At 44.3% G+C, this 62,694-nt stretch overlaps 1 long non-coding RNA gene across 7 annotated transcripts; it reads right to left on the bottom strand.

Moving 5' to 3' along the window:
* Positions 1-34,183: 34,183 nt before the first annotated feature.
* On the bottom strand, positions 34,184-62,385 carry LOC148007009 (uncharacterized). Of its 7 annotated transcripts, none has more exons than XR_015645988.1 (6): positions 62,305-62,385; positions 59,110-59,214; positions 41,672-41,880; positions 37,670-37,770; positions 34,895-34,991; positions 34,184-34,458 (listed from the first exon to the last, which is right to left on the bottom strand). It is a non-coding gene; the product is annotated as an uncharacterized LOC148007009 (long non-coding RNA). The 7 variants fall into 7 exon arrangements; XR_015645992.1 differs by having other exon boundaries at positions 41,672-41,719; XR_015645993.1 differs by lacking the exon at positions 37,670-37,770.
* Positions 62,386-62,694: the final 309 nt, after the last annotated feature.

Genomic DNA, 62,694 nt, shown 5'->3' with positions numbered 1-62,694 from the left:
CTAGAAGCAGTTCCCAAATCCCTATGAGCAACTGATCCCCCTCAGGCCAGACGCTGCTAATGTGAAAAAGCAATGGAATACATTGGATTCCAAGCCCTAGAAACTAAGGACACTTCAACCAGACAATATATTAACCAGACCATGTCATCCTACTTCCTTCTGCAATGGCAGGAAGTTCAGGGGCAAGGCAACAAAACATAGGCTTGGACAGACAGTACAGTGGATGTGTTGGGAAAAAGCAGGTGCTAAGACAGTGGATGTTCTGATACAGTGGCCTCCAAGTCCTTGTGAGGAAGAAGCACTTATGCCATCCAGTAATGACCATGGCAATGACAACAATTGTGTTTATCTACCCCAACATCATCTACAAGTTATTGAGACCAAAACAAGTGGATACCTTGTCATGGAGCTGGGTGAGGTTCAACATCTTTACAAATGTATCTCAAAGTATAGCTACATAGTGAAGGACAAGGCCTGGCAAAGTTTATGCAAATATTAACAGCCTGGATCTACTCTCAGGGGCACAGAATAATCACAGGACAAACAAATAATATGTTGGATAAGAAACAAAAAGCCAAAATCATTGACTTTGACCTTAGTACCCAAGACAATCAGAGCAAATGCTGAACCTGTACAATGGTGCTAACACTTTTGATGCCCATGAACTCTTCCTAGGATAAATTTATGATGGTTCAAAGAACCACATATGAATGCTAGAGTCTTACATTTTAAGGTAGTTGGAAATGTTGCCTCTATTTTCATACACGAGTTGAGAAGACATGTGGCAGGTGTGTATCTTGACCACTGTTGGGTGTCAAGAGAGCTAGATGACCTGCTTAGCAACTTAATGACAGTCAAACCCAGATATATCCATCATAGACATGATAATGCACCCCTGCTTCAAAGAAGAATGGGAGCATTTCCCAAATCCCTATGAGGAAATGATACCTCTCAAGCCACACCCTGGAATTTTGGACGTAATGCAATATGTTCCATTCAAAACACAAGACATAATGTTCCTTTATATCAAAGAAAGTCTAAGCAGATCATGGCATTCAACTGATTACTGTAAGGACAGGCTATCCAGGTGCCTGGCTTCACAACCAGCCTCAGACAGTTACTCCAGTTATGGCTCCATTCCCTACCCTTGATGAGTATGCTACTTCCGCACTAGGCCTGGACTGCAGAGAAGTGGAAACCAACCCACCATTGGCACGTTGGACTTGTCATCTCCCATAGCCTTGTTTATGCCTATGTCCATAATTCTAGTCATAGAGGATTCAGAAGAACCACTGAGACTGGCCTTCTCTTCAGGCCACTCCAGAGGACACCTGCACTGGACAAAACATACATGCCAGGGTGTCTTCTGCCTTCAGTCAACAAGCAGCCTTAGGGTGAAAAGAAGCAGCAATGAGAACACAGAAGACAACCTATTATTCCTCTGTGCCTAAGGAGAGGGCAACACTGTCCCCAGTAGTGGCCATCCAAAAGGCTTTAAGGATGGAACAAGAAATAAAAAAAAATGTCCTGATGAAATGTGTTGCTGCTCTTCATCAAGAAAGAAATCTCACCTGAGGCAGAACACCTTGTCTCTTTTGAGAAATGAAGCACAGTTAGAGCATCCGGAGAACAAGTTGCAGGCACAACCCAGGTACCTTTGTGCTAAGTCCTACCCAATTTACTCTATGAGGGTCTTCCTGTGTCTCTGATTTCCATTTGTTCAAAATTGTTTCCTTTTTAACTTCTGTAAGTACTATATGATTCTTGGTCTATGCCAAGCCCTCTTGCTGTTCTATATTTCTCTAGTTCCCAGCAGGCATTAAATATGACTGATGTGTACCACACTCTACAGACTTGTCCTGCTGACCCCATGCCTTCATCTGTACTTAGAGCACCCCAAAATACAACAGCTCCCACAAGGTCAGGCCTAGAGGCCTACTATGGGCTAATGGAATCTTCCAGAGGCAACTGTTCCTAACATATCTGGCAATTAATCACAAGAGCTGAAGAACAAATTCTTAAGTTTTCAGAAGTAACATCACATTCCATTACGCCTCAAAAATAATAACCAGCAATTCCTTCAAAACAGTGATGGTGGACTTAGTAAACAGTGTGGATCCTGTGACAATGTTGGTCCTGCAATACTGGAGGCAATGAGATAGTGCAGGTACTTTTACATTGGAGGTCAGGCAACATTGGAGGACCAGCATGAGTAGAGTTCCTGGGAAAATGGAGATGGGACTGGTACAGTGGAGGTCCTGACTAAATGCAGGTGCTGCAAGAGTGGAGGTCCTGCAAGAGTGGAGGTCCTGCAAGAGTGGAAGAACGGTGATAGTGAAGGTGCTGGGTCATTACCATACTGGAACAGTGGATGTCCTGCTACAGTGGCTGTCAAAGTGCTGGTAAAGAAGAAGCAAGGGTGACAGCCAGTAATGAAGATGGCACATGTACTGATGATTTTTGACCATTCCAACATCATTTCACTACTCCAAGTAATTGAGTCTGAAACAAGACAATACCTTGTCGTGACGCTACTTGAAGGTCACCAGTTTTACAGACACGTCTGAACAGCTGGCCAGTTGGTGGAGAACAAAACCAGGGAAACATTTAGGTAAATACTATCAGACATGAACTACTGCCATAGTCACATAATAGTTCAAAGAAACCTCAAAACACATGATATTTTCTTGGACAAGAAAGGAAAAGTCAAAGTCATGGTCTTTGGCTTTATGAACCAAGTTGATATAGGGCAAATAGAGAACTGACACTATGATGATTACCTTTTGCTGCCGTGGAGCTCTATCTAGGCAAATTTTATGATAGTCCAAAGAATGACACAGGGAAGACATGAGTAGTCTTACATTTCATGGTAGTCAGAGGTTTCATTTGACTAGTCATAAAAGGGCTGAGAAGTCAGGTTGTAGCCTGTGTGAATCCTGCCCCCTGTGGGATATGAGAAGAGCTGGATGACCTGCATAAGTTCTTAATGAGAGTAAACCCCAGATACAGGCTGACAGTCATGGACGCCATCATGCAAATCTAGTTCAAGAGAGACAGAAAAGCATTCCCAAATCCCTATGAGCAACTGATCACACTCAGGACAGAACTTGCAATTGTGGAAGCAATACAATATATTTGGTTCCAAGCCCTAGATACTACAGGTACCAAAAAAAGTATATCAAGACCATGGCATCCTATTGCTTACTGCAAGGGCAGGCTATCAAGGGACATGGCTGCACAACACAGTGTCACCTAGTGAGAACAGTTATGGCACCATTCCCTAACATTGATGCTGCTGCTGCTTTCCCTCTAGGAATAAAGAAGAGCAGAAGCCAGCCCACCATCAGCACATTAGTTTCGTCATCTTCCAATGGTCTAACTTCTGTTTTTATCCAAAATTCTTGTTATAGAGTAGGCAGAAGACCCAGTGGGACTGGCCTTCTCTTCAGGCCACTCCAGATGACACCAACACTGGACAAAAGACACTGTCTCCCACATTTACTGAATGAGCAGCTTCAGGGAGAAGAGCAGCATCAATGAGAACAGAAAAAACAACATATTCTCTGTCTGTGCTTCAGAAGAGTGCAAGATATTCACCAGCTGGTGTCGGAGCAGAGGCTTTAAGAGATGGAGGAAGAAATGGGGGAAGTTCCCTGATGAACCTTTGTTATGGCTTTACACCCAGAAAGAAACTTCACAAGAGGCAGGACAGAGTCTCCCCAAAAAGAACGAATAAGGATAGCATGCAGAGAACAAGGACCAGGTACAGCCCAGGTACCTTGGTGCTTTATCTTACTCAGTTGGCTCTGTGCTGGTTCTTCCTCTATCATTTCCATTTCTTTAAAATTGGTACCTTCTTACCTTCTGTAAGTACTTTTTGATTCTTCCTCTATGCCAAGGGTTATTCCTGTTCTGGATTTCTCCTCTTCCCATCAGGAACTCAATGTGACTGATGTATACCCCACTCTACAAAGTTATCACTTGCTGATCCTATCCTTTCACCTGAATTGCATTACCCTCTGAAAGGCAACAGCTCCCACAAGGTGAGGAATAGAGGGATATGAGCTATTGTGATCTTCCAGGGGATAACAGTCCTAGAACATGTGGAAATCAGTCACATGTGCTAAAAAAACAAATTCTTGGGCTTTCAAACGTAACATCACATTCCAGTAAGGGTGAAATATAATAACTAGCAATGTCAATAAAAATTGAAAGTGAACTTGATGCAGCTGTGCCTATCATGAGTCAGTGTAGGTCCTGAAACAATGTAGGCACAGAGATAGTGGAATTACTGTAACAATGGAAGTCCACCATTATTGGCAATCATAAAATATTGGAGATAATGAGAGAGTGGAGATTAGGCTGGAACAGTGGGTGTCCTATAACAACGGAGGCACTGTAAAAGTGGATGTCCTGCAACCAGAGATGTCCTTCAATAATGGAGCTACTTGGACTGAGGAAGTCCGTAATACTGGAGGTCCTGGGACAGTGGAGGTTCTGCAAGAATGGTATTCCTGTCAATGTAAAAGTAATGAAACTGTGGAGAACCCTCAAAAATGGAGGTCACGTGCCAGCAGAAGTCCTGCAAAAGTCTAAAAGAGTTGATATCCTGTGACAGTGGAGGCCCTGTGACAATGGAGGTCCTGGAACATTGGAGGTCCTGCCCCTGAGGCAGTTCAGTTGCTCCAACATTGGAGGCCCTGAAACAGTGAAGGTCCTGAGACAGTGGAGGTTCTTTGATAGTTAAGGTGATTGGAGAGTGAAGGTCCAGTGTCCGTTGAGGTCCTGCGACATTGGAGGTCCTACAGATATAGTAGACGTCCTGAGACAGTGGAGATGAGCCTGGAAGAGTGGAAGTCCTGTGACAGAGGAGGTCCTGTGACAGTGGTGGACATGCAACAGTGGAAATCCTTCAACACTGGAGGTCCTACAAAGGTAGAGGTCCTGAGACAGTAGATTTACAGTGAGAATGGAGGTCATGCAACAGTGGACTTTCTGTGCCAATTGACATCCTATAAATTCTAGTTGGTGAGATAATCGATGTGCTTCAACAGTGGAGGTCCTACAATAGTGAAGGTCCTTCAAGAGTGGCAGCCTGATACACTGGAAAACCTGCAACTGTGGGCATCCCTTAAGAGTTGAGTTGCTGCAACAGTGAAAGTCCAGCAAATGTGTACATCCTGTGCTAGTAGATGTCCTCAAATTTGTAGTCCTTAGAAAGTGGAGTTGCCTAGACAGCAGAGTATCTATCACAGTGGAGTTGCTGCATAGTGGATATCAAAGTCCTGCTAATGTAGAAGCAATGAGCCAGCCAGTAATGACCATGGCAGTAATGATAATGGGTAACCACCTCAACATGATCTCACTTCTTCAAGTCATTGTGAGCAAAACAAAATTATGTCTCATCATGGAGCTTGTTGAAGGTCAACAGCTTTCCAAATTCATCCAAAAGTATGGCTACCTAGAACAGGACAAGGTCAGGAAAATATTTTGCAAAGAACAGCAGTGATGATCTACTGCCATGGGCACACAATGTTTCACAGCTACCTGAAGCCATATAATATAATGTTGGATTTCAATGGAAAAGCCACAATCAGCAACTTTATCCATAGTACCCCAATTGAACAGGGCAAATGCTAAACCGGCACTATGGTGCTTACAATTTTGGTGCCCTTGAACTCTTCTTTGTCAATGTTTATGGTCAACCATCATAATTTTCTATTACTAACAGTAAACCCCAGATATAAGCTGACAATCACAGATGTAATAACGCAATCCTGCTTCAAAGAATGGGAGGAAAGTAATAAAATATATTCAGTTCTAAGCCCGAGATATAAAGAATCTTTATATTAAAGATAGTATAACCAGACCATGGCCTCCAATTGCTTACTGGAAGGGCAGGCTATCCAAGTGCCTGGCTTCACAACCAGTCTCAGACTGGCTCCATTCCCTACCCTTATGATTATGCTGCTTTCCCACTAGGACTTTAGAGTGGAAACCAACCCACCATTGGCACATTGGACTTGTCATCCCCCCTGGCCTCGTTTCTGCCTATGTCCAAAACACTAGTCATAGAGGATTAAGAACCACTGAGACTGGCCTTCTCCTCCAGGCACTCCAGATGACACCCATGCAGGACAAAGAATACATGCTAGAGTGTCTTCTGCCTTCAGTCAACAAGCAGTCTCAGGGAGAACAGAAGCAGTAATGACAACACAGAAGACAATACATGATATTTTCTTGGACAAGAAAGGAAAAGTCAAAGTCATGGTCTTTGGCCTTATGAACCAAGTTGATATAGGGCAAATACAGAACCAACACTATGATGATTACCCTTTGCTTTTATCTCTCTGTGCCTCTGGAGTAGGCAAGTCTGTCCCCAGCATGGCCTGGCCCAGAGGATTTAAGAGATGGTCTAAGAAATTAGGAATATCCAAATGAAGCAGTGTTCTTTTGTTCGATCATGCAAGAAAACTCCCCTGGGACAGGACAGTGTCTGTCCTGAGAAATGAGGGATAGACACAGCATCCAAAGAACAAGCAGCAGGCAGGCACAGCCCAGGTACCTTTGTGCCTTGTCCTGCCCAGTTTGCTCTGTGCTGATTCCTCCTGTGTCTCTGATTTCCATTTCTGCAAATAGTTTCCGTTTTAACTTCTGTAAGTACTGTCTGTTTCTTCCTCCTCCCCATGCCTTCTCCCTATTCTGGATTTCTCCTTTTCCCAGCAAGGACTCAATGTGACTGATGTGTACCCCGGACTACAGAGTTGTCCTGCTGACCCCATGCCTTCACCTGGACTGTAACACCCCCGAAACAAAACAGCTGCCACAAGGTGAGGTCTACAGGGCTGTGGGCTCGTGCAACCCTCTAGGGGCAACTGATCCTAGCACATCTGGTAATTAATCACAAGATGTGCAGGAAAAATTGTTATTTTTTCAAAAATACCATCACATTCCATTAAGCCTCAAAACTAATAACCAGCAATGCTTTCAAAAAAGGGACAGGGGAATTAATGAAACAGTGCAGATCCTGAGACAGTTTGGGGCCTGCAACTGTGGAGGCACTGGGATAGTGCAGTTTTGTATTTGAGGTTGTGAACATTGGAGGTCCTGTAAGAGTGGAGGTCCTGAGACATTGGAGATGGGACTGGTACAGTGGAAGTCCAGAGACAATGCATGTGCTGCAAGAGTGGATGTCCTGGAACAGCGGAATTCCTTGGACAGTGGAGGTCCTGCAATAGTGGATGTGTTTAGACAGGGGAGGTCCTCCAACAGTGGAGGTCTGTTACGGTGGAGCTTCTACAACAGTGGCACTCCTGTGATAGTGGAGGTTTGGAGACAATGTAAGGCTGGCAACAATGGAGATGCTTTGCCAGGAGAGGTTCTACAAAAGTCTAGTCGGTGATAGAGTGGATGCTCTGAGACAGTGGAGATCTGGTGACAGTGGAGGTCCTGCACCATTGGAGGTTCTGGAACAATCGAGGTCCTGAGACAGTGTAGTTGCTCAGGTATTGGAGGTTAGGCAACATTGTAGGCCATGTGAGAGTGGAGGTGCTGGGAGAAATAAAAGTGATGGGACAGTGGAGGACCTGTGACTATTGTGGTCCTGCAACATTGGAAGTCCTCCATCAATTGGGGTCCTGGGATGTTTGAGAACCTGAAATATTGGATGTTCTGCAGTGTTGGAGGTGCTGATTCAGCAGAGATGAGCCTGGTACAGTTGAGACCTGGCTAAAATGGAGGTGCAACCACACTGCAGGTCCTGCAAGAGTAAATGTCCTAATACAATGCAGTTGCTCCAAGTTTATAATTCCTGCAATACTTGGTTTTCTAGGACAGTGAAAAACCTACAAAAGCAGAGGTTGTGTGTCAGTTGAGGTTCTTTGACAGGGAATGTCCTAAAACAATGGACATCCTTCAACATTGGAGGTCTTGCAACAGTGGAGGTCCTAGACAGTGCATTTGCACTGTCAGTGGAGGTCCAGAACAGAGGAATTTTTTTGGGCCAGTAGAGGTCCTGCAAAAGTCTAGCTGCGGAAAATGTGGATGTCCTACCACATTGGAGGTCCTGCAACAATTGAGGTAATGCAACAGTGTAAGTATACCTACTGTGGACATCCTGTGCTAGTAGAGGTCCTGCAAGTTGGCGTTGCTGAGACTGTGAAGGTGCAGGGACACTGAAGGTTCTGCAAAAATGGAGGTCCTTATAACAGTTGAGGAACTGCAACTGTGGATGACCTGTGCTAGTAGAGTTCCTGCAATTTGAAAGTCCTGAGTCAGTGGAGGGGCTGAGACACTGGAGGTCTTTTGACAATGCAGGTCCTTGTCACCGTGGAGGTGCTGTGATATAGGAGGTCTTACAACAGTAGAGGTCCTTGTAACAGTTGAAGTGCTGTGACAGTGGAAGTCCAGGGGCAGTACAATTCCTGTGCCAGTAGAGATCTTGCAGTTTGGAGGTAATGAGACTGTGGAGTTTCCTGACAGCTGCGGTACTACCACAGTGGAGGTCCTGTGACAAGGGAGGTCTTAGGATAGTGCAGTGTCTGGGACAGTGAAAGTCCTGCTACTGTGGTTATCAAAGTGCATGCAAAGAAGCAGCAAGGGTGCCAGTCAGACAAGAGCATGGCCAATATAATGAAGATATTCATCCACACCAATATCATATTGCTTCACCAAGTAATTGAGTCTGAGACACATCTATACCTTCTCATGGAGCTGGTTGAAATTCTATAGCTTTACAAATTCATCTGAAAGTCTTGCCACCTCGAGGAAGACAAGGTCAGGGAAATATTTAGGCAAATATTAGCAGACTCGATATACTGTGATGGGCATGGTGTAGTTCACGGAGACTTGAAATCGAGTGATATTTTGTTACACAAGAACGGAAAAGTCAAAATCATCAACTTTGGCCTTTCCTAGCAAAGTTGAACCTGAGATAACGATGAGCTGGCACTACGGTGTTTACAATTTTGATGCCTGTTATTACATCCTAGGCAAACATTGTAATGGAACAAAGAACAATATTTGAGTTAAGGAGTAGGCTTATATTTCACTGTTGTAGGATTTGACTCAGTTGTTATAAAAAGGTGAGAAGACATGTTGTGGCCGGTGTGTATCCTGCCCACTGTGGGATGTCCGAAGAGCTGGAGATCTGTGTAGCATCTTAATGGCAGTCAACCCCAGATATGGGTTGATAGTCATAGAAGTAGTGATGTACCCCTGGTCAATGAAGACTGGAATTGGTTCCCAAATCCTTGGAGGAACTGATCCCCCTCATGCCAGACACTGCTAATGTGGAAGCAATTGGATATTTTGGGTTTTGAGCCTAAGATATTATAGATACATCAAAGAAAAATTTACCAGACCGTGGCATCCCATTGCTTACTGTAAGGGCAGGCTCTCTATGGGCATTGCTGCAGATCCCAAGGTCAGCAAGTTTGTCCAGTTATGGCAACATTCCCTACCCCTGGTGATGGCACTGATTTCCCTCTAGGACTGAAGAGGAGTAGAAGTGAGAACACCATAGACACATTGGTCTCCTCATCTTCCAAGGGTCTAATGTCTGCCTATAATAATGAGGCTAGTCAAAAGGAAGCAGAAGAGTCACTGGACTGCCCTTCTCTCCAGGACACTTCCGATGACAGCCACACTGGACAAAGCATATATACATGACAGAGGTTTCCCCTGCATTTACTCAGCAAGCAGACACACTTACAAGAGCAGCACCAATTAGAACATAAAGGACAACCTATTCTCCAGGTGTTTGTCAGCTGAGAGCAGGCCTTTCCCCAGCTGGGGCCTTCCCAGAGGACTTAAAGGATGGACCAAGAAGATGAGAGAATCCCTCAAGTTGTGTTTCTGCTTTACATCAAGAAAGAAACCTTACATGAGGCAGAACAGTGTTCTCTCAGAAATGAGGCATGGCGAGAGCACCCCGAGAACAAGCAGAAGGCACAACCGAGGTACCTTTGTGCTTTACCCCTCCCACTTTGCTTTGTGGTCATTCTTCCTTTGGCTCTGTTTTCCATTTCCCCACAATTCTTACCTTCTTATACTCTCTAAGTACTTCACGATTCTTCCTCCACCACAAGCTTTCTCCGCCTTGTGGATTTCTCCTTTTCCCAGCTGGGACTCAATACGACTTAATTGTACTCCACTCCACAGAGTTGTCTTGCTGATCCAATCCCTTCACCTGAACTGTATGACCCTCTAAGCACAACAGCTTCAACAAGATGAGGGCTACAGAGCTATCAGATCAGGGAATCTTCCATAGGTTACTGGTCCTAGCACATGTGGCCATTAATCACAAATGATACAGGACAAATTCTTATGTTTTCAAAAGTAACATTACATTCCATTCATCCTCAAATCTAATAACTGGTAATGCCTTTGAAAAAGTGTAATTAGAGTTGCTGCAATAGTGCAGATCCTGTGAAGAGGTAGGTCCTGTAACAGTGGAGGCACTGAAATAGTGCAGGTTCTGTGACAGTGAAGGTCCTTTGAAAGTGGAGGCACTGCGATAGGGGAGGTCATTCTACCTACAGTGGAGATGCTGCACAATTGAAGATTTGGCTACAGCGGTGGTCCTGTGACAACTGAGGTCCTGCAAAATTGTAATTGCTGACACAGTGGTATTCCTGTAAATGTAGAGATCCTGTGACAGTGAAGGTGCAGCATCATTAGAGGTCCTGCTTCAGTTGATGTCCTGAAACACTGTAGTTGCTTTGACCCTGGTAGTGCTACAACAGTGGAAGTTCTGGGACAGTGGAGGTTATAGGCTAGTGGAGGGCTTACCAACAGTGCATATCCTGTGCCAATGCTGGTCCTACAAAAGTGTAGTTGCTGAGTCATTGGAGGTCCTGTGACAGTGGAGGTCCTGCAGCAATGGAGGTCCTGTGACAGTGGAGATTCTTCAACATCTCAGGCTCTGGGACAGTGGAGCTGGTTGATGTATGGACAGTGGAGGTTCTGAAATAGTGGAGGTGTTTAGACAATGGAGGTCCTGTAATAGCATTTTCTCAGTTCTGGATTTCTACTCATCCCAGAGGGGACTCACTATGACTGATATGTAGCCCACTCTACAGAACTGTGTCCTGCTGATCCCATCCCTTAACCTGGATTCAACTTCTCCCAAAACACAACACCTCTGACCAGGTGAAGACTGGTGGACTAAGGGCTCATGGAATCTTCCAGGGGATATCAGTCCTAGAATATGTGGTCATCAATCACATGTGATGCAGAAAAAATTCCTGTGTTTTCAAAAGTAATATCCCATTCCATTAAGACTCAAATCTAATAACCAGCAATGTCAACAAAATGTGAAAGTAGAATTGGTGCAACAGTGCAGATCCTGCTACGGTGTAGGTCCTGCAACAGTGGAGGTACTGCAACAGTAGAAGTCCAGCAACATTGGAGATCCTGCAATAATATGGGTCCTGAGACAGTGGAGATGAGGCTGGGACAGTGGAGGTGCTACAACAATGGAGGCACTCTAAGAGTGGGGGTCCTGCACCATGGAGGTCCTTCAAAAATGGAGGTACTTAAGACTGAGGTTGTCTGCAATAGTGGACATCCTAGGACAGTGGAGGTGCTTCAACAGTGGAGGTCCTGTGTTAGTTAAGGTACTGAGACAGTGGAGGACCATCAGCAATGGAGGTCCTGGGCCACTACAGGTCCTGCAAAACTCTACTAGCTATCCTGCAACTGTGGATATCTTTTAACAGTGGAGGTCATGCAACATTGGAGGTCCCTGAGACAGGAAATTGGTCCGATATTGGAGGTCCTGCAACAGTGTAGGTCCTGCGACAGTGAAGGAGTTGGGACAGTTAAGGTGATTGGACAGTGGAGATCCAGTGTCATTTGAGGTCCTGTGACATTAGAGGTCCAACAGTTATAGTGTAGGTCCTGAGACAGTAGAGATGAGTCTGCGAGAGTGGAGGTCCTGCAAAAATAAGTGTGCTAAGACATGGGAGATCCTGCAACAGTGAATGTCCCGAGACACTGGAGTTTCTGAGATAGTGGATGTGCTTGACCAGTGGAGGTTCTCCAAGAGTGGAGGTCCAAATCAATGAAGGTCCTGTGACTGCATAAGTGCTGAGAGAGTGGCGATCCTGTGACAGAGAAGGTCCTGTGATAGTGGTGGCCCTGAAACAGTGTATGTGCTTCAACACTGGAGGTCCTGCAACAGTGAAGGTCCTGATACGGTGGATTTATCATGACATTGAAGAACCAGCAACTGTGGACTTTCTATGCCAGTTGACATTCTGCAAAATTCTAGATGCTGAGAGAATGGATGTGCTGCAACAGTGGAGGTCCTACAATAGTGGGGGTCCTTCAAGAAGGGAGGTGCTAAGACACTGGAAATCTTGCTAAAGTGGATGTCTTTTAAGAGTTGAGTTGCTACAAGAGTGAAAGTCCTGCAAAAATGTATATTCTATGCCAGGGGAGGTCCTGCAATTTGGAGGTCCTGAGAAAGTGGAGTTGCCTGAGAGTGGAGGTTCTACCACAGATTAGGTCCTGTGACAGTGGCTGTCAAAGTCCTTGTAATGGAGAAATAATAATGCCAGCCAGTAATGACCATGGCAGTGATGATGATGGGTGACAACCCCAACATCACGTGGCTTCTTCAAATAATTGAGACCAAAACAATATTATATCTTGTCTTGGAGCTTGTTGAAGCTCAACAGTTTTACAAATACATCCAAAAGTATGGCTACCTAAAGCAGGACAAGTCAGTAAAATATATTGCAAATATTAGCAGTGATGAACTACTGCCCTGGGCACACAATATTTCACAGGGACCTGAAGCCAAATAGTATTTATCTTGGATATTAATGGAAAAAAACAAAATAATCGAATTTCGCCTTAGTACCCGAGTTGAACCAGGGCAAATGCTGAAGCACCACTGTGGTGCTTACACTTCTGTTGCCCCTGAACTCCTCTTTGTCAACGTTTATGATGGTCAACCATCATCATTATCTCTTAATCACAGTAAACCCCAGATATAGGCTGACAGTCACAAACCTCATAATGCAACCTTGCTTCAAATAATGGGAGGGTTTCCCAAATCCCTATGAGGAAATGATACCTCAGGCCACACCCTAGAATTGTGGAAGTGATGTAATATATTCAGTTCTAAGCCCAAGAAATAAAGATTCTTTAAATCAAAAAAAATTATTAACGGATAATGGCGTCCAATGGCTTACTGAAAGGGCAGGCTATCCAGGTGCTGGCTTCATAACCAGGCTCCCTCATTGAGTCCAGTTAGGGCTCCATTCCCTACCCTTAAAGATTATGCTGCTTTCCCTCTAGGACTTCAGAGGAGTGGAAACCAACCCACCATTGGCACATTGAACTTGTCATTCCCCATGGCCTCTTTTATGCCTATGTCCATAACTCTAGTCATAGAAGATTCAGAAGAACCACTGGGACTGGCCTTTTCTTCAGGCCACTCCAGGTGACAGCACACTGGACAAAACATACATGGCAGGGTGTCTTCTGCCTTCAGTCAACAAGCAGCCTCAGGGAGAACGAAAGCAGCAATGAAACCACAGAAGACATCCTATTATCCCTCTGGGCCTCAGGAGAGGGCAAGACTGTCCCAAGCAGGAGCATGCTCAGATGATTTACAGGGTGGACCAAGAAATTAGGAATATCCAAATCAAGCAGTATTCCTGTGCTCCATCAAGCAAGAAAACTCTCCTGGGACAGCACAGTGTCTCTCCTGAGAAATAAAGGCTAGAGTACATCCAAAGAACAAGCAGCAGGCAGGCTCAGCGCAGGTACCTTTGTGCTTTGTCCTACCCAGTTTGTTCTGTGCTGGTTCCTCCTGTGTCTCTGGTTTCCATTTCTGCAAAATTGTTTCTGTTTCACCTATTCTAGCATTGTATGATTCTTACTCCACCATAAGCCTTCTTTCAGTTCTGGATTTCTACCCTTCCCAGCAGGAACTCAACACAACTGATGTGTACCCCACACTAGAGTTATCCTTCTGACCACATGCCTTCACCTGGACTTTAGCACTCCCAAAAGACAACAGAACCCACAAGGTGAGGCTTCGAAGGCTATCGGCTCATTGAGTTTTCTATGCGCTACTGATCTAGCACATCTGGACATTAATCACAAGAGCTGAAGAAAAAATTCTTAACTTTTCAGAGGTAGCATCACATTTCATGAAGCCTCAACACTAACAACAAGCAATGCTTTCAAAAATGTGACAGTGGAGCTGGTGCAGCAGTGCAGATCCTCTGACAGTGTAGGTCCTGTAACAGTGGAGGCACTGAGATAGTGGAGTTACTTTCACATTGGAGGTCATGCAACATTGGAAGACCTGCACGAGTGGAAGTCACGATACAGTGGAGATTTGACTGCTGTAGTGGAGGTCAGGAGACAATGCACATGCTGCAAGAGTGGATGTTCTGCAACAGTGGAGGTCTTGGACAGTGGAGGCCCTGTGACAGTGAAGGTTCTACAACAGTGGCATTTCTGTGATAGTAGAGGTCTATAGACAATGTAAGACCAGCAACAATGGAGATCCTGGGCCAGTAGAGGTCCTGCAAAAGTCTAGGTGGTGATAGAGTGGATGTCCTGAGACAGTGGAGGTCCATGACAGTGGAGGTCCTGCACCATTGGAGGTTCTGGAACATTGAGGTCCTGAGACAGTGCAGTTGCATAGACATTGGAGTTCCTGCCAACAGTGTAGGTCCTGTGAGAGTGGAGGTGCTAGGAGAATGAAGGTTATGGACAGTGTAACTTTTGTGTTCCTAAAATGATGGAGGTCCTGCAATAGTTGAGGTCTTGATACAGTGCAGTTCTTCCAACTTTGGAGGCCCTGCAACAGAATAGGTCTTGGGAAAGTGGAGGTTCTGGGACAGTAAAGGTGATGGGACAAAGGAGGTGCTGCATCACTTGAGGTCCTGGGACATTAGAGGTCCTGCAATATTAGAGGTCCTTAGAAAAGTAGAGGTCCTGAATGAGTGCATTTGCACTGACAGTGGAGGTCCAGCAACAGTGGACTTTCTCTGCCAATAGAGGTCCTGCCAAAGTGTAGCTGTTGAGAAAGTGGATATCCTACAACGTTGGAGGACGGGCATTAGTGAATGCCCTGAGACACTGGAGATCCTGAAATAGTTGGTTTGCTTGGACAGTGAAGGTACGACAAAAGTGGAGATCCTGCATCAGTGGAGGGGTTTGGATAAAATGGAGGTGCTGCCACACTATTGGTCCAGCAACAGTGAATATCATGAGACAATGCATTTTCAATGACAGTGGATCTCCAGCAACAGTGGGATTTCTGTGCCAGTAGAGGTCCTGCAAATTCTAGAAGCTGAGAGGGTCCATGTCCTGCAACGCTGTGGGTCCTGCAACAGTTGAGGTACTTCAACAGTGTACGTCCAGCTACCATGGATATCCTGTCCTAGTAGAGGTCCTGAAAATTGGCCTTGCTGAGACAGTGGATTATCCTGTGAGAGTGGAGGTCCTATGACACTGGAGGGGATGGGACAGTGGAGGTCATGCCAAAATTGCAGTCCTTGTAATGGTTGAGTGGTTATGACAGTGGAAGTCTAGCAACAGTGGACATCTTGTGTCAGCAGAGGTCCTATAACATAAAGGTCCTAGGACAGTGGAGTTACTGAGACATTGGCGGTCCTGTGAGTATGGAAATTCTTTTAACAGTTGAGGTGCTGTGACACTGGAAGTACAGAAAATGTAAATGTCCTCTGATAGGAGAGCTCCTGCAAATTGGAGCTGCTGAGAGAGGGGAGGTCCTGCAACAGTAGTGATCCTGAGACAGTAGAGATCCTGCAACAGTGGAGGGGCTGAGACACTGGAGGTCATTTGACAGTGGACTTCTTTTAATTGTAGAGGTGCTATGACAAGGGGGTTCTGCAATGATAGAGGTCCTTGTTACAGTTGAGGTACTCCAACAGTGGAAGTTTAGGGACAGTAACTTCCAGTGCCTGTAAAGGTCTTGCAATTTGGAGGGTCTGAGACAGTGAAGTTGCCTGACCACAGACACCCTACCACAATATTGGTCCTTTGACTGTGGAGGTCTTGGGATAGTGCAGGTGTTGGGACAGTGGAAGTTCTGCTACAGGGGTTATCAAAGTGCATGCAAAGAAGAAGCAATGGTGCCAGCCAAACATGACCATGGCAAATATAATGAAGATTTTCATCCACCCCAACATCATCTTGCTTCTCCAATTGAGTCTGAGACAAGTCTAATAACTTATCATGAAACTGGTTGAAATTTTACAGCTTTACAAATACATTTGAAAGTCTTTCCCCTTAGAGGAGTACAGGGTCAAGGAAATATTTGGGTAAATATTAGCAGGCTTAATCTACGGCTATGGGCACTGTAAAAGTACACAGTGACCTGAAACCAGATTATATTCTGTTAGAGAAGAATGGAAAAGTCAAAATCATCAACTTTGGCCTTCAAGGCAAGTCAAATTTGGGCAAATGCTGAACTGGCAGCATGGTGCTTATCCTAATGGTGCACCTGATCTCTTCCTAGGAAAACGTTAGGATGTTCCAAAAACAAAATAAACCCAACATATGGACTTAGGAGTAGGGTTACATTTTGTCATACAAGAGCTGAGGAGACAGGTTGTGAGTGGTGTGTATCCGGCCCACTGTGGGGTGTCAGAAGAGGCAGCTTAGCCTCCTAATGACAGTGAATCACAGATATGGGCTAACAGTCACATAGGTGATGACACACCCATGCTCAATGAAGACTGTAAGTGGTTCCCAAATCCCTATGAGGAAATGATCCCTCTCATGCCAGACACTCCACTTGTGAAAGCAATGTAATATATTGGGTTTTGAGGCCAAGAGATTATAGATTCACTGTATCAGGGAAGGTACAACCAGAGCATGGCATCTTATTACTTAATGTAAGGGGAAGCTATTCACCGGCATGGCTGCATAACCCAGGCTCAGCAAGTTTGTCCAGTTAGGGCCCCATTCCCCACCCTTGCTGATGGCACTGATTTCCCTCTAGGACTAAAGAGGAATAGAAGTGAGTACACTGTAGACACATTGGTCTCATCTTCCAATGGTTAAGTGTCTGACTATGATCTTAAGCCTAGTCAAAGAGGAGGCAGAAGGGTCTGCCCTTCTTTTCAGGATACAGCCAATGCCACCCACACTGAATAAAGCATACATACATGCTGGAAGTGCCCTGTGTCTTCAATCAACAATCAGCCACACTTAGAAGAGCAGTAGCAATGAGAACACAGAGGACAACCTACTTTCCTGCTGTTTCTCAGCAGAGAGGACTTTCCCCAGCTAGGGCCTTCCCAGAGGCTTTGAAGGAACGAACAAATTTCAATAGGGAATTCACTAATGAAGTTGTGTTGCTGCTTTCTTTCAAGAAACAAACTTTATATGGGGAGAAGAGAGTGTTCTCCCAGAAATGAGGCACAAGGCGATCGTCCAGAGAACATGCAGAAGGCACAACCCAGGTACATTTGTGCTTTGTCCATCCCAGTTTGCTCTGTGCTCATTCTTCCTCTGTCTCTGTTTTCCAGTTCCCCATAATTCTTACCTTCTTATATTCTCTAAATATTTTACGATTCTTCCTCTAACCCAAGCCTTCTCCCTCTTCTGGATTTCTTCCCAGCAGGGACTCAATATGACTGCTGTGTACCCCACTCTAGAGCGTGGTCTTGCTGACTGCATCCCTTCACCTGAAGTTTATCATCCTCTGAAAACACCAGTTTCCACAAGGTGAGGTGGAGAGTGCTATGACCTCATGGAATCTTTCCATAAGTTACTGGTCCTAGCACATGTGGCATTAATCACAAGAGGCACAGAACAAATTCTTATGTTTACGAAAGTAACATCACATTCCATTGAGCCTCAAATCTAATAACCAGTAATGCCTTTGTAAAAGTGCAATTAGAGTTGCTGCAACAGTGCAGATCCTGTGAAGAGGTAGGTCCTGCAACAGCAGAGGCACTGAAATTGTGCAGGTTCTGTGACAGTGAAGGTCCTTTGAAAGTGGAGGCACTGCGATAGGGGAGGTCATTCTACCTACAGTGGAGGTGCTGCAAAATTGAAGGTTCGGCTACAGTGGAGGTCCTGTGACAACTGAGGTCCAGCTATTGGAATTGATGATACAGGAGTATTCCTGTAACTGTAGAGATCACATGACAGAGAAGTTGGAGCATCATTGGAGGTCCTGCTTCAGTTGATGTCCTGAAACAGTGTAGTTGCTGTGACCATGGTGGTGCTACAACAGTGGAAGTCCTGGGATAGAGCAGGTTATAAGACACTGGAGATCCTGCGACAGTTGTAGTGCTCCTACAGTGGAGGTCCTGTGACAGTGGAGGTCCTGCAGCAATTGGTGATCTGTGACAGTCGAGTTGATATATGGATAGTGGAGGCCCTACTATAGTAGAGGTGTTTCCACAGTGGATGTCCTGCAATCATAGTGTTGTTTGGACAGTGCAGTTCCTCAGACAATGGAGTTCTTGTGACATTGATGATCTTATGACATTGGACGTTGTAAGACACTTGAGCTCCGGCACAGTAGAAGTCCTGTGATAGTTGAGATACTGAGACACTTGAAGTCCTGTAACAGTGGAGTTGACACACAGACAGTGGACTTCCTGAGGTAGTGGTGGTGCTTAAACAGTGGATGTCCTGTGACAGAGGAGGTCTTGCGATATAGGAAGAACAACATATGCTGGCTGGACCACCCAGTGCTTCCAGTAAATAGACCACCAACCAAGGGGTGTACAGGGATATGATGTGTGTGTGTGTGTATACATATATATATATATATATATATATATATATATATATATATATATATAATTTTCTCAAACACAGTTTAAATCTCTTAAGTGTGCTCTCAAATCTGCCCTAATTCACATAAATCAGTCAAAACTGTTGGCTTTGTAAATAGTTCTCTCGTGTCCCAATGTTTATATGCTGGTCACCCCAACAACATTATACTTGTCTACATGAGAGTCAAACAATGTGGGATCCTTGTACCAACTGGACCATGCAGACCCTGGGCTCACCTTCAGGTTCTCACATACATATACAAGCACACACACACACACACACACACACACACACACACACACACACACACACACACTCATGAGAGAAAGAGAGAGAGAGAGAGAGAGAGAGCACTTATCATCTATTTCTAAGGCATAATGTGTGCTCTTGGAGTTGAGCACTGGGACTTGCACATCTAAACAAGTGCTGTACACCTAGGAACATTTTCTGATTTGTATTTTCTCTTTTATATCCAGTTCCTTGGACATCTTCAAAAGCAAGTAGGGCATTGACATACCATGAAATCTTGGACGTAAAAGTAAATTTTAATACAAAGCTCACATGTCACTCACAGATGACTCTAATAGGAAGTACATTAAGTTCAGTATCATTCAATCTGAAACCCTCAGTGTGTATACACCACTCTCACTGCCCTCACGAAATCTCATGTTTGGACCACTCTGCCTAGCTGGAGATACCTGTTTATCTCCCAGAATAAAAGGGAGGCTCCAGGCTCAAGTGGAACAGCAGATTCAAGGTGGGACTGTTGGGTGACATTACAGTGAACACCAGGGACTGCCCCTCAGAGACAGGAAGTGGCCCTTTCATTCCTGCTGGGGGAGCAGTATCTAGATTGTCCTGCATGGGACAGAATCCTCTCATTCTAGCAGATATCCTGGGTGACAAAAGGAATGTGAGTAGATTATGAAATCAAACTACCACATTTCTTTCTGAGGCAGAGACATTTGAGAACCTTGGCCTAGGAGCTAACAGCTCCAGATAGCAAGGTGATGTCAGTGTGGGCCCTGTATTGACCTATGTATAGTTATTTATGTTAATCACCAAATATGTAAAACTTACAGCACTTAAGAGCAAAGTCTCCCAGGAGGCTCAGCTAAAACTAATCAGTGAGTTTTTAAGAACACAAACAAGTAGGAAATTTAAATTCATGTGACTGCTAGAAGTAAAGCAAGATGCTCTTGGTAGATAAGGTGATAACCTCTGTGTAAGACCCCTAAAATCATACACAACTTAAGATGTGAAGTACTCAGCTAGCATGCTTAGTGCCATGAACCCAAGACAGAGCTTCTCTATGTCTCATCATCTCTGAAGCACAGTCCACAAACAGTTGCAACAAATCTTTTCTTCCTCCAAGTTCGAAGTTACCTTTACTCTTATTGTTCCCACAGTTGACTGAGCTCTCCTGGATACACAGGTTTGACTAACCGTCTCTGAACTTCTCCCACCCACGTACAGATGGTACCTCCCTCTGCACATGAAGCCTGTTCCTCTCAGGCCTGCTGTTCTCCTTCCCAGATAGAACTGGACACCTTTCAAACCTACATTCTTAAGTCATCTATCAACATTGGGTACACGATAGGCACAAGTTGTCATTGAGTGCCAAATGACACTTTCCTACCTGACAATGAATAGGGTCCAGGGGTTCCAAACATGAAAACTGGCCAGATAAGGTCAGGTAACCTCCATACTATCTCCATGTAGAGAAGAAAATTGACACACCTTCTCAAGCAGACTTTCTCAGCTGTCTCAGACCACACAGCAGTCCTTTCTTGAGCTTCCTTACTTCCAGTGACTGATGAGAGTACATGAGAAGATGCTTGATTTCTAGAAGACCTGGACCCCATGAACCATAGCAGCAGCAGTTTGTGATCAAAAGTTATATCAGGAACTGAAAATACCTAATGTTCATGTGTTGATTTGAATATGCTGAGCCCAGGGAGTGGGACTATTTGCAGATGAGCCCTCATTGGATAGGTGTAGCCTTGATTGAGGAAGTGTGTCACTGTAGATGTGACCCTTATGTTCCTTGTCCTAGCTGCATGAAAATCAGTTTTCTAGTAGCAGCCTTCAGTTGAAGATGTAGAACTCCCAGCTCCTCCTGCAACATGTCTGCCTAGATGCTGCGATGCCCCTACCTTGATGATAATGAGCCAAACTTCTGAACTTGTAAGCCAAACCCAAATAAATGTTCTTCTTATAAGAGTTGCTTTGGTCATGGTGTCTGTTAATAGCAGGAAAACTCTAAGTAAGTCATTTTCTACCACAGATTACTAAGTTAGTTGAGTGATGTCTTCACCTGAGGAGACATGGCCTCTTATTAAGATGCTAATCTCCAAGCAATTTCAGGCTCTCTTCTGGTATAGGCATTGGCTATAATATTAGTCTTCCCAGTGTCTTTTTCTCTGTAAACTGTACATTTTGTATTTCTTTTTGCCCCATTTGCTATTTTTCATTGAAGAGTATAAGCACAGTATGACAGAGGCCATACTGGGCTCTCTTCAAATTTTCATCAAAGAAATTTGTTTATTACTTTTGAATTTAGCCTCAAGTAAGTTTTTAGGATGTGGGCAGAAAGGAAGCCACATTTTTGTAAAAGCCTCATAGGAATTATCCTAGACCAGTTACAAACATTTTTTTTCCTTCTGAATCCCCTTCTCCTGGGCTTCCACAGTCTGAATAGCTCTTGGCACTCCTGACTCCCAAGTTCTTGCCAGTGTAGCCCATTAAACTCATCTTAGAGCACTGGAATTCTTACACATTTCCCAAAACAAGAAACAAGTACAACCTGGCATCGTCAGGTGTCACACAGCAAGAGTCCACTCCATTAAGTCACCTTCTGCATTAGTTACATTTGCATTTCTGTGACAGAAATGCCATGAGCACAGCAAACTATAAAACAAGTAGGACATTAGTGATTCTATTTCAGAGAACGTGTGTTAGCAGAGGTTAAGTTCCATGACTACAGGGCATGGTGGAAGGAGGAGGAGGCTGAGGTATGACACTAGAATCACAAGTACAAAGCAGATGGTGCATTGGGAGTGGTGCAAAAGCACTAAAACCTCAAAGCCCAGCCCCGCTGACATTCTTTCTCCAGCAAGGGCACACCTCCTGAATCTTCCCAAACAGAGTCACCAACTGGGAAAGGAGTACTCAAATGCCCGAGACAGTGGAGGATAGCTCATGCAAAATGTCATGGTGATTCAGGAATTCGAATCAGTAACAGAGAGAACCTTAACTCTGGGTCTTGGTGTGTTGCTGCAGAGCCAGCAAGCTGCACTCCCTCCACTTTCACATAAGATGTGGATTAAGTAAAAATGTAAACAAGCATCTCCATGGAAAATCAACAGCCCTGTTAATCTGGTCACACTTACAGTATAGGTCTAGAGGTATTGGACACTGAAATCACAGAAGGATCCAACCCAAACTCAAACCCTTTAGTCTTCAGGAATAAAAATACCACAGAAGGCAAAAGGGGCAAGGACATGAAGCAAACACTCATTCACTCAGCAGATGAAATTACACCTAGTCCTAACCCACAGACCTACTTCTTAAACAGCGTACATTCTGCTGGTACCTATTCAACATGATCCTAAATGCTGCAGTCAGAACAAATGGTTTCTTACTTTGTTGAGTATGACTTAAAAACACTAAAGTCCTCTGAAGGAAGTGAATGGAATCTTCTCAGAGCCTAGGGAGGTCTGCTAAGGGAGTACAAAATAACAAAACAACACAAACCAATTACCCCACCAGGAAGTAGAAACCGGTCTGATGTCAGTTGCCAATTCCTCAGGGTTTAAGAGAAGCCTGCAGACTGGAAGGACTGAGGAAGTTGAGGTTAAAGTACAGTTACACTGAAAGTTCACTTTAGGAATGAGTACGGTAGCAATTGGACAGTGCTCTGTGTGTGTGTGTGTGTGTGTGTGTGTGTGTGTGTGTGTGTGTGTGAGTGTGTTCCATGCATGTGTTTCTGTGTGAGTGTGGTTGGGTTGTTGTTGTTGTGTGGTTAATTTGAGACAGAGTGTCACCACAAACTGAAGGTGTCCTAAAACTCACCCTGTACACAAGGGTGGTTTTGAAGTAACGAGACCTGCTCTCTCCTGAAAGGGGGGATTAATGATGTGTAGCACAAGCTATGTGTGAATGTAAATTTCAAAATCTGAAGATTTTAGAAATCTCATTTGGCTTGCTTTAACAATGCTGGTGATTACAGAAATACATGGTACACTGAGGACAGAACAGAATATACAGTGTGAGCTTTTGAGATTGTTCAGAGGTGAAAGGAATAGCTGATGATCTGAGTTTAGTTCCAGAGGCACTGTTAATATTCAAAAACAAATATAGTCAATTTTTATCATTTGTAAAATCATTAAAGGCATCCAGTCAGAGATTAAACTATTTTTGGTGTTGTGATGCTACACAATCATAAGACTGATTCCTGTGGAACAGGCTGGTGGAGCAGACAGTAATCAACAGGACATCAGAAAACCTTCAGAGCAGGAACTAGAGAGATCGTTCAGGGTTTGAGAGCACTGGCTGCCTTTGCAGAGGACCTTCACTTATTTTCAACACTTCCAAGTCAGCTCACAGTCATGTGCAACTCAAGATCTAGAATATCTTACCCTCTTCGGGTTTTATGGGCCCTACATAATACACACAGTGTAAATATACTCATGTACACCCTTGTTGGACAACCATAATCCAACCACAGAAGGGAGAGACCTTGCCACACTCAAGCTTGCCATTTTGAAGGAGGAAGCCTTCTTGTTAAAAGCACTGGAGAACAGCAGGCACAAGGACACCTGACTCACACATTCCACCCGAGATCTTGAAATGGAAGCCACACATAACTCTGGCCTTCTCACTGAAGAGAGGTCATCCTTGGGTAAGGAGCTTTCATCTGATCCTGTTTTCCTCTTGGATCCCATTACAGAAAAGCATTTGTGTTTGTCTAAGTCTGCACAGATTCCCAACACCCTTCCTAGTCATGTCTGACAAATCCATATGGAAACCACTGTGTAACTGGAGTCCTAGTCTATAGCATCTCTCTCCTTCATGTTATCCTCCTTTTATAATGCATATTTGATAGGGAAAATATATTCTTTGTGTACTTACAAATCCCACATTGTTTACATGTGGCTAATGTTTCTTCCTCAGCATGTTTGCCTGGAGACAAGGCTGGATGCAGGTATCCTGGAGATAGGGCAAGATTCAGGTGCTGTGGTAGCCATAGGATAGGAGCCATCACAGCTGTAGCTCAGTGTATGGCATGCATTAACAAAGAAGACTCTGTCAGTCCCAAGGGCAGCTACATCCACAGGGGCCTAAGGAGAGAGACCTGATTGCTACTGTTGATGTTGCATTTCCTCTTTGTTCTGTTTTACATGGAATTGCCCATACACAACAAACTTCCTAGGATATCTGACAGCCACACACAGATGCACATCCAGGTAAAACACAAAAGCAAGTGAAATAAAAATAAATAATTTTAAAGTAGTATATAAGAGAAAAAGACTGATGTTTATAAAAGAGAAACTTACCCTCAAAAACTATTTACGGTCCTGAAACCTATTTCTCATAGGCAGAGGAAAATAGGCATGGAATTCTTTCTCTCTACACTTCTCAGTGTGTTCTGAGCTACTCTAGCTTCACAGGTATTGGGTGAAAAGTTGACGATCTTAGTAAGATTAGCATCATGTTGCACGTCAGCTGTCTTCAGTCCCTCCTGAATTCCATGTTTTCAGCTGAGGATCTCTTGCAGGGGGTTCTGTATCCTGAGTTGTTGTCTTGGTCTGTGGAACTTCATTTACTACTACTACTACTACTACTACTACTACTACTACTACTACTACTACAACTCCACACACATACACACACACACACACACACACACACACACACACACACACACACACACACACACACACACACGTACCAGTTTAAGACAAGACAGACTGTGTGTCTGCAGGGGATTCAATGCCTTCTAGAATCAGGACCTGAAAAAAGAGCACTATACTTCAAAACAAAAGTCCAAGGAAAGGAAACAACTGGAGTTTCAGTGGAGGTTGTGTCAGAAGAGCCTGTGAGGAGATGAAGGGCACACTGAACACCCAGCCACACTGGAAATGTCTGCATCTGAACTGTGCAGCATCCCACTCGGAGTGCGGCGTGCTGTGGGGTGTCTGAGAAACCATATCTGATGACCTGGGTTTGCACTTATTGAGACCAAGTATTTGGGGGTTGGAGGTGACTACTATATCTATACATCAATTAAAATTAATGTGGGTGAATCATGGTGCATAAACAGTACAACACAGCTGTCCAGGACCAGCTGTTGGATGTATCATTAAAGCATTATTCCTTAAATACTTCTGAGCTCGAGGAAGAAAGATTTAGGATTAATTTCTGTTCCACTACTGGATGACACACTAAGTGGCAATCTCAATGGAGGGGACCAGCCGTCAAAGGAAAGCCGCAGTCCTTTCCATCTTTTACAACTACAGTAGTCTCCGCAAAGCTAACACTCACATGTGTCTCATCAGTCAATCAGTCTACAGGACAAAGATTACCTATGTGGATCTCAGGGTCAGAATAGCATTTTCTGTTTCCAGTTCAACTACCTTTTTTTTCTTTAACCTGCAACCCAGGATCCAAAAGAAGAATGGACCAACACAGCATGTACATGCCCACATGAAATACCATGATTGAACAGAGTGCAAGAAATGGTAGAAACAGTCTCAGCAAGGAGAAAGTCAACTGTCAGGTTGTGAAGACTCCTTCACATACTGCAGAGGCAAGACAAGTCAGCCTCAGCAAGGCCTGGCCGGCTACCCACACACACCCCATGGCTCTGAGCCCATCAGCTCCAGACCTGAGGACTACCAGGGATGCAAGCTGTACACTCGAGACTCTTTTATCTTTTGGTCAGGAAGGTGCCATGGAAAGTAGCTGGGAAGCAGAGTTTACAGAGAAAGCCATAGAAACAGTTCAGCCTTAAAAATAAAAATCTGATCCCTTCAAAGCCAGGTGTGTGTGTGTGTGTGTGTGTAGGTGCTCATAAGACGTAGGTAGGCTTGGAAAATCAAGGAGAGGAAGGATTCATTGAGAAGCTGAGATGGTGGGGAATGAAGGGTGGTGGATGTTGGAAGGAAGCTAGAGCATGGTGGGATTTTAATAGCCAAAGAAGTGAAATTCGTATTTAATGCCCTTAAGACAACTGGTCCAGGTTCAGTGTTCCTGGTGGTGGCTCAGTGTTCCAGCTGTGGATTCAGGGAACTCAGAACATCATGATGAAAATAATCTCTCAGACTACAGAGTCAAATTCCTGCTGGTGCTCCAGTCTCATCAGAGAAGAAATTAAGTCCCTCCTCCTATGGATCCTCTCATTTTTGTCATTCTCGCCTGCAGGAGATTCAGTCCTTCCTTTGAGGGGGCTACTCATACCTGCAGGTGATTTAGACCCTCTTGAAGGGAATTCTGTCTCCACATTGGGATGCGGACCCTGCTGTTAGGGAATTAACTCTCTAAATCTTCTCACAGAGTAATGTGAGACAGCATTATCTGCACTTCTAAACTCTGATTGGTAAAGAGAGCCCATGGTGTGAGTTTGAAAACCTCTGAGTTATACACTGTCAATTTCTAAATGTGTTCACTTGATTATGAAAATCTCTGTAATATGTTGATGAAGTTTATTATTTTCTAGATTTCAAAAATAATAGAAGCTATAGTTAAAAGTTTAGTATGTGTTTGGTCAAAGTAATTTGAAAATACTTTTGATTTTTTTAAACATGCTGTATGACATAGAAATTTTACCTTAATTTTGTGCTGTTTACTGATAGGCTACAGAACTGCTTCATTTCTGCTGACAGATCTTATATTCATTGGTCTTGTATAACTCACTATTCAGTGCTAAATTTTAGCAGATTCCTTAGGGTCTCTTCTATTTATAATTGGATTCCATCTACAAGTCGACTGCCTTTTTCTTCCTTACTGATGCGAAGCCTTTTGTTCAGTTTCCCTCCATAAATGACAGATTTATACCATGAGAACAATTTTGGACAGCAGTACCAGAAAGACCTGGGACACAAACATTTACAAAGTCTGGTCCAATTAGAATGGGGCTCTGTGAGAAATTTCTGTCAGGTTTGCCCTGACCCTATGAGTCTCTCTTGAGTGCCTTAGGTTGGACAAGATACACCCCAATTCATATGGTGAAGGATGAAGTCCCTGACACTAAGCAGGTGACACTTAAAGACAGTGCCTTCAAGGTCATCGATTCAAGGAAGCCTGAAAAGTGGGCTCTGTTGTAATGTCTTTGGGGTCCTTATGAAGGGAACCCTAGAGCCACAGACATTAGAAGGGTACAGAGGGAGAACACAGGACATCAAGAGGAATCTGCTACCTACAAACTGAGGAGAACTGGAGCCAACTCTTGGACCCAAGACTTCCAATCTCAAGCCCACAGAAACCTCTGCTCAAATGTGGAGACAGCCCACAAAGATTATTACAGTGTGCATTCTTGGTGTGCCCTGGAGTCTGAAATTGATGCTACAAGCCCAGCTGTATCTTGGGATGGATGGAAGTCCTAAGATTAGTCTCTCAAGGTGAGGTAAAGTGGTCCTGAGTTAGTGCTAAGGTACAGTCCCAGGATGAAGCTTCTGGGTAGCTTCTGGAGCTTGAAGCAGGGAGAGTTGTGCTCTCCTTAAGGACCTGAGCACTTGTTGCTGGAACAGAGATTTCTTCCTTCAATGTACACTTAGGCAAATTTGCAAAGATCCAAAATGCTGCCTGCGGCTCTCACCAGTTTCCTTGGAGCATGCCCACAGACTTCCTTGTCTGCTAGTTGGAAGTCAAGCCTTGTCTTCTAAGGGGCTGCTCAGTAAGCATCTGACCTCTCTGGTCAGCAAGCACTACCTGCTAAAATCTCACTTTTAAGAGGCAGATCAGATCATCTTCTCTCTGGGTAAGGTCACAGTATAGTCTTTTTTGTTTGTTTGTTTGTTTGTATGGTTGGTTGGTTTTTTAATTTTTTATTAGATATATTTCTTTACTTACATTTCAAATGTTTTTCCCCTTCCCAGTATCCTGTCCATAAGCCTTAGGTGGGGCTGATTTCAGATCAGGTAAGGTCCAGACTCTCTACTTGGCAGCCATTACCACACATGGTGTTTATATTTTTGTTCACTTTATCCATTTATTTATTCTGCTGTGTGCTCTACGAGGGCAAAGAGTAGGGTTACATAATTTTTGGTATTAGTAGCTGTACTCCCAAATCCTGCTCAGTATGGAGTCTGTGAATGTTCAGCATAGCTGAGGGAGGTGCCAAGTCAGGGGACCTAGATGTGCTGATGCTGCAAATGCAAGGTCAGAGAGGACCCAAGTGGGAGTTTGAGGAAGGAGCCATAAAGACAGTTGGGAGCAAACAGGTCAACTTCCCTAAGATTCTGAAAATTTGATCTCCATCCCAAGGGAACTCAAGACTCAGAAAACAGTGCTACGATGACAACCCCAGTTCTCTTATTTTTTCCACGTCCCTTAGAGCATGGAGAGATGGTTTCAAACTCCCTGGGCTCCCTTCATACTCACTGGCATTTGATGCTGAAACTGCCACTAACTCTGTTCTGGAAATCCCCTCAGGGCATAGCTAAGTCTGTAGGGGGAGGGGCGGTGGGTATTGTTCATTGGCCACTCATAAGCAAAAGCGGTATGCCTACCCACAGAAGTTTTCCTGGGTAGATTACCTGCTCATTGAATATGGGACTTTGCTTCTGCCTTCTCAAGAAAAACAGAGTCCCCACAGTGCTTGTAGAGTACAAATCAATTTACTGTGGCATTGAATACTCGTATCACCTGGAGACCTAACTTTCCCAGCCAACTTGCGATCCTGCCTCCTGAGCCTTCCGATGGAGGAGACTCTTCCCCATGCCCTCTACTATCTCAAGAGAGCCTACCTAACAGATAATGTCTTATAGGGTCCTTCAATCAACCTGCACAGGTTCTGTGTTCATTTCTCACTGTGTTAACAGTTACACACACATATGGTTTCTCGTCTGATCCCCTAACCTGTCATGTATGTGACTGCCTGGGATCACAGGGTGAGCAGGGGCAGTACTATCTGTATACTGCTAAAAATGATTAAGCAACCTCAAGACTGGCACTTACCTCCCAATGCCTTGAGTGAATAAGTTGAAAAATTTTGTAAATAAACATAATCACCCGGCACTTTAGGAGATGAACATTTCTTCTGCCAAGTCAATCAACCAACCTATTCTGCTTTAATTGTATCATAAATTCATGAGTATATGTGTTTCTGAAAACACTTTATTACCTGGGAATGGACAGAGGAAGACTCATGTAGGATTTGGCAGAAAATGAAGTGGTACAGAGACCAGGGAAAACAGTAGGTCAGAGCCACAAATCCCACACAGGACAGGGTGCATAAGAAGACATGGTCCTCGATGAGTACCAAATCTAGTTTCTAATGGATATCTCCACAGATTTAAAAAACCTGTAAATTAAAATATCGAAATACAAACTCTAATTCTAATATATAAATTCTGCTCTTCCAAAAATGTTCCCCCCAAATTCCTTAAACCCTCAAACATGCCTTCCCTTTCTTAAAGTTCCTTTGCATTTTTTACAGGACACTGTGGAGTGTCACAGTTTACCATATAACAGTAGTCACAGTCATTCCCTGTTCATCTGAACTTTACATCCTTTGAGTAACAACCGCCTCACTCCCTCCTTGTATTTCACCCATCCCCTGAGATTTGGATGCTGTCCTGCTGCCCTGCTCAAGCAAAGTATGCATGAGAGTGAGGGGACACAACATCTCACTGACCCTTCAGCCTGCTGGAACTGATCAGTGTACCTTGTGCCATGATAATAAAGCATACCTTCATTCCATCAGTACTGAGTGGCCACTTACATTTCAAACATGAACGACCAGAAGACCTTTAAGGCAATGGGCTTATCAGTGAATATGTTTGGGGAGTCCAGGCATTAGCATGGGGCAGTGAAAGGAGACATTTCCCCACAGTAATGTATGCTATTCAATGTGCTCTTACAACACATATTCACATCTGACCTCACTGCCCAGGGATGGCCAAGTCTATTTCACTACAGGTCTCACAAACACACATGCAGATTTTTCAGATGCTTGCAGGTTCTTGAGTGCATCTGTCTTCCCATGCACTAGGGATAGCAGGTACCTGCTCTTCTTTGGGAGGTATTGTTATGCCACCAAAGGCTGCCCATGTGCTGCAGAAACAAGGAGAATGCACTTCCTAGGCAAGACAAGTGTGCAAATCCTTCATCAGCTCTCTGGGACATTCTATTCTCTTACAGAGGAAAAAGCAAAGACACACTTTCAAATAGGAAACTCGATAAATGTAAAAAAAAATACTTATGCTTGTATTTCAACACTTGATCGTATAGCTTGTATTAAAAAGAATTTTTGGGTTGAAAATGCTTCTGTTTTATTTGAAAGTGTGCATATTTCACTGATGCACAGATTTCTATGGATCAGAAAAATCTTCTGAACCCACATTAGGGATTCTGAAAATAGAAAATGTGATGAAATCATAAAATCCCCTTTCACATAAAATAAGCAAACTGAGGTCTTTTTCCATAAATCACCTAAGGAATGACAGTGCAAAATTCAGGAATTAAAATTAAATAACTCTATTATGCTGAGAAAGAGTTGCAGACTCGACTGACACAAGTGTTCTTCTAGCACTTAAGTCACAGGAGGTACAGCAACACGCTTCTTCCTTTCCTGACAGTGTATCTACATCTCTTTACTAAATTTACATCTTTTCAGATAGCTATGTTTGACGGCCACCTATGAGCTCCCACTCTTCTCAGACATCTTTGCTCCTACCTGCAAGAATGCTGTGTAATGCTGTGAGAGTCCTAGAGTCTTTGGAACCTCTGAAGAATTAGTTAACTCTCTAACAGAACTGTCACCTATAATGTCCACCAACGATCAGTGTAATGTTGATTTGAATTGATAAAAATAAAATCCCTAGCATCAAATCTGAAACCTTTCTTTAGAATTTTTGAAATTAAATCATGAACTAGATATTCAATCTCAAATATTTACATCAGATCTGAAGGCTCACATTGTTGAAGAATGATGTGTTGTGTGCCTTATATAAAAACCTCCTTCTAGCCACCTCATGCAAATTGAAGAACATACAGGCAACATTTCACCTGCCCTAAGAGACCATTCTCCTGCAGACAGGGTCCACATGACACAGTAGTGGTCTGGAATTCTCAGCTATCACTGTCTGGTAAGCAAATGGAGTTTGGAGAAAGAATGGAAAGGTAATTTCTAGGCTTACTGCCCTTGGAATGACAAAGGAGAAGATAGGATAGAGGAAACACCCTGTCATCTTTACAGTCGTTCATTCTGCCCTCTGGGTCCAAGACTGACAAAGCTAAAAAGAACAGATAACTCCTACATTTGATAAACACCATCAGCAAAGTTTATGGATACAAGTTTAATTAAAAAAAATCAGTAGGACTCTTTTAAACAAACAATGAAGGGATTGACAAATTAGGGAAACACTACTATTTACAATAGCAACAAATAATATAACAAAAAGGCCTCAGTGCAATTATAAGAAAAGGAAAGATCTGTATGACAAAAAATTTAATCTCCAATTAAAGCAATTGAAGAAGATATCATAAGAAAGGTCATGGACAGGTAGGATTAATAATTTGAAAACTACCATCTTACTAAAACCAATCTAAATTGTGAAGGCAATACCTGTCAAAGCTGAAAACAAGTCTTTACACACCTTAAAAGAGCAATTCTCAACTTCAAGTGAAATATTTAACAAACACAGGGAGCTAAAACTTTCCTGAACAATAAAAGAATTTCAGGAGGAATCACCATCTCTGATTTACTGCTGTTCTACAGAGCTATAGTAATACAACTATATGGTATTGGTATAGGAACAGACAGATTGATCAATAAAATTAAATCCAAGACCCTGAAATAAACCCACACAACTATGGATGCTTATTGTCAAGAAAGGAGGCAAAATCATATGACAAAAATAAGAAAGCATCTTCAACAGGTGGTGCTGGTCTAATTGGATACAGGCATAAAGAAGAATGCAATGACCCTAATGTATAAAGCTCTGCAAAACTCAAGTCCAATTGCATCAAAGACCTCAACATAAAACCTTATCCGTCAAACCTGATACAAGAGAAATTGGAAAATAGGCTTGAGCACATTGGTACAGGAGACAACTTCCCGAACAGAACCCCAGTGGTGCTCAGATATTGAGATCCACAATAAACGAAACTTGAAACTGAAAAGCTTCTGTAAGGAAAAGAACACACTTGATAGGAGAAATGGCAGACTACAGGTTGGAAAAGGATCTTCACCAAGCCTATATCTCACAAAAGACTAATATCCAAATTACATAAATAACAAGTTAAACTACAAGAAACCAGATATCCTAATCTAATAATGGGGTGCAAAGCTAAATTCATCAGCGGAACTTCGAAGGGCCAAGAGACACTTGAAGAACTGTTCACCATCCTTGGTCATCAGGTATATCCAAATCAAAAGCACCCTGTGATTCCAACTTACATGAATCAGAATGACTAAAATAAAAATCTCAAGTGACATCCAGCACATGCTGGTGAGGATGTGGAAAAAAGGGAATACTCCTCCATTGCTGCTTGGATTGCAAACTTGTATATCCACTTTCAAAATCATATTGGCAGTTTCTCAGAAAAGTGGGAATCGTTTTACCACTGGACTTAGCAAAACAACCCCTGGACATATACGCAAAAGATGCCCCACCATCCCACAAGGATGCTTGATGAACTTTGTTCATACTGGTTTTATCTGTCATAGCCAAGAAGTAAAAAAAGCCTAAATACCCCTCAACTGAAAAATGGATACAGAAAATATGGTATATATCTATACAAAGGAATACTCTTCAGCTATTAAAAATAAATACATTATGAACTTTTTAGGCAAATGGATGAACTTTAGAATGTTATCCTGAGTGAGGAAACCCAGAACCACAGAAAAACGTATGGTGTGTACTCACTTATAGGTGGACATTATCATACAGTGTAAGATAACAGATAGATAGACAAGAAGAAAGAATTCTGGACGGCCTAAATGAGGAGGTGTGCATCTCACTCAGAGGGAAAACAAAATAGTTCTCAGAAGGATGAAGTGATGGAACAGGTTAAGAGAAGAGGCAGGAAAGGAGACGGAAATAGTGATCAGGTCAAGGGAGAGGGGTTTGGGAGAGGGATGGGAGTGGGAATACAAATTTTCTGGGCAGGAGGGAGCAGGGATCTCTGGTGACTTGCTGGATGGCTGGTAAGGGAGAGCATAGGGGGAGTCTACGGGGGTGACCCTAGGTTAGAATCCTACCAGAGCAAGAGACAGAAATGGCTACCTCTTGTTGCAAGAAAGAACTTCTAGACGAGGAAGTGGACATCAATGCACTCACAGCACCAACTCAAAATCTATCTTGCTAATGAATGTGCAGGGATAAAGATATAGCAGAGATTGAGGGAACAACCAATCAATGACTGCCCCAAAGTGAGATCCATCTATGTGACAGAGATAACCTCTGACAGTATTTATGATACTCTGATATACTTGTGGACAGAAAAGAAACATACTTGTCTCTGAAGAGGCTTCATCCACAAGCTGAAACCCACAGCCAAACATCAGATGGAGCTTGGGAAGTCTTGTGGAAGAGTGAGGGAGAATTGTGAGCAAACTAGAGGGGTCAAAAACACTACAAGAAGTCCCCTACAGTCAGATACTTTGGACCATGTATACTAGAGCCTGTGCAACCAACTCCAGAGCCTGGTGTAGCTATCTGCAGTTGGTCTCCATGTGGGTCATCTGACAAGTAGATCCAGGACTGTCTCAGTCTTTGTTGCCTGCCATTGGATCTCTTCCCCATACCCGGACTGCCTGATTGTAAATCTGTGGGGCAGAATGTGCTCGGTCCACCTGGGACTAGATGTCCCAGGGTGGTGTGGTACCCAGGGAGTATCCCCATCTCCAAAGAGAAGGGAGAGCATTGTTAGAAAGGATTTGTATGGTGGGACTGGGAAGGGAAGAGGGAGAGTAGCTGGGATCAGGATGTAACCTGAATAAAGAATACCTTGTTGAAAGTAAAAAAGTTACCTTGGAAATGGGAAAGATTGATAAATGGTTAAGAGCACTGAATGCTCTTCCAGGGGTCCTGAGTTCAAATCCCAGCAACCACATGGCAGCTCACAAATATCTCTAATTAGATCTGATGACCTCTCTGTTGTTTCTAAAGACAACTACCCTGTACTTATATATAAGAAATGAATGAATGAATGAATGAATGAATGAATGAATAAATAAATTTTATCTGGTCTTAGTTTTTGGGCAATGAATAAAATGTCCTGAGATTAAATTCAAACCCATGTCATGGACTGCCTGGATCTTTCAGGTCTGCAGGAAACATCTCAAGGAAGAACAAGAGAGGCTGGAGAAGGATGGGGAGGGGTCTGATCCCTGCAGCTCCTCAGTGTCCACTAGCACAGCACTTGCCCTTGGGAGATGACGTCTTTCACTCTTCCAGACTGTTGCACCAATCAGAATTACGTGCTCTGTGGATGAACCTGTAAAAGAGGACAATTGCTCTTGGGCCAATATGGAGGTTCCTGGCCTCTCAGCAACTTTACTGCTGACTTTTGAGGTCTCTGGTGGGTGAGCAAAATGAAGACACACAGAGTAGCCTCAGGTTGAGTCAGCCAGGCCCAGAGGGCTCAGTGGTGTCTCTCAGATTCCCAGGCCCTCCCTAAGACTGGACACTCTACACAGTGTAAGTGGATTAGGGGATAACCAGGAAATGCAGTTGCTCAGGTGGCTGACTCTGTAGGAGGGAAATAAATCACAGTGGGAAGCTTCAGGACAGTCAGGTGACCTGAGCCCTCCACAGAGTCTAAGTCCAGACTCACAGACATTCATCTGTCCACAAGTCTCCTAAACACAGGCCTTGTCTGACCTGCAGTCCAGAGTATTGTATTATACTGTCCCCTTAGAGAGAGGACATACTTTCCAGGTAGTTGTCTTCTGTGTCACACTGAGACTGGGTCTGTGGTACAGTTGATGCCGATGGGAACTGCTCACAACTGTCATTCTATCCCACCACCTGCATTAAACAAACAAACAAACAAACATACAAATAACCCATCTATCTCACTCCCTACAAACCTCATTGTTGCCAAATGGGAGTGCTTCTGTGACCTTCTTCTTACACATAAAAGCTGACTTCCCTCAGAGAGATGGATGGATGGATGGATGGATGGATGGATGGATGGATGGATGGAAGGAGAGTCAGATGGATAGACAGACAGATGGATAGACAGACAGACAGACAAGTGAATTGCCTTAATCAGTTTCTTCCTGTCCTACTCTTCTGAGCAAAACACCTTGTACATGGCTGGTGCAATATGCCTGTTATTCATTCCCGCTTTTTTTGGCTGTTCATTCAAGACAGCTCTCTTAGAATCTGCTCAACTCAATAAAGGCCCATCTGTGGAACGTGTAACTCCTCAGTTAGGAGCTCTGGCATTCTTGCAAGGCCCTCCCAAGATCCCTTCTGGGGCAGTTGGCAGTGTTCTCTACTTCAGACAGCAGCTGCATGAAGCAAACAGACAACTTTCCGAACATTCCACCTTGGCTGCATGCCTCAGTGAACCTCCAGCAGGGTCCCTGCCGGTTGCACATTCCACAGGGTCACAACTACAAGATCCCTTCCCCAGGACTCCTGCCCCATTGCACCACCCCCAGAGTCCCTGCTACACTGCACCTGCCCCAGGGTCCCTGCTCTGTTGTAAATGATCCAGGGTCCCTGCCCTGTTGTACCTGGCCCAGGGTTCCTACTCAGTTTTACCTGCCCCAATGTCCCTGGCCCACAGCACCAGCCTCATGGATCCTGCCCCATTGTACCACACCATGATCCGCCTTCCTGAGAGTACCTACTACCTATCTTGAGGAGGCATTTTTTAAAATCTAACTGAAAGATCTCGCCAGTCAGAGCCCATGGTCTTTGGTGGCACCAAGTATATATTTGCAGGGCTTCATCACCTTCCCTTTTTCAATCCCTTCTCCCAGTTGGCCATGTGGGAGCAAAGAAACTGGCAGCAGAACACGGACTATTCACTCAGGATATCATCACCTCTAGACTTCTCATGTGATGGGCTGCTCTGACATGTGATACAGGGGTGGCAGGTAGGCTTTGACATTGAACAAGCCCATGCTGCTGCCTCTGCTCATGTGTGCCAGCACCTTAGCCTAAATCTACATGTTCTAAACTCCGAGAGGAGGAAGGAGATCTTCCTACATAGCGGCTGCCCTCTGAATCTGTGCTGGCCAAGGTCAAGTCAGAGTGTTTGAAAATGCCAGCTCCAGCCCCTGAGGGTTCTCTGCCTGCCTGGTGTTTGTTGTGCTTTATGTCTGGTGAGGTGAAGATGTGGTTCATACTAGGAAAAAGTTTGAAGACAACTGCCCTGGGTTCCCATGCTAAAATTCAATTCAGGACTGACAGGGACCTAAATAACAACAAGACAGTGCCAGGATCATGAGTTCAAAACGAAGAGCAAATGGGGCCTTGCTGCCATCATGTGCTGATCTGACAAGAGTTGGCACACACAATTCACCTGCACATACAATGCCCCTTGGGAAAATCATCTGTCAAGGGCAGGTGTTGCCTCATGAGAGTGAACTCTCAGGGTAGGAAATGACACTTGGGAATACTGTCCTGAAAGCACCAGTATCAGGTGAATGGGCTTTGAAAAGTTTTCAGAACACAGGATAGGGGTTTGCAACCAAGTGCAGGTAATCCTTGGGAAACACCCAGTTCCTGGGGAGGTTCTGAGAGCTGTTGGATCCACTCCTGGAGAAGACAGCATTGTGTTCAGGGGGTAACAGAGCAGGAGCCTGCTGATGCTATTAACAGTATTGCAATGGAGCAGTAACAATTCCCTTAGGAGCAGGATGTCCTAGCACTCTCAGATCAAGCAGACAGTCTGGGGCTTCTGGTCCCATAGTCCCAAGAGAATGCAGCTCATCTTTGAAGCTGCTAAAGCCTGGAACCTGAAGAAGGGAACATGAACACTGTCTCAGTTAAGTGTTTACTGTTGAGAAGAGGCACACACAACCAATGCAGCTCTTATAAGGACAACATTAATGAACACAGGATTGCAGGTTCAGAGACTCAGTCCAGTATCATCAAGCTGGGAGCATGGCAGCAACCAGGTATTCATGGTGCCAGAGAGAGTGAGAGTTCCACATCGTCATCTGAAGGCTGGTTGGGGAAGATTGGCTTGCATGTGGATAGGAAAAGGGTCTTAAAGCCCATGCCCAATATGAACACCTACTTTAACAAGACCATGCCTCCTAATAGTGCCACTCCCTGAGCTAAGCATATACAAACCATCACAGACATCTTCCATGAGGGTGGTACTGTTCTATCAGAGAGAAGCCTCAGCTCCCATTAATATACTGAGGTCAACCCTGGATAGGGCACAGAGCCCTCCACACATCCTGGGACTCAGGGAGGCATCCTACGAAAGAGCTTTTTCCCCAGAAGCACACATGGGTCTCCAGGCCTCCCTTCTAGCCAGGCCCTAGGGAGTTTCCAGTGCTAAACTCTTTATCTCCCTTTGCCGAAGTTAAATATAATAAAAATTCACACTTCACAGTACAGTGAATAACAAAAATGATGAAAGTGGTAAATAGGACTGATCAGGTCTCTGAGCATGAGGGTTGATTCTATATGAAATGCGTTTGGATGCAGTATCCTCTTCCATGTACCATGGTTCTTACCCTGCTCGATGCTGCTTTAGACAGAACCATCTGGAATTCACTCACTGAGGGACTTATGCCCTGGATGGCAGCTACAGGTAGGACTTCTGCATCCAGGTCACCTAGCCCAGGGACAGAGATGCATGGATTAAATGGAGAGAAGCAGACTGGAATGGTGGAGAGGTTAACTGGACAACAGCCCCAAGCCCCCAGCAGGGTGAGAATGGAGAACGGCATACAGTTTCCCAGCCAGCCTCACTCTCCATAGACAGACTTCTTCCAGTCCTTCCTTTTGGCCAAGGGAAAGAAAAACTGCATGAACCAGCTCCCTCCCGCCTTCCTGTCTGAGACCATAACCAGCCACAGCCCGGTTCTGTGCTCATCTCTAGAGGCACACGGACCCAGGTTGATGAGCCCTTGTATCACAAACATTCTACAGAATTCTATGGGTGTCAGTCCTGATTCCCTGAGCCTGAGGTGTTCTGCACTGTTATTCAGAGAAGACTTCTCCTGATCTCTGTACAAAGATGTCTGTGTTGGATGTCAGAGGAGAATGTCCACCAAGCATCGGTCCTGTGGCTCTGGCCCTCTAATGTGTTAGCCCATGTTAACATCCCAACAGATCCCCACCTGTCTTTGTGAAACTCCTCCTTGATTGCCTTTTGTCAGAAAACATTTAGAGTCTTTTACAAGAGGCAGGGAAAATGGCACACAGCTGAAGGTGTTAGACAAAGCTGGGGACATATCAAATATTGGGCTGGTGCGAGGCTCTCTAAGCCATTCCTGGGCAGGCCTGTGCCAGAGCTCCCATAAGACCCTTTGTTTCTACCCCTGTACAGAGTAAGAACCAATTACAAGGCTCACCATCTGCCCACAGCAGAGGGAGAAGGGAACTTGGATTCCAGCCCTAGCCCAGTCCTGTAATACCTGACCTTATAGACCTTGCTTTCTTTGGGGCTCAACAGTCCCCGTCAAATGTAGACAGCAAGGTCTAGATAGTGTTCACAGCTTTTCTTGCCTGAAACTGTGCTGCGTTTGAAACTACAAACCAGAAAGCAGTGACTTGAACTTTAGACCACTGACTCAGGCTAGGGAGGACTCCAGGGCACCTGAGCTCAGCTGCAAAGGCAGAAGCTGAACCACAGTGAGGAGAGGTGGCACATTTTGCTCTTTCTTTGCTTTTCTGCTCTCAGGCCTTTCAATGAACTCTGCACATGAGGATCTTTCCTCATAGGCTTAGTGTCTTCAGACATGAGGCTCCTCTATAGGGGACTCAAAACCCCAGAAGAGTCTTCAAAAGGAAAGTGCTACACAATGCACTGCCCGCAGCACTCTGAAAAACAGAGACCCTTTCTGGGCTTGGTCCAGTCAGTGCTCAATAGTTAGCTTCTGGCTGCCCTCGGTGCTCACAAATAACACAGCTGCCTGGGTCCTGTGACCTGGCTATCATAGACTGTGAGAGTTTATTTTAACTGTGTCAGCATAGCCACTCTCTTCCTTCTGGCCCCAGGGACCACAGAGCTTCTTGTCCTCACACACGTCTGTTCTACCATCGGAATGTAACAACTAAAGTGAGCCCCACATTCAGGATGGACTTGGTTTTCTGTACATCATGTTAACCTCTGTGTAAGAGGGAGTGTTTGCATGTGTATGCATACCTCCTTCTGTGCCTAAGTGTCCATGCACAACCCTACACCTATGTCCTGTAAGAGGTCATCATCTGGACAGGTATGTGCACCTGTCTGCAATTCCCAACCCCACCTCATTCCATGGATGCTGAGCTTATGGGCTTTGCTGATGCTTCCAACAAAGCTACAGCAGCAACAGGAGCAACAGCAGCAGCAGCAGCAGCAGCAGCAGCAGCAGCAGCAGCAGCAGGAGGAGGAGGAGGAGGAGGAGGAGGAAGAGGAGGAGGAAGAGGAGGAGGAAGAAGAGGAGGAAGAGGAGGAGCAGTAGGAAGATTTTGCTTCCCCGTGCCCATGAGAATTGCTGAATGACTACTTCTGGAGACAGGTATCATGCTGAGAACTATTTATCAAAGTGATTTAACAGAATATTAATGTTCATAGAAGACCGCTAATATTCCTGAGGTCCTGCAGCCCTGGAAGATAGAGTTACATGGCAGAGGCAAGCAGTGTGATATGTTCTTAATGCTCTCAGAGCTGATGACGTAATAGGTCTGAAGAAGCATTTCATGGGAGTCAGGGTCCAATCCCCCTCTGTCAGGGCACACAGAGCTCCTGGCCTTGCATCATGCCTGAGAGGTGACCTGGTCCTCACAGGGTCCTTGGATTGATTGGTTCCCCCTCAGTCATGGTCTACCCTATACCCCATGGTGTGTGGAACTTCTATGGGCTGGATTTACATTAGTGACCCACTGGAGCTGGACCTGGACCCAAAGAGCACGGAAGCCCTGGACACTGAGGACAATAAGACCAGCAGACAACATCTCCCCTGCCTCTCACTCTGCTCCACGAGCCAAGGCAGCTCCCACACAGCAGGCATCCAGGCTAAATCCCCTCAGAGAGAGTGTGAGATGTCTGTGGAAGAGCCCACAGGGACTGCAGGATTCTGTGGGAAAACATCTGGTAGCTTCTGGAGGAGCTGCAGCAGCCAGGCCACATGGAACTACACTGGGGGTGAGCTATAGGCCCAAGTAGCAAAGAGCCTTGTCTGGCCATTGCTAGTCTGAATCCCTGGGTGCACGCTGGAATGGTCACTCAGGACTACTACAGTGAAGGCCAGTCAAGGGCATGCAATGTGTCACTAACACTGTGTGTGGCTACATTCTCAAAGTCTTGTCCAGGAAAAAACCACTGGCCTTGACCACTAAAGTTGAGTCCAGACTCATGGGCTACAGGATAGCAGATTGAACTGAGTCTGAATTCCCATGAGTATGACCTCTGGCTGATCCCTGGGCTCAGGATAGATGAGCATGAGAAGGCACCATTCCTGTGTCTGCAGGAGTAGCAGAGAGCTCAGAATACATGAGCCACTCCTAACCCTGACTGGAGCCACTCTGGGGAGGACATGGCATCATTTGTGAGATGGCCTTATATGGGACACTGTGCTCTGGTTTGTGGCACATACAGCTCCTGTCTTTCTTGCTGACAGGTCAGATCCTCAGCTGGCCTCATCACGGACAGTCCCATGAGGAAGGATGTGTGGTTCCTACTTGAGAGTTACAGCAGGAATGAGCCCAGGACACGATGGGCCACCACAGTGAGTACGGGCAGTGCTCCTGTCTTGGCCCTGATTTACCTGTCTTTTCTTCCTCATCCTCCTCCAACTCATCTCAGCAGCCACCCAGAGACCTTTGCAGGAGTGTGGGTCAAGCTAATCAGGGTGCAGGGCTTGAGGTCAAATTCTGGGTAAGGTCTCCATATAGCCTGGATGGCTCCCACACACTGCCCAACTAAGATTTTCAAATTGGGTCCTCAGGGTTGTGGAGAATCCTCTACAGGTCACGCTGCAGGTACAGCCAATTCCTTGGGAACACTGGTTTAGCAGTGGTCCTCTGCTTCAGGCACAGAGCCTTAGTGGGAGGGCTTGCTGAGTGGCACACCAGGACCAGAAGAGTGTAGAGCCTTGGAGAGGTGTACATGAAGAACTGCAAGACTTTATTTCTACCCTTCTTTACCTCTATCTTGTACTAAAGGGTTTTTACCAGACCCCTAGGGACCTAAGAAACTTGAGTTTGTACCACCATAGGGCACTGGAGAAACTAAACCAGCAGCCCTGTGAAACCTCGGTAGAGGACAGTGTGGGCTCTGTGTTTCTGGACTGAATCTAGACTGGCATGAAGGCTGATTGACCAGCCAGCACGATGCTGGACTCACTGAGAGTTAGGAACAGTTAAAGAGTGGGAGGAGAGAGCATAAGAGGCAGTCACAGCAGAATCCAGGCCAACAATGGAACTAACTCATGTAATAGAGAAGCACATGCCCTCCCAAAAGTCTGTCAGCTTAAGGCACCACACTGAAGAATTGAACCAATAACATGCCCCATTTACACATCTCCTACCTGTGGTTCGTGTAGGGTCCTCAGGGAAGATCCTAAAGTCCATCGTGGCTGAAAAGCAGAAATATGCACATCACTGCAATGTGAAGGCTACTCTCAGCTGATGGGACCCACACAGTCTGTGGACAAGTTTGCTTAAGTGAAAGGTGGCCGTCCTGGAACTCTGGCGGTTCTTTCAGGGTAGTATACGATGACCACATCTAGAGCCATTCCTGAAAGACATAAGTGCTAAAATTCAACAATAGGGAGAGAATACTACACTGGATGGAATCACTCGACCCAGTGTGGACAAAAAGAGGTCCTACGCCATGGCATGGAGGCTCCCAAGAACCTCTAGGATGAATGTGAGCCCCACACGAGGCCACAGCCCAGCCTGGAAGAACATTAAAATATCTGAAATTATCAGGGATCATAAAGTAGGTGGGGCAGGACATGGAGCTGTTGCATGCTGGAAAGGTTGGAGGAAACAGCATGGGGCAATATAGAGGGCAGTGTGCCATGAGAGCTAAGACAGAGAACCAACAGGATGACCTATCACACCCAGGACAGATTGTCTATGCCAGAATTAGAACAGTCTGGGTAGACCTGGAGCCCTGGGATTGTAAGAGCATAGAAAGCACCAACAGTCATGGTGAGGACTACCACCATGTTGCTGTATCTTTCTGCAGGTTGAAGAGGAAGAGAACAACCACAGAGGTGACCAGTATGTCCTCAGCCTGGACAATGCCTGTCTGCTCAGTCATACAGACAGTTCATGACTAGATCACCCAGCGAAACCTGAGACTGCACACTGGTTAGCTCCTCTCAATGGCATGAAGTTCATTCTGTGCTAGCCTGGCAAAGATCCACCCCTGCCAGATATTGTAGTGTAGGCAAGAGCCATACAGCAGCCCTGTCTGTGCCAGCCAGCCTTTAAGGTTGTTTGGTAACATTCCAGAACCAGCAGCCTTTGGCCATGTCTGGGCAAGGCAGTTTTTGGCCCTCAACCCTGATGCACACTATAAAGGTCTTTTTGCCTGCCCACTTTTAGAAGATAGGCAGCCAGTTCTGTCATTAGCTTAGGGCATGTGGTGGGCCCTATTCTTCCTTCACTGAAACTAAGCTCCTAGGATTCTCAGGTGCAAACGTGTCTGAGAGAAACAAGTGTCTATGTTAGCCCTGAAGCAGCTTGGGCTCCTGTCTTAGCTGCAAGAGTTGTCATGGTGAAACTTGGGCAGTAGAGGGAGCTCTATGACTGTAAAGCCTGCCTAAGCTCCAAGGACCCAGAGCTGGCTACTGCAGGATGTCTTAGATCAAAACTCTGTAGGTCCTTTTCCCATGTCTTGCTTTTAAGTACAGTAAGCAACACAAAGGCCTCCCTTGCAGTATGTCTCACTTCCACCCAAACCTTGCAAACAAAACACCAGTGGATGCAATGGGAAAGAATCCTTACCCCATTCCTCAGGCTGTGGGGGCTGCCTCCACCTGGCATGATAGTGTTCCTGGGGCAGTGGTATAGGGCTGTTTGGGGTCTCCTCTCCTCACCTTAGTCAAGCAGGTTCAGGGGCCAGTAAGCAGGTGCAGTTCATGGGCTCTGGGAAGGTATATGGTACGTTATCTACCCATGGAGCCCTCATGATTCCTTTACTGCCCAAGGTCCAAAGAAGTATTTGATGTCCATTTACTTGGGCAAGAGGAGACTTGAATGTCACTGCTGAGCTCAGATTCTTGGTAGTTGTGCCAGCATTGTGTGAGAGCCACATCTGGATCCCTTCTAACATTCGTCAGTGTGGAGCTCAAGTCTACCTGGCTGGGTAGGGCAGAACCTCCTCATCTAGGCCTTCTCCTGTGGGTCCTGAGCTCAGCCAGAACGTGGAGTTTGGACAACCAGTCAGGATGTCAGTTGATGCAATGACTCACACTGGGGCACAGGCAGAGCTGAGCGTTCTATTGTCTGGACAATGTGATAACAAACAGACTGGGAACCATGGGAGGAGGAGGACCCCCAAGCTAGCTCAGGTTTCAATCCCAAAAGATCAGTGTTCCCCATTCTTATGAAGTGCGTTAACTATCCCTGACCAAGAGGTATGTTAGCTTCTATTAGAAAAAGTTTGGGAACAAAAACCCTAGTGTTAAGTGGGGACTGTGCCAACTGTGAATGACCAGCATGGGGCAGGACTGGTGTCAAGACATGCCCCCCTGACACACACACAGGCACACATGCAGGTGCATATATAGGCACACATGCACATGAGCATGTGCAAACACACACACACACACACACACACACACACACACACACACACACCACCTGGTACCAAGGGGGTGTGTCCTCCTTGCCTTTCCTTAGCTTCCCCTCATCACATATGTCCCTGAAGAGTCTGAGCCAAGGGTAGTCCCTCCCCTCTCTGAGGTTTTTATCCCTCAAGCTCAGGTAAGGTCACTCTGATCCTCTTTCCTTGCCTGGCCTCAAGCTTGTCACCTGGTCCTGGGGTTCACAAGTGCTACCAAGGAAGAAAGTACCCCCCCGCCAGCATGCTAGGAACATAGCATATTTGTATTTTATGGCAAAACTACTTTGAATTTGGTTGTCTGGCCCTCAGTACCCTACCCTCTCCTTTTTTAGGGCCACAGTTCCTGTCCTCTGGCTTCTGGTCCTCATCATTCTCCACCCTGGTTTCTTAAGTAGTTGGTTCGTTTTAGTCTTCCTGACCTTCAACCAGTGGTCTCAGTCCTGCTCCTCCTTGTGGCAGTTTCATATTTGCTAATACGAATTTGCTCATTAAACATTTTGTTGTATTAAAAAAAAAGGACGAAAGTGCAAATGTCTCCATTTTTACCCAGCTGCTCATACTGCTGGCTCTGGTCATGAGTCAAGTGTGGACAGGAGCTTGGTAGGGTCTAGGTACTTCGTTTGTCAGTGTGTCCACCAACACAAGTCTCCTGTGGTACCAAAGCACTCCAAATAGAGCTTGGGATGTGCTGGGTGGCATGGCTGAGTATGCCTGTGAATAGCAGACAGGCCCAGTACAGCCACAGTACAGCCTTCTCTGGGCGTGAATGTGCCTGAAAACAGATGATGTTTTGTTGGACAGGAATGGAAAAGTCACAGCTATGCACTTTGGCTTCAGTACACAAGTTGAACTAGGGCAAATGCTGAACCAATACTATGGTGGTTACACTTTGCTGCCTTTGAACTCTGCCTAGGCAAACTTCATAATAGTCCAAAGAATGACATATGGGACATAGGAGTAGCCTTATATTTCACGGTCGTCAGAAAGGTCTCATATGACCCTATAATCATGCAAGACTTGAGAAGACAGGTTATGGCCTGTGTATACCTCGTCCACATGTGGGCTGTCAGAAGAACTTAAGGGCCTACATCATCTATCTATAAGGCATATTGTGTGGTCTTGGAGTTGAGCACAGGGACTTGCACATGTAAGCAAGTGCTGTACGCCTAGGTCCGTTTTCTGAACTATATTTTCTCTTTTATATCCACTTCCTAGGATATCTTAAAAAGAAAGTAGGGCCTTGGTCTACCATGAAATCTTGAACCTGAAGGTAAAGTTTAATACAAAGATCACATGTCACTCACAGATGAATCTAGTAGGAAGTACATGAACTTCAGTAGCACTCAATATGAAACCCACAATGTGTGTACACCACCCTCACTGCCCTCATTTAAACTCATGTTTGGACCACTGTCCCTAGCTGGAGACACCTTGTCATCTCCCAGAATAAAGTGGAGGCTTCGTGCTCCAGTGGAACAACTGATTCAAGGTGCAAGTGATGAGTAACATTACAGTGAACACCAGGGACTGCCCCTGCAGAGGCAGGAAGTGGCCCTTCCATTCCTGCTGGGGAAGCAGTATCTAAATTGTCCTGAACAGGGGAGGATCCCCTCACTCTAGCTGATATATTGGGTGACACAAGGAATGTAGGTAGATTATGAAATCACAGTACCACATTTCTTTCTGAGGCAGAGACTCTTGAGAAACTTTGCCCAGGAGTTAACAGCTCAAGATAGCAAGGTGAGGTCACTGTGGGCCCTGCATTGACCTATGAAAAGTTATTCATATTAATCACCATATCTTTAAAACTTACAGCATGTGAGAGCAAAGTCTCCTAGGAGACTCAGCTAAAACTAATCGGTGAGCTTTTAAGAACACAAACAAGTAGGAAATTTAAATTCATGTGACTACTACTAGTAAAGCAACATGCTGGCAGGTAGATAAGGGCCTTTGTGTAAGGCCCCTGACAACATATAGAACTTGAGATGTCAAGTGCTCAGCTCACATGCTCAGTGCCATGAACTCAAGACAGAGCTTCTCTGTGAGTCACCATCTCTGAAGCATGGTGTGCAAACAGTGGCAACAAACCTTCTCCCAAGTTTGAAGCTGACTTTACTGTCATTGATTGTTTGCACCCTCCCCCAGATTGCCAGATTTGATTAACATTCTCTGAATTTCTCTCACCCATGTACAGATGGACCTCCCTCTGCACATGAAGCCTGTTCCTCTCAGGCCTGCTCTTCTCCTCCCCAGATTAGGAACTGGATACCTTTCAAGCCTACATTCTCAAGTCTTGTATCAAATTTGGGTACACAATAGGCACAACATGACATTGAATGCCAAATGACACTTGCCTACCAGACAATGATTACAGTCCAGGGGTCCCAAATGGAAACTGGCCAGGGAAGGTCAGGTAACCCCTATCCTGTCTCTATGTAGAGACAAAAATTGACACACCTTCCCAAGCAGACTTTCTCAGCTGTCTCAGCCCACACAGCAGTCCTTTGCTGAGCTTCTTTACTTCCAGTGACCAATGAGAATACATGAGAAGATGCCTGATTCTGGAAAGACCTGGGCCCCATGAACCACAGCAGCCACAGCTTCTGATCAAAGGTGATTCCAGGAACTGAAAATGTCTAATGTTCCTGTGGCGATTTGAAAACAGTAAGGCCAGGGAGTGGGACTATTTGGAGGTGTGGACTAAGTGTGGCCTTGATGAAATACATGTGTCACTGTGGCTGTGACCTTTACGTTTCTTGTCTGAGCTGCCTGGAAATCAGTTTTCTCCTAGAGGCCTTCAGATGAAGATGTAGAACTCTCAGGTCCTCCTGCACCATGTCTGCCTAGATGCTGCCATGCTCCCACCTTGATGACAGTAAAGTAAACCACTGAATCTGTAAGCCAGACACAAATGTGTTCTTTAAGAGTACCTCTGTTCATGGTGTCTGTTCACAGCAGTAAAACCCTAAATCAGTTACTCCTGATTACAGAATAGAAGCTTAGTTTAGTGATGTCGTTCCTTGAGGAGAGATGGCCTCTTATTAAGGTGCTATTCTTCTAAGAAATTTCAGGCTCTCTTCTGGCATGGGCATTCATTATAATATTAATCTTCCCAGTGTCCCTTTCACTCCAAACTATAATTTTTTATTTCTTTTTTGCCTCCTTTGCTTTGATTCATTATAGACCTGTTAAGAGTAATTGCTAAGAACAACATGACAGTGGTTATACAAGGCTCTCTTCAAATCTGCACCAAATAATTTTGTTTATTACTTTTAAATTTAGCCTCAGGTAAGGTGTTAGGGTGTGGGAAGAAGGAACCCATATTTCTGTAAGAGCATCACAGGAAATATCATTAGCCAGTCGTAAACATTGTTCCCTTCCGAATCCCCTTGTTCTGGGCTTCCCCAGTCTGAATAGTTCTTGGCACTCCTGAGCATTCCAAGCTCCTGCCAGTATAGACCATTAAGCTCTTCTTAGACCATTCAACAACTTCTAGGTCAAAGTTCCAAAGTTTTCCATATTCCCCTAAACAAGAACCAAACAAGCACAACCTGGCAGGATCAGGTGTCACACAGCAAGAGTCCACTCCATTACATCACCATCTGCATTAGTTACATTTGTATTTCTGTGACAGAAATGCCATGAGCACAGCAAACTATAAAAGAAGTAGGGAGTTAGTGATCCTATTACAGAGACCACTTGTTACCAGAGGTTAAGTTCCATGACTACAAGGCATGGTGGACATATAAAGGCAGACCTATCAGAATCACACCAGACTTTTCGCCGGAAACTATGAAAGCCAGAAGATCCTGGACAGATGTCATACAGACCCTAAGAGAACACAAATGCCAGCCCAGGTTACTGTATCCTGCAAAACTCTCAATTAACATAGATGGAGAAACCAAGATATTCCATGACAAAACCAAATTTACACAATATCTTTCTACAAATCCAGCACTACAAAGGATAATGAATGGTAAAGCCCAACATAAGGAGGCAAGCTATACCCTAGAAGAAGCAAGAAACTAATCGTCTTGGCAACAAAACAAAGAGAAGAAAAGCACACAAACATAACCTCATATCCAAATATGAATATTACAGGAAGCAATAATCACTATTCCTTAATATCTCGCAACATCAATGGCCTCAACTCCCCAATAAAAAGACATAGATTAACAAACTGGATACGCAATGAGGACCCTGCATTCTGCTGCCTACAGGAAACACACCTCAGAGACAAAGACAGACACTACCTCAGAGTGAAAGGCTGGAAAACAAATTTCCAAGCAAATGGTCGGAAGAAGCAAGCTGGAGTAGCCATTCTAATATCAAATAAAATCAATTTTCAACTAAAAGTCATCAAAAAAGATAAGGAAGGACACTTCATATTCATCAAAGGAAAAATCCACCAAGATGAACTCTCAATCCCAAATATCTATGCCCCAAATACAAGGGCACCTACATACGTAAAAGAAACCTCACTAAAGCTCAAAACACACATTGCACCTCACCCAATAATAGTAGGAGATTTCAACACCCCACTCTCATCAATGGACAGATCATGGAAACAGAAATTAAACAGAGACGTAGACAGACTAAGAGAAGTCATGAGCCAAATGGACTTAACAGATATTTATAGAACATTCTATCCTAAAGCAAAAGGATATATCTTCTTCTCAGCTCCTCATGGTACTTTCTCCAAAACTGACCATATAATTGGTCAAAACACGGTCCTCAACATGTACAGAAAGATAGAGATAATCCCATGCATGCTATCAGACCACCACGGCCTAAAACTGGTCTTCAATAACAATAAGGGAAGAATGCCCACATATACGTGGAAATTGAACAATGCTCTACTCAATGATAATCTGGTCAAGGAAGAAATAAAGAAAGAAATTAAAAACTTTTTAGAATTTAATGAAGATGAAGGTACAACATACCCAAACTTATGGGACACAATGTAAGCTGTGCTAAGAGGAAAACTCATAGCACTGAGTGCCTGCAGAAAGAAACAGTAAAGAGCATATGTCAGCAGCTTGACAGCACACCTAAACGCTCTACAGCCAAAAGAAACAAATACACCCAGGAGGAGTAGAAGGCAGGAAATAATCAAACTCAGAGCTGAAATCAACCAAGTAGAAACAAAAAGGACCATAGAAAGAAACAACAGAACCAAAAGTTGGTTCTTTGAGAAAATCAACAAGATAGATAAACCCTTAACCAGACTAACGAGAGGACACACAGAGTGTGTCCAAATTAACAAAATCAGAAATGAAAAGGGAGACATAACTACAGATTCAGAGGAAATTCAAAAAATCATCAGATCTTACTATAAAAGCCTATATTCAACAAAACTTGAAAATCTGCAGGAAATGGACAATTTCCTAGACAGATACCAGGTACCGAAGTTAAATCAGGAACAGATAAACCAGTTAACCAATCCCATAACTCCTAAGGAAATAGAAGCAGTCATTAAAGGTCTCCCAACCAAAAAGAGCCCATGTCCAGACAGGTTTAGTGCAGAATTCTATCAGACCTTCATAGAAGACCTCATAGCAATATTATCCAAACTATTCCACAAAATTGAAACAGATGGAGCACTACTGAATTCCTTCTATGAAGCCACAATTACTCTTATACCTAAACCACACAAAGACCCAACAAAGAAAGAGAACTTCAGACCAATTTCCCTTATGAATATCGACACAAAAATACTCAATAAAATTCTGGCAAACCGAATCCAAGAGCACATCAAAACAATCATCCATCATGATCAAGTAGGCTTCATCCCAGGCATGCAGGGATGGTTTAATATATGGAGAACCATCAACGTGATCCATTATATAAACAAACTGAAAGAACAAAACCACATGATCATTTCATTAGATGCTGAGAAAGCATTTGACAAAATACAACACCCCTTCATGATAAAAGTCCTGGAAAGAATAGGAATTCAAGGCCCATACCTAAACATAGTAAAAGCCATATACAGCAAACCAGTTGCTAACATTATACTAAATGAAGAGAAACTTGAAGCAATTCCACTAAAATCAGTGACTAGACAAGGCTGCCCACTGTCTCCCTACTTATTCAATATAGTTCTTGAAGTTCTGGCCAGAGAAATCAGACAACAAAAGGAGGTCAAGGGGATACAGATCGGAAAAGAAGAAGTCAAAATATCACTATTTGCAGATGATATGATAGTATATTTAAGTGATCCCAATAGTTCCACCAGAGAACTACTAAAGCTGATAAACAACTTCAGCAAAGTGGCTGGATATAAAATTAACTCAAATAAATCAGTAGCCTTCTTCTACACAAAAGAGAAACAAGCCGAGAAAGAAATTAGGGAAACGACACCCTTCATAATAGACCCAAATAATATAAAGTACCTCGGTGTGACTTTAACAAAGCAAGTAAAAGATTTGTACAATAAGAACTTCAAGACACTGAAGAAAGAAATTGAAGAAGACCTCAGAAGATGGAAAGATCTCCCATGCTCATGGATTGGCAGGATTAATATAGTAAAAATGGCCATTTTACCAAAGCATCTACAGATTCAATGCAATCCCCATCAAAACAGCAATCCAATTCTTCAAAGAGTTAGACAGAACAATTTGCAAGTTCATCTGGAATAACAAAAAACCCAGGATGGCTAAAGTATCCTCAACAATAAAAGGACTTCAGGGGGAATCACTATCCCTGAACTCAAGCAGTATTACAGAGCAATAGTGAAAAAAACTGCATGGTATTGGTACAGAGACAGACAGATAGACCAATGGAATAGAATTGAAGACCCAGAAATGAACCCACACACCTATGGTCACTTGATTTTTGACAAAGGAGCCAAAACCATCCAATGGAACAAAGATAGCATTTTCAGCAAATGGTGGTGGTTCAATTGGAGGTCAACATGTAGAAGAATGGAGATCGATCCATGCTTATCACCCTGTACAAAGCTTAAGTCCAAGTGGATAAAGGACCTCCACATCAAACCAGACACACTCAAACTAATAGAAGAAAAACTAGGGAAGCATCTGGAACACATGGGCACTGGAAAAAATTTCCTGAACAAAACACCAATGGCTTATGCTCTAAGATCAAGAATCGACAAATGGGATCTCATAAAACTGCAAAGCTTCTGTAAGGCAAAGGACACTGTGGTTAGGACAAAACGGCAACCAACAGATTGGGAAAAGATCTTTACCAATCCTACAACAGATAGAGGCCTTATATCCAAAATATACAAAGAACTCAAGAAGTTAGACCGCAGGGAAACAAATAACCCTATTAAAAAATGGGGTTCAGAGCTAAACAAAGAATTCACAGCTGAGGAATGCCGAATGGCTGAGAAACACCTAAAGAAATGTTCAACATCTTTAGTCATAAGGGAAATGCAAATCAAAACAACCCTGAGATTTCACCTCACACCAGTGAGAATGGCTAAGATCAAAAACTCAGGTGACAGCAAATGCTGGCAAGGATGCAGAGAAAGAGGAACACTCCTCCATTGTTGGTGGGGTTGCAGACTGGTACAACCATTCTGGAAATCAGTCTGGAGGTTCCTCAGAAAATTGGACATTGAACTGCCTGATGATCTAGCTATTCCTCTCTTGGGCATATATCCAAAAGATGCCCCAACATATAAAAAAGACACGTGCTCCACTATGTTCATCGCAGCCTTATTTATAATAGCCAGAAGGTGGAAAGAACCCAGATGCCCTTCAACAGAGGAATGGATACAGAAAATGTGGTACATCTACACAATGGAATATTACTCAGCTATCAAAAAAGATGACTTTATGAAATTTGCAGGCAAATGGTTGGAACTGGAAAATATCATCCTGAGTGAGCTAACCCAATCACAGAAAGACATACATGGTATGCACTCATTGGTAAGTGGCTATTAGCCCAAATGCTTGAATTACCCCAGATACCTAGAACAAATGAAACCCAAGATGGATGATGAAAATGTGAATGCTTCACTCCTTCTTTAAAAGGGGAACAAGAATACCCTTGGCAGGGAAGAGAGAGGCAAAGATTAAAACAGAGACTGAAGGAACACCCATTCAGAGTTTGCCCCACATGTGGCCCATACATATACAGCCACCCAATTAGACAAGATGGATGAAGCAAAGAAGTGCAGGCAGACAGGAGCCGGATGTAGATCGCTCCTGAGAGACACAGCCAGAATACAGCAAATACAGAGGCGAAAGCCAGCAGCAAACCATTGAACTGAGAATAGGACCCCCGTTGAAGGGATCAGAGAAAGAACTGGAAGAGCTCGAAGGGGTTCGAGATCCATATGAACAACAATGCCAACCAACCAGAGCTTCCAGGGACTAAGCCACTACCTAAATACTATACATGGACTGACCCTGGACTCTGACCTCATAGGTAGCAATGAATATCCTAGTAAGAGCACCAGTAGTAGGGGAAGCCCTTGCTCCTGCCAAGACTGAACCCCCAGTGAACGTGATTGTTGGGGGGAGGGCGGCAATGGGGGGGAGGGGGAGGGGAACACCCATAAAGAAGGGGGGGATTAGGGGGATGTTTGCCCGGAAACCGGGAAAGGGAATAACACTCAAAATGTAAATAAGAAATACTCAAGTTAATAAAAAACAAACAAACAAACAAACAAAAACCAAAAAAACAAGGCATGGTGGAAGGAGCAGGAAACTGAGGGCTCACATCTAGAATCACAAGTACAAAGCAGAAGGTGCACTGGGAGTCACGAAAATCACAGTAACCTCAAGTCCAGCCCAGATGACATTCTTTCTCCAGCAAGGGCACACCTCCTGAATCTTCCCAAACAGATTCACCAACTGGGAAAGGAGTACTCAAATGCCCGAGACAGTGGAGGATAGCTCATTCAAAATGTCATGGTGATTCAGGAATTCGAATCAGTAACAGAGAGAACCTTCACTCTGGGTCAATGTGTGTTGCTGCAGAGCCAGCAAGCTGCTCTCCCTCCTCTTTCACATAAGTTGTGGATTAAGTAAAAATGTAAACAAGCATCTCCATGGAAAATCAACAGCCCTTTTAATCTGGTAATACTTATAGGATAAGTCCAGAGGTGCTGGACACGGAAATCACAGAAGGATCCCACGCAAACTCAAACCCTTTAGTCTTCAGGAATAAAAATACCACAGAAGCCAAAAGGGGCAAGGACATTGAGCAAACACTCACTCACTCAGCAGATAAAATTACACCTAGTCCTAACCCACAGACCTACTTATAAACAGCATACATTCTGCTGGTACCTATTCAACACAACCCTAAATGCTGCAATCAAAACAAATGGTTTCTTACTTTGTTAAGTATGACTTAAAAACTCTGAAGGAGTCCTCTGAAGGAGGTAAATGGAAACTTCTCAGGGCCTGGGGTGGTTGGCTAAGGGAGTACAGAATAACAAAACAACAACACCCAATTTCCCCACCAGCAAGCAGAAACCGGCCTGATGTCAGTTGCCAATTCCTGAGGGTTTAACAGAAGCCTACAGACTGGAAGGACTGAGGTAGGTGAGATTAAAATAGTTACACTGAAAGCCCACTTGAGGAATGAGAAAGGTAGCAACTGGACATTGCTCTGTGTGTGTGTGTGTGTGTGTGTGTGTGTGTGTGTGTGTGTGTGTGTGTGTGTGTCTGTCAGTCTGTCTGTGTCTGTGTTTGTGTCTGTGTGTGCCTGTGTAGAGGTCTGTGTGTGTGTTTGGGTTTTTGTTGGTTATTTTCAGGCAGGGTCACACCACAAAATGTGGCTATCTTAATATTTAACATGTAGACCAGAGTAGTTTAGACAGTTTAGAGAGCCTCTCTCTCCCAAGTGGTGCCATTAATGATGTGTAGCACCAGTTATGGGTGACTTTAAATCTCAAATTCTGAAGATTTTATAAGTCTTCTTTTGCTTGTCTTAACAATGCTGCTTCTTGAGGCAATACATGGTGCACTAAGAACAGAATAGAATATACTGTGTTCGTTGGTGAGATGGATCAGAGGTGAAAGGAACTTACTGACGATCTGAGTTTAGTTCCAGAGGTACTGTTAATATTCAAAAACAAGTACTGTCAATTTGTATTCTTTCTAAAAATCTGTCAGGGCATCCAGTCAGAGATTAAACTGTTTTTCGTGTTGTGATGCTACACAATCATAAGACTGATTCCTGTGGAACAGGCTAGTGGAGCAGACAGTAATCAACAGGACACGAGAAAACCTACAGAGCAGAAACTAGAGAGATGGTTCAGGGTTTGAGAGCACTGGCTGCCCTTGCAGAGGACCTGCACGTGTATTGCAGGACCCATAGGCAGCTCACAGCCATCTGCAACTCCTGGTCTCAGGTATCTGACCCTCTTATGACTTTGGGGACACTGCCTAATACATACAGTGCACATACCCACATATATGTGGACCATGCATATACACAAAATAAAATACCTAACTCTAAAAGAAAATAAATCCTTCAGAGACATCAAACAGATTCATGATACCCTGTTGGACACACTGACTTTTGTGACATGAGACAATGGCCAGCTTTGCTCTTATGACCTTGAAGAGGAGCTATTAACTAACCTTCATGACCAGAGAGAGCAGGTATTCTAAATCTTATGACATGGGAGAGTGGCTATACCAAAACATGTGTCCTGACACTTGAAGTTAAATCCATAACTACCAATATTAGCAGTCAGCAGCTTTCTAAATTCATTTTGTGATGTCTACATTAAATTACAGCCAAATATATTCAAAACGTGACCAAAATAACTATTTCTGCAGACTTTCTGACATGTACAACAACTGATAAGTGATAGAGTTATTACTACCATTTCCCAGCATCAAACGCTGAGCCTCTCCAATCTGAAGATATTCCTGCACAAACCAACTTCTCTCTTCTGGAATATACTAAACTGAAGCTGAAGAGTTAAAATAAAAACTTCATAAAAACTGCAAAAGAACAGCAGATAAGGGGGCAGGACAGAGCTGGCCTGAGATGTGCCCGGCCAAGCCTATAAACAAGGTCGAGGGATTGTTCCAGGAAGGGGGCCATCCGGACGGATGACTCCCTGCTCTACAGATAAAGACATTCTCCTATATTGAGAACACCCCAGCCCGCACGTACTGCTTGCAGATGAGACCTTGTACCCATTTCCCTTGCTGATAACCACGCAAAACCCCCTGGCTTCTCCTATATAAACCCCTGCCTGAAGAGGCTCGGGGCCGATTCCTCTGTCTCCTGTGTGAGATAGGTGTCAGTCCGGGATCTCGTTAATAAACGCTACCTCTTGCTGTTACATCAAGACCGGCTACTCGCGTTTCTTGGGGGCACCTCAACCTGTGACTGGAGAGAGTCTCCCCAAGTTTGGGGGTCTTTCAAAGCTAAAGCCATCTCAGTTCACCTCTACAGCTGCAGCCTTGTCCTCCTCTCACAAGCACTCTTAAAACATAACCCCATGACAGTAGTCACACTGTGAAATGAGTGTTGTTTAAGGGTGCCTGAGCAAGTCCACTTTCTGTTGCAAGAACAAAATGACTGAAGCTGGCTTATGCATGAAGAGGTTTGTTTGGGACAGTTTTGTTATTGAAAGCTGGGGTGACCTCACTGGCTCAGCTTTGGTCATAGTACCATATGATATCATGGTTGGAGTGTGTGCTAGAGAGAAAGATCCCATGGCATGATGAGAAGTGAGAGGGGTTTGGGAAGAGTTTGGATCTTTTCATAGCCACCAGGTTTTGCTACACAGGCTCCCTCTAGACATGACATAACCATCTTGCAGTAGGCACCACCTGTGTGTGTGTCTGTGTGCTTGTGTGTTTATGATATGTGTAGTATAATGTAGGTTGTGTGTGTTCGTATCTATATATGTGTGTCTTTGTGTGCATGTGCACTTGTGTGTGTGTGATTTCCATGTGTTTATTTGTGTGTGTGCCTCTGTGTGGTATGGCATGATGTGTATGGTGTGGTATATGTGTATGTGAATGTGTGTGTGCACCCGTGTGTGTGGGCATCTGAGTTGTGTGAATGCATGTATGTGTGTGTGTGTGTTCCATGTGTGTTTTTGTGAGTATGTGCATGTGTGTGGGCATGTGTGTGTGCACATGTGTGCCTCTGTGTGCATTTGTGTGTGCACATATGTGTCTGTATGCATGTATATGTCATGAGTGTGTGTTCATGTATGTGTGTTTGTGTGTGTGTGTGTGTTGTGTGAGCATGAAGAGACAAAATGAAAAGATTAAGTCCTTTTTTCATCACTCTCTCCCTTACAAGTTCAAGTCAAGCCACTCACTGAAACACAAGTCTGTCATCTCAGCCAGGCTGACTGTCAGCTACAAGAATAGGCTGGTATCACACTGTCCCACAGTTCTAGGATTATGGGCATATATAGTCCACAGTCACAGCTGGTTAGTCCTAATGGTTCTTACATGAGCTTCCAGCACAAGGCCTTTTGGGGACATCCATAATCAAATGATGACAGGGACAGACCTTGCTACCCTCAAGCATACCATTTTCAAGGAAGAAGCCTTCTTGTTAAAAGCAGTGAAAACAGCAGGCACAAGAACACCTGACCTCACTTTCCTCCTGAGACACAGAGATAGAAGCCACACATAACTCTGGTCTTCCCACTGAAGAGAGGTCAGCCTGAGCTAAGCAGCTCTCATCTGTCCCAGTTTTCTTCTTGGCTTTCATCATAGGGAAGCATGATAAATATTTTTCCAAGTCTGCACAGGTCACCAACACCCTTCCTAGTTGTGTCTGACAAAGCCACATGGAGACTACTGTGTAACTGGAGTCCTAGTCTATGGCATCTCTCTCCTTCACACTACACTCTTTCTAATGAAGCTTTGATAAGGAAACTATATTCTTTGTGTACTGACAAATCCCACATTCTTTACATGTGGCTATTGTTTCTTGCTCAGAATGCTTGCCTGGAGACAGGGGTGGATGCAGGTATTTTGGAAACAAGGCGAGATGCTGGTACTCTAGTAGCCATAGGACACAAGCCATCACAGCTATAGTTCAGAGCATGGCATGCATTCACAAAGAAGACGCTGTAGGCACCAAGAGCAGCTACATCCACAGGGACCTAAGGAGAGGGACCTGATTGCTACTGTTCATGTTGCATTTCCTCTTTGTTCTGACTGTTTTAAATGGAATTGCCCAACACAACACACTTCCTAGGATATCTGACAGCCACTCACAGATGCACATGCAGGTAAAACACCAATGCAAATGAAATAAAAATAAATAATTTTAAACTAGTATATAAGAGAGAGAGACTGGTGTTTATAAAAGAGAAACTTACCCTCAAAAACTATTTACTGTCCTGAAATCTATTTCTCATAAGCAGAGGACCATAGGCATGGAATTCTTTCTCTCCGCACTTCTCAGTGTGTGCTAGGGTACTCGATCTTTATAGGTATTTGGTGAAACATTGAGGAGCTTAGAAAGATTAGCATCATGTTGCATGTCAGCTGTCTTTATAGTCTTGAGTTCCATGTTTTCAGCTGAGCATCTGTTGCAATGGGTTCTGTATCCTGAGTTATTGTCATGGTCTGTGGAACTCCATTAACTACATGGATACAGGGGCCACAGAATGGTCATCTGGTACTTCCCCAGCCCATGAACATGACCCATGTCCAGTCACAAGTCAGAATTGGGTCCTCAAAGCTGCCACCAGGAATGCATGTAGACAAAACTAAGGTATCTGAGGAGGGTAAGGAGGAACAGAGTCAGGTTGAGGCCTGTTTCAAATTCAGAATTGCCAAGTATGTATTTCAGTTAACTGCTTTCATATTTCCCTACTGGGTGAAATCTTATCACTTGTTAGATTGGATCTTTTAAGCCAGAGAGCTAACACTGCTGAAGCAAAATCGTCATACAGACAGGCTATCAGGAATGTCACCCATGTTTATTATCTCTGGTAACAGCAGAAGTGCAGAAACATTTCCTCACTCAGGGTGAGTATGGCACAAAGAAAACCAGTGCATGCTCCTTACACCCCTGAGGGCTTCCCAGTGTAGGGGCCAGCACACTGGGTTCTGACAGTCAATGTGTCTGTGATGTGACTAAGGCACTAGGGACTGCTTACATCATCAACAGCAAGGGTCACTTTTCTAGGGATGGCACTGCAGAGATCAGACAGTAGTTAAACCTGAAAGCTCATCACATTCAACTTCTCCCTGAGCTCCTAACACACCTGATCCCCACACCCTAAGCACTTGCAAGGCCTTCATGCCTGCTGCTGTACTTTCACACTCTGCTTCCATGCACTCTGCATTCTTCCTCCTCTCATGCTCTGCTCCCAAGGCCCTGCCTTCCACCCTGGTTTTTCTTTATTTTTATTTCATGCTCCTACCTCTTCCATGTATTCTGAGTGGATCAGCTATGGGGTAGGATCATGAAATCTGTGGTTCTAAACACACACACACACACACACACACACACACACACACACTCAGAGAGAGAGAGAGAGAGAGAGAGAGAGAGAGAAACACACACAGAAAAACACACAGACACATACACACACACACACACACACACACACACACACAGAGAGACACACACACAGTCGTACCAGTTTAAGACAAGACTATGTGTCTGCAGGGGATCCAATTCATCCAAGATTAGGGACCTGAAAAAAGATCACTAAACTTCAAAAGAAAAATCGAAAGAAAATAACTCAAAGGAGTGTCACTGCAGGTTCTGCCACCCAAGAAGAGCCCGTGAGAAGACGAAGGGCATACTGAACAACCAGCCACACTGGAAATGTCTGCATCTGAACTGTGCAGCATCCCTATCCTGGAGTGTGGCATGCTGTGGGGGTGTCTGAGACACCATTTCTGAACACCTGGGTTTGCACTTATTTAGACCAAGTCATTGGGTGTTGAAGGTGACTACTATATCTATAGATTTATTAAAACTTATATGAATGAATTCATGATGCACAAATTGTACAACCCCACTCTCAAGAACCACCAACTGTTGGACGTATCATTAATGAATTATTCCTTAAATACTTCTGAGCACGGGGATGAAAAATTTAGGATTAATCTCTGTTCCACTTCTGGATGACACACTAAGTGTGCACCTCAGTGGAAGAAACCAACCATCTAAGGAAAGCCGCAGTCCTTTCCACCTTTTTGCAACCACAGTAGCCTACGCAAAGCAAACACTCACCTGTGGCTCATTGGTCAGAGCAAAACATTACTTCGTTATCTCTGCCAATCTCAGGGACAGAACAGCATTTTCTGTTTCTAGTTCAACTATCTTTTCTTCTTTAACCTGCAACCAAGGATCCAAAAAATGCATCAACACAGCACTTACCTGCCCACTTTGAAACACCATGAATGGACAGAGTGCAAGAAATGGTAGAAACAGCCTCAGCAAGGAGAAAGTCAACTGTCAGGTTGTGAAGACTCCTTCACATACTGCAGAGACAAGACAAGTCAGCCTCAGCAAGGCCTGGCCGGCTACCCACACACACCCCATGGCTCTGAGCCCATCAGCTCCAGACCTGAGGACTACCAGGGATGCAAGCTTTACACTCTGGACTCTTTAACCTTTGGTCAGGAAGGTACCATGGAAAGTACCTGGGAAGCAGAGTTTCCAGAGAAAGCCATAGAAACAGTTCAGCCTTAAAAATCAAAATCTGATCCCTTCAAAGCCAGGTGTGTGTGTGTGTGTGTGTGTGTGTGTGTGTGTGTGTGTGTGTGTGTGTGCGTGTGTGTGTAGGTGATCATAAGACATACGTGGTTTGGAAAATCAAGGAGAGGAAGGATTTATTGAGAAGCTGAGATGGTGGGGAATGAAGGGTGGATGTTGGAAGGAAGCTAGAGCATGGTGGGGTTTTATAAGCCAAAGAAGTGAAATTCGTATTTAATGCCCTTAAGACAACTGGTCCAGGTTCAGTGTTCTTGATGGTGGCTCAGTATTCCAGCTGTGGATTCAGGGAACTCAGAACATCATGATGAAAATAATCTCTCAGACTACAGAGTCAAATTCCTGCTGGTGCTGCAGTCTCATCAGAGAAGAAATTAAGTCCCTCCTCCTATGGATCCTCTCATTTTTGTCATTCTCGCCTGCAGGAGCTTCAGTCCTTCCTCTGAGGGGGCTACTCATATCTGCAGGTGATTTAGACCCTCTTGAAGGGAATTCTGTCTCCAGATTGGGATGCGGACCCTCCTGTTAGAGAATTAACTCTCTAAATCTTCTCACAGAGTATGTGTGACTACCTGGAGACAGCATTATCTGCACTTCTAAACTCTGATTGGTAAAGAGAACCCACGATATGAGTTTGAAAACCTCTGAGTTATACACTGTTAATTTCTAAATGTATTCTGTTGAGTATGAAAATTTCTGTAATATTTTGATGAAATTTACTTACTTCCTAGATTTCAAACAATAATAGAAGCTATAGTTAAAAGTTTAGTATGTGCTTCCTCAAAGTAATTTGAAAATATTTTTGATTTTTATTAAAGATGGTGTACGACATAGAATTTTTCCCAACTATTGTTTTGTTTACTGCTAGGATATAGAAATGCTTTATTTCTGTTGACAGAGCTCATATTCATTGTTCTGGTATAACTAATTGTTCAATGCTAAACTTTAGCAGATTCCTTAGGGTCTCTGCCATTTATAATAGGATTCCATCTACAAGTTGACTGCCTTGTTCTTCCTTTCTCATGTGATGCCTTTTGTGCAGTTTCTCCCCATAAATGACAAAGTTAGACCATGAGAACAATGCTGGATAGCAGTGCCAAAAAGACCTGGGACACATTTACAAAGTCTGGTCCAATTAGAATGGGGCTCTGTGAGAAATTTCTGTCAGGTTTGCCCTGACCATATGAGTCTCTCTTGAGTGCCTTAGGTTGGATAAGATATACCCCAATTCATATGGTGAAGGATGAAGTCCCTGACACTGAGCAGGTGACACTTAAAGACAGTGCCTTCAAGGTCATCGATTCAAGGAAGCCTGAAAGGTGGGCTCTGTTGTAATGTCTTTGGGGTCTTATGAAGGGAACCATAGAGCAACAGACACTTACAGGGTGCAGGGAGAAACCACAGAACACCTAAAGGAATCAGCTACCTACAAACTGAGGAGAACTGGAGCCAATTCTTGGACCCAAGACTTCCAATCTCAAGCCCACAGAAACCTCTGCTCAGTTCTGCAGGCAGCCCAAAAATATTACAGTGTGCGTTCTTGGTGTGTCCTGGAGCCTGAAATTCACTGCTGTAAGCTCAGTTCTATCTTGGGGTAGATGGGACTAAGCATTAGATCTTAAGATTTATTTCTCAAGGTGAGATAAAGTGGTCCTGAGTTGGGTGCTAAGGTACAGTCCCAGGGTGAAGCTTCTGGATAGCTAAGTTGGGCCTTGAAACAAAACAGAGCTGTGCGGTCCCCAGGAAACTTAACACTTGTTGCTGGAACAAAGGTTTCTTCTTTCAATGTCCACTTAGGCAAATTTGCAAAGATCAAAAATGCTGATTGTGGTTCTCACCACTTTCCCTTGGAGCATGCCCACAGAGTTCCTTGTCTTCTACTGGGAAGTCAAGCCTTCTCTTATAAGGAGCTCTCATGCAGTCATCTCACGTCTCTGGTCAGGAAGAAAACCTGCTACAAACTCACCTTTAAGAGGCAGAACAGATCGTCTTCTCTCTGGTTAAGGTCACAGCATAGTCTTTATATGTTGGCTAGGATGGTGGGGCTTGAGCTCCCATTCCCTCAGTCTCTACCTTCTTTCCAGTATACCACAAGCCCTGGCTGGTCACATATCACTTTCCACAGAGACCTCTGTCTTCTAAGCCCTCAGTCTCCTCTGTTGAACAGGAGCTTTCTGTCCCTGCAGCCCAGACAAGGACTCTAACTTTAGGGTGGGGCTGAGTTTAGATCATGTAATGTTCAGACTCTCTGCTTGGCAGCCATTATCAGGCATAGTGTTTATATTTTTGTTCACTTTATCGGTCTATTTTTTCTACTGTGTGCTCTAAGAAGGGAACGCGTAGGGTTACATAATTTTTGGTGTTAGTAGCTGTACTCCCAAATCCTGCTCAGTATGTAGTCTGTGGATGTTCAGCATAGCTGAGGGAGGTACCAAGTCAGGAGACCTTGAGGTGCTAATGCAGCAAATGAGAGGTCAAAGAGGACCCAAGTGGCAATTGGAGAAAGGAGCCATAAAGACAGTGAGGAGTAAACAGGTCAACTTCCCTAAGATTCCGAAAAGAAGCAGACCTAATTGGGCTCCATCCCAAGGGAACTCAAGATAAGACTCACGAAAGAGTGCTACCAAGCCAATCCCAATTCTCTTATTTTTCCCACATTCCTGAGAGCAGATAGGGGCGGTTTCAAATTCCCTGGGCTCCCTTCATACTCACAGGTATTTGATGCTGAAACTGCCACAACCTCTGTTCTGAAAATCCTCACAGTAACGAATGAAGGGCGTGGCTAAATCCTAGAGAGGGAGGGCTAGTATCGTTCATTGGCCACTCATGCCCATGCGCACTATGCCTACCCACAGGAATTTTCCAGTCTAGCTTACCGGTTCATTGAACCGGTTCATTGAACCCACAGGTTCATTTTGCTCCTGTCCTCTCAAGAAATACAAGGTCCCCACAGTGCTTGTAAAATACAAATCAATTTACTGTGGCATTGAATACCCATCTCACCTGGAGGCATCTCTTTCCCAGCCCACTCGAGATCCTGCCTCAGACTTCCCAGAGAGCAGGCCCTTCCCATTCCCCTCTACCATCTTGCGAGCATACCTT

This window comes from Rattus norvegicus, chromosome 1, assembly GCF_021556685.1.
Source record: "Rattus norvegicus strain SHRSP/BbbUtx chromosome 1, alternate assembly SHRSP_T2T, whole genome shotgun sequence".
Lineage (NCBI taxonomy): Eukaryota > Metazoa > Chordata > Mammalia > Rodentia > Muridae > Rattus > Rattus norvegicus.
Note: the sequence above shows the minus strand (reverse complement) of the source record. Positions and strands in the feature narration are given on the sequence as shown.